Source organism: Lutra lutra, chromosome 5 (genome assembly GCF_902655055.1).
Source record: "Lutra lutra chromosome 5, mLutLut1.2, whole genome shotgun sequence".
Taxonomy (NCBI): domain Eukaryota; kingdom Metazoa; phylum Chordata; class Mammalia; order Carnivora; family Mustelidae; genus Lutra; species Lutra lutra.
In genome coordinates this window covers 123334088-123400238 of record NC_062282.1, presented here as the reverse complement: position 1 = coordinate 123400238, position 66151 = coordinate 123334088, and the positions used below count along the sequence as shown (strand labels likewise).

At 41.2% G+C, this 66151-nt stretch overlaps 1 protein-coding gene across 1 annotated transcript; it reads right to left on the bottom strand.

The window, feature by feature from the left end:
* Positions 1-33261: 33261 nt before the first annotated feature.
* Positions 33262-63196, bottom strand: RGMB (repulsive guidance molecule BMP co-receptor b). The gene is made up of 5 exons (XM_047730170.1): positions 62879-63196; positions 61830-61905; positions 58468-58733; positions 52477-52985; positions 33262-36655 (listed from the first exon to the last, which is right to left on the bottom strand). The coding sequence occupies exons 2-5, from the start codon at positions 61832-61834 to the stop codon at positions 35987-35989; spliced, it is 1449 nt and encodes a 482-aa protein (XP_047586126.1). The 5' UTR covers positions 61835-61905; positions 62879-63196; the 3' UTR covers positions 33262-35986.
* Between the last annotated feature and the right edge of the window lie 2955 nt (positions 63197-66151).

Sequence of the window (66151 nt, the reverse complement as noted above, 5' to 3'; positions counted from 1 at the left end):
CAGCCCCCCCTGCCCCGGTTTATCTTCCCATTGCTTTGGATTCACTTCTCCACATGTCCTGCCTTCCCAAAAGTGGTTGATTTTCTGTTCCTGGAATTGCTGCTCCTCTTCTCTTTGATCTTGTGTTGAATTTGTAGGTTTTTGGAAAGGTTTGATAACTATCTAGCTGAACTCCTGGGACCTAATGTTATTTCAGTTTCCTACTCCTCCTCCATCTTGTCTTCCAATGTATAGGATACTTTAAACCTTCACCTCTCTCTCCCTCCAAGAATGCAGAGGGTTCCAAAGAATCTTCTCTATTTTAATTCTAGTCTTTGAAGCTATAAAATATCAACATATAGGCAGTTCTTTAAAGAAGAGATTAAAATATTTATTAGGTAATAATATTTGAATTGGTGATGTTATATTAAGTAGTAATGAACAGATGTTAATACATAGGCAAATTTCTACTTGAGCATGCACAATGGGCTATAAATATAAATAAGTTTGAGATTCTCTGGTAATCATATGCGTAATACAGTTGGGGCCACTCTGCTCATCTCCAACAACAGAGACCGCTATGGTAAAGCTTGCTGTTTGTGACTGTATTAGTCAGTGTTTTCCAGAGAATCAATGTCTATCTCTATCCATACCTACTTCCTTTCCTACCTGTCACCTTACCTGTATTTATACAAAGAGAAGGAAGAATACAGAAAAGGAGGGGAGAGAGGAAGAGATTAATTTAAGGTCTTGGGTCACATGATTATGGGGGCTGGTGAGTCCAAAATCCTTATGACAAGTCAGAAGGCTGGAAAGTTAGGGTTGCAAACTTGAGAAATTTCTTCTTCTTTGAGAAACCCATCTTTGCTCTCAAGGCTTAATAACTGACTGAATGAAGCTCACTCAAATTTTGGGGGAAGGAGTTAATCTGCATTACTCAAAGTCTACTCATTTAAATATTAATCACATCTAAAAATGCCTTCACATCAGCATCTGTACTATTATTTGATCAAACAACTGGGCACCATAGCCTCGGCAAGTTGATGTAAAAATTAACCATCATGGTGAGCCTGCCGCTTCTTGGCTGGTGCTAATTGAGAAAAGGTGTACACTTCAAACTTGCACTAATTAGGTTTTTCTCATGGAAATTTACTGTGAGAGACTTAGGGACTCTTGACCTAGAAAGTTCTGTATCAGAAATCTTCAAAGGAACATAAGAATGAAGACATGGGGAGAGCAGGAGGAACAAGACACTATGCATCCCCAGAGTGGCCTAATGAATTACATTATAGGGCTTGGCTGTATTTCATGTACCAAAAGTTTGTGAGATAATAGAGTTGTTTTTTTTTTAAGAATGAATCTTTGCCTATTTGAGTTACTTTGAGTGAATTCTTATTCTTTACCACCAAGTCATCCCTAAGATACCATTTACACATACCCTACTTTTTTTTTTTCCTCTCATTTTGCATTGTCAACTGTCAGAAGCTGCTAAGGAATCTGTTAAGAACAGAGAAAGTTGTACTGGAATTGGTATCAGAATTGAATTTCTGACCTTGGCAAATTTCAGCCAAGGGGAAGGACATTATTCCATAAGGAGTAGACTGAAGAAAGCATGTGAGGTGAGGAAATAGAAACTATGACTATGAACAACTCTTCCAAGATGTTTAATGATGAAGGGGAACAGAGAAAGAAATCATTATCTACAGGGTTATGTGGAATACAAAGGCAGTTTTTATTTTGGGGGTGGAGGTTGTTTGATTGAAAGAGAAGCAAATACCTGAGGACATATCTCATTAGAAAGGGAGACAACAGGCTGCTGAGGAGAGGGGTAATTGCGCTGATCAAGCCTCCATGAACATGAGAGTGCTAGAGTCTGAGAGCACATGGGGGAGAAACTGGTCCTCTCCGTAGCAAAAGAAGTGAGTGTGGCATTGCCGCCAGGCTGTGACTGCTGACAGGTCAGTATTTGTGGAGGCTGCATTTGTTTTTTCATCATAAACCAGGATCAATCACCTGAGGAAGGGAGAAGAGGAGCAAGTTTAATAAAGATAAACAAGGGTGAAATATTTCTCTCAGAGTAGGAGAGAAAATACTTAGGAAGATACACGTGATGGCATTGCTGTGACTAAATAAAAATGAGTAAGATACCCTAGGTGACCCCCCCTGGGACTATAATCTGTATCCTCCTTATGGGCAGACAGCCTAATCTTCCTCAGGTGTAAAATAGCAATAATTACAGTTTATTGTTATTATTGATCACGTTACCTATGTGTTTTTACGGTTGTAAACAGTTTTACATGGCTTCTGTGAGGCTGGTATTTTACTATTGGAGAAATGGACCAGGAGAATCCTATGAATTTTACCAAGATCACAGGTAGTGATGGGTGGGATAAAAATTCAGGTATTGTTGTTGGAAGTTTCATTATCCCCCTGCTCCATCTACTATGCCACACGTTCTCTATAATGGATATCCTAGTTGCTGACAGCACCAGTGCATTGGTTCTCTTGGGGAAGAGGTAGGAGGAAGGGGACGAGAAGGGAAGGAGCTGAGCAGAGGCTTGAATGAAGGTAAAGCTCCACATTTGCCCTGACAACAACCTGAAACTATAGGCTGATGTTGCATTCAGCTGATGGACTGTCCGTGTTATGTCTCTGGACTCTTATGTATGGTCTGGATGTCTGTGGAAAGGAGAAATCTTGTTACTTAGTCAATACCAAATGACAATTATTGAAGGCAAGTAAGCTGATTTTTTGGATCCATTTGGGTTGTCATATCCTAACTTTCAAAATCCTTTCAGTGTACTCACATTTCATAAAACTAGTAAGAATATGCGAGATGTAGTCATCTCTACAAGTTGCTATTTATTCAATGCAACAAGAAGGAAATGGAATTCCTCTGTTTCCAAAACACCTCATGTCCAAATTATGTGTTCCATCATCATAACCACAAGAGGGCGGTGTGACTCTACCCATTAACCTTAGCAGGTGTTCTGCAAAATTTATGCTCTCAGACCTGTAAAAATATTTTCAAAAATTGCGAATCCCCTCAGAGAATTGGTAACTAAATTTAAGATCCTTAAAATTGGGATGCCTGGTTCTCTCAGTCGGTTAAGTGGCTGCCTTCAGCTCAGGTCATGATCTCAGTGTCCTGGGATAGAGTCCTGCATAGAGGCTCCTTGCTCAGCAGGGAGCCTGCTTCTCCCTCTGCCTGCCACTCTGTCTGCCTCACTCTCTCTCTCTCTCTCTCTCTCTGACAACTGAATAAATAAAATATTTTTTTAAAAAAGGTCTTTAAAATTAAATATCTTTATTTAAGTTGGTATCTAAAATTTTCCAGATATGGACATAATTTTTATGTAACAAAAGATCATTTCTGATATATTTTATATACTGACCTTTTAAAATAAAATGTGTATAACTTTTTCCATATAGCAAAGAAATCTAAATACATGGCAATTTGGTAGCCATCACCATCCATTTAAAAGTTAGATGGTGGTGAGCAAAGGAGGGCAGACCCAAGGAACTTGTGCTTTCTATGGATGGTACTCCTGCCCTGCCTGGCCTCATCCTTGTATTTATTTATTTTTTTTAAAGATTTATTTACTTGAGAGAGAGAAAGAGAAGGAGAGGGAGAACGAGTGAGGGTAGAGGGAGACGGAGAAACAGATTCCCCGCTGAGTGGAGAACCTGAGGCAGGGCTCCATCCCAGGACCCTGAGATCATGAACAGAGCCGAAGACAGATGCTTAACAGACTGAGCCACCCAGTTAATTTAACTAATTAAAAAACAAAGCACCTTTGTAATCCTTAAAAAGATGATAAGGAAAAACTTTCTTTAGCAATTAGAATTTTTTTTTCTACTTTCTTCTATGTAAATTCCACTCCTATCACAACATATGTATCTGTAGGGTTTTCTGGATTGACTTCTCAAACTTTTCTTGCAACAAGTATAAATTGGAAGAGTCTAGAAAAATTTCAAGTAAGCATAATTATTAGTTATTATTAATACATAATTAAGTGTGATAGCATAAATATAAGTGTTGATTATGATTAAACCTAAGAAGTAAATTGTACTCAAAATGTAGATATTGATGAGATAGATGAGGATATATTTATTGTAGAATGATACAGGATTCAGCATCAATTTTATTTCTTCTACTCTGACACACAGTCACATAAATATGTAGATAGAAATGGAAGGTGTTTTGTTGAGGCAGTAACAGAACTCCCTAAACTCGTCCCCTGTCATATGCAGACAGTCACAATGATGATCATCAGAAATGTTTTAATAGTCTGGTAGTTGACCACTGGTTTAGATACTCCTATATGGCGGTAAGAAAGAATTGAAAGCTACTTGATTTGTAAAGTTGAGTGTTACCCATTCATTAGAGTTGTTCACTTGCTTAAGCAGTATTTTGACTTGTCCCGTGGCTTGATGTTCCAGAGGTTTTTTCAAATCATGGCATTGTCCCATGGTAAGAATAGGGCTGAGTGAGGGACACACATTTCATTTATAAATTGGGCGAAAGGTGGTTATGTACAGGGAGTGTGCAAGGAAAACGAGCATTGTCTTCAGCCCTGAGGATGTGTTCAGGTAGAACTATTTGAGGAAATACTACATATGAAATAAGACAATCTGGAAATCACGTGCACTGTGAAAAGTCTTAACGTGAGCTAGTTGGAAGATTGTTGTCCAAACTACTTTAAAACAAAACACAGGGTTTTTCTCCCCTCTGGACTTTGAAATCAATCGAGTTAAGCATATGTGATGAACGCTGAAAAGTATGCAAGCCCCAAATTTCATTTCTATCTAAATAAACTCATTGTTTAAGGCTCAAGGAAGAAATTTCTTGCTCCAAATCAATGTCTTTAATTCATACCTTTTTAAAATTTTTTGTTATATTACAATAGATACGATTTTGTAGTCTGCATTTCAACTGTTTGAAATATGCTTCTTAATTTCAATTGAAATGAAAAGTACACATACTATAAAGACCTAAATACCTCCACAAATCTATTATGAAAAAGAGTAGTCCTCTGTCTGACTCATTCACCCCTCACATTGGTTACTGGCCTTTTTTTTTTTTTTTTTTTTTTTAAATTCTCCTACCTGATTTTATGTCTGTAGTCCACACTTACCTCTACAATGTGTGTATGGCTCTTCTCAACCTTAACGTTTCAGGCATTAATTATGAACTTTTCCTTTGGAAAGAAGAGGATTTAGTTCAATTTCCCCTCCATCTAAGCCCCACCTTGAGTTCCTATGCTGGTCTTTCCTCTACAGATATCACTTTAACAGAAACCGTGTTCCATCATGCGGGACATCGTGGTTATTCTGTCTCATCGACACGTCTTCTCTTCCTCGGAGTTTTTAAGTGTCTTGTTTATCATTTACATGGTTTTATATACTCACCTCAGTCCCAAACTCCTCCTGAATTGTGTGACTCTTCAATTAATATGTTCAAACACATTAGGTACAAACCCATTAGGTTCCAATTTCACCTTCTTTAAAGGGTCTCTTCCAAGCCTACAGATGGTTTGGGGTGGGGTTGCCACTAGCTTGCTGCACAGGTATGGACCTGGGATCTTCCTTCACCTCATTTTGGGGTTCTGTTGACTTGCTTCCTGGGTCGGAGACCACCCCCATAAAATTTTAATCCTTCTTGTTGTTAATGGGACTTGATTATTGAAGCATCCTTGCACTCCCTAGAATAAATACCACTTAATCATGGTGTTTGAGCTTTTTAACGTATTATTAAGTTCAGTTTACTAATATTTTGTTAAGGATATTTACAGTGGTGTTCATCAAGGATATTGGCTTGTAATTTTCTATTCAGTATCTTTTTCTGGTTTTGGTGTCAAAGTAATGCTGGTTTCATAGAATGAGCTTGGAAAGTTTTCTTCCTTTTCTATTTTTTAAAAAAGATTTTATTTGTTTGAGAGAGAGAGAGAGAGAGCATGAGAGGAGAGAGGTCAGCGGGTGAAGCAGACTCCTTATCAAGCAGGGAGCCTGGTGCAGGACTCGATCCCGGGACTCCAGGATCATGACTTGAGCCGAAGGAAGTCTCTCAACCAACTGAGCCACCCAGGCAGCCCCTCATTTTCTATTTTTTTTTTTAAGAAGTTGGAGAAGAAGAGGTAGTAACTCATCTTTAAATGTTTGGTTGATTTCACTTTAGAATCTGTCTGGTCATTGGCTTTTGTTGAGAGTGTTTTGATTACTGATTCTATTCATTATTAATAATGTTTAGATTTTGCATTTTTTCTGACTCAGTGTTGGAATATTGTGTTTTAGTAATTTATCCATTTCTTCTAGGCTGTCCCATTTTTGGCATAGGTTTGTTTATAGTATTCTCATATGATCTTTTGTATTTCTGGGCCCTTTTTCTTGATGAGTCGGACTGAAGGTTTTTCCAGTTTTGCTTATCCTCTCAAAGAGCCATCTTAGTTTCACTGATCTTTTCTGTTGTTTTTAGTCTCTATTTCATAATTTTTGCTATGATCCTTATTATGTCACTCCTTCTACCAACCTGTGTTCTTTTTCTAGTTCCTTTAGGTGCAAGGTTAAGATTGAGATTTTTTTCGTTTCTTGAGTTTATATTGCTATAAACTTGCCTCTTACAATGACTTTTGCTAAGTTCCATAGATTTTGGAAAGTGGTGTTTCCATTTTCATTTGCCTCAAGGTGGTTTCTTATTTCCTCTTTGATTTCTTCATTGGCTTATTCGTTATTTAGTTAGTAGCATGTTATTTAGCCTCTGCATGTTTGTGTTTTTCTAGTTTTCTTAGAATAGATTTCTAGTTTCATACCACTGTAGTTGAAAAGATGCTTAATCAGATTTCATTTTTTTTTAAGATTTTATTTATTTATTTGACAGAGATCACAAGTAGGCAGAGAGGCAGGCAGCAAGAGAGGGGAAAGTAGGCTCCCCACTGAGCAGAGAGCCCGATCCTGATGCAGGGCTCGATCCCAGGACCCTGGGATCATGACCTGAGCCGAAGGCAGAGGCTTTAACCCACTGAACCACCCAGACACCCCTCAGATTTCATTCTTATTAAATTTATTGAGACTTGTTTCGTGGCCTAACATCTGCTCTGTCCTAGAGAATGCCCTCTGTGCATCTAAAAGAATGTAAATTCTTCTGGTTTTGGATGAATGTTTTATATACATCTATTAAGTTCATCTTGATAAATGTATTAATAAATTTTATTTATTTATAGTATATAATATTATTTTTATTATACAAATATTACATATAATATTTATATGTAATATATAACATTATATAATATTACATTGGGCCAGATATCTGGCCTAATGTCATAGAAGACCAATGTTTTCTTATTGACATTCTATCTGTATGATCCATTGATACAAGTAGGGTACTAAAGTCCTCTACTCTTGTATTACTGTCCGTTTTTCTCTTATGTCTGTCAGTACTTGCTTTATACATTTAGTTGCCCCCCATTGCTTCTCTGCTTTTTGGCTAAGATCAAGTGTATACAATTAGTTGTCCCTGTGTTGGGTGCATGGATATTCATAAGTGGTACATCCTCTTTCTGTCTTTTGTTACAGTCTTTATTTTAAAAAATTTATTTCACCTGATGTAAGTATTAGTATCCCAGCTTTGTTTTTTTATTATATTTGAATGGGAAAACTGCTGTCCCTTCACTTTTAGTTTGTGTGTGTCTTTAGATCTAAAGTGAATCTCTTGTAGAAACACATATGTGGGTCTGTTTTGTTTTGTTTTTTAATCCATTCAGCCACCCTATGTATTTTGATTGGAACATTTGGTCCACTTAAAATTAAAGTAATTATTGATAGATATGTACTTATTGCCATTTTGTTGATTGTTTTCTTGTTTTTTTTTTTTTGTCCTTCTCTTCCCTTGTGATTTGGTGAGTTTCTTTAGTGTTATGCTTGGATTCCTTTCTCTCTCTCCCTCTCTTTTTTAAAGACTTTATTTATTTGAGAGAGAGGGAGGGAGAGAGAGAGAGCGTGCACAAGTAGGCAGAGTGTCAGGCAGAGGGAGAAGGAGAGGCAGACTTTCCCGTGAGCCGAGTCCCATTTGGGGTTCAATTCCAGGATGCTGGGATCATGACCCGAGCCAAAGGCAGAAGGCTTAACTGACTGAGCCATCCTGGATTCTTTTCTCTTTATTTTGTGTGTTTCTGTAATAGGTATTTGATGTGTGGTTAGCATCAGGTTCATATATAATGTCCTATATGTGGGGCAGTCTATTTTGATGGTCGCTTAAGTTCAAGTGCATTCTGAAAGCACTACATTTTTACTCTCCCTCAACACATTTTAAGTTTTTGATGTCCTATTTTGCATCTCACTATTTTGTGTATCCCTTGGCTAATTATTATAGGTCTAGATTATTTTGTTACTTTATTGTTTTAATCTCCATAGTAGTTATATAGCTGGTTGATCCATTACCCTTACTGTATGTTTAGCTTTACCAGTGAAATTTTTTTCTTTCATAAATTTCTTCTTTCTAGTTAGGACCTTTCCTTTTTTCATTTTAAGAGGTCTCTTGAACATCTCTTGTAAGGTCTTACAAGATGTTCCTTATAAGGAAAATTTCTTGGTGTTGATGAACTTCTTTAGCTTTTGCTTGTCTGGGAAACTCCTTCTCTCTCTTTGAATTCTGTGTCATAATCTTGCCAGGTAGAGTATTCTTGGTGATAATTTTTTTTTTTTCAGTACTTTTTATATATTGCACTCCTGGTCTATGAATTTTCTGCTGAAAAATCAGCCAATATTCTTTAATTTCCTTTGTATGTAAGCAGTTGTTTTTCTCTTGGTGCTTTTAAGATTCTCTCTTTAACTGTTGATTCTTTGATTATAATGTGTTTTAATGTGGGTCTCTTTGAGTTTAACTTATTTGGGGTTCTTACTGCTTTCTGGATTCAGATGTTTCTTTCTTTTTTCTTTTTTTGGATTTTTAAAGTAATCCCTACATCCAATGTGGGACTTGAACTTAGAATCCTAAGATCAAGAGTTGCATGTTCCGGGGCGCCTGGGTGGCTCAGTGGGTTAAAGCCTCTGCCTTCGGCTCAGGTCATGATCCCAGAGTCCTGGGATCGAGCCCCGCATTGGGCTCTCTGCTCCGCAGGGAGCCTACTTCCTCCCCTCTCTTTCTCTGCCTGCCTCTCTGCCTACTTGTGATCTCTCTCTCTCTGTCAAATAAATAAAATCTTAAAAAAAAAAAAGAGTTGCATGTTCCACTGACTGACCTACCCAGGTACCCCTGGATGTCTGTTTCTTTCACCAGATTATGGAAATTTTCATCCAATATTTCTTCATATAGTTTTTCCTCACCCTTTTTCTCTCTTCTTCTGGGACCCTTATTTTGTGAATGTTAATACATTGGATGTTCTTCCAGAGTTCCCTTAAGCTATCTTCTTCTTCTTTTTTTTTTTTTTTTTCCTCTCCTGTTTTTCTTTGTCTGTTTTGTTTGGGTGATTTCCATCACACTGTCTTTCAGTTCACTGACTGGTCCTTCTGTGTCATCTAATCTGCTATTGATCGCCTCTAGTGTAGTTTTCATATTCTTCAACTCTGACTGGTTCTTTTTTATAGTTCTTATCACTGTTCTCACTGTGTTCCTTAATTCTTTTGTTGAGGTCAGTGAGTATCCTTATGACCATTACTTTGAACTCTTTATGTGATCAGTAACTTATCTTGGTTTTAATTCTTTTTCTGAAGTTTTTTTTTTTTTTTTCCTGTTCTTTTATTTGGAACATATCCCTCTGTCCCCTCACTTTGCCCAACTTTTTGTTTCTATGTATTTGGTAGATCAGTTATATCTCTCTATCTTAAAGGAGTGGCCTTGTGCAGAAACATGAAGGGGTTCAGTAACCCACCTGGGGTTCAGTAACACAAACCCTTCTTGTAGCCTGAGCCAGCTGCCCCAGGACCCCCTCTGTGGGCTGAATGCACCTTCCTGCTGTGGCTGGGCTGTGATTGCTGCAGACTCACTACTGCATAGGACTGTTCTCTGGTGCAGCTCTCTGTTTGGCTGTGACAGCTATTGGGCACTAGTAATTGGGGCTGGACCCTGGCTTCTCCCTCTGAGAGGCCTGGCTGCAACTGTTGTGGACCCACTTGGGTGTGGTGTTAACCCTTGGGATAGCTCGCTACAGGCCTGGCTGTGACTGCTATAGCATACTGCTGAGCAAGACAGGCCTCCAGTGGGGCTTGCTATGAGGTCTGCCTACAACTTGTGTAGGTGTTTTAATGTGCTGGGCTAGACCCCAGTGACAGGGATGTTTAGGAAGTGTTCTGGGGCTGGCTGAGGCCACCTTCTGGGAGATGTAGGAAGATAAGGCACTTTCAAAGGGCTCTGGCAATGGCTATGGGTGCCTGTCAGGTGTGGCAGTGTGGTTAGCTGTTTAGGAGGGGGTCTTGGCCACGTGGGTGGGATGGGCCAGTGAGTCCATGGGAATTGTGGGGCAAGTAAATAGTGTCTGAAACATCTCCATAAGAGTCAGGTCTACTAGTGCTTTCATCCTTAGAAAGTTTTTCAACAGATCCCCAAGTTCCTACATATACTTGGGTCAGTTTCTTGCTTTATTCTGTTCACTAGCTTATATATCTCATTCTGAGGCAGTATCACATTGTTTTTATTTTCATAATGTTATATAAGTTATTGATACCTGGTAAGACATGTTTGAACTTTTTTTTTTAAATAATTCTTTCCAATATAACATATGACATTGATCTTCTCTGGTTTTATTTATTTATTTTTTAATAAAGATTTTATTTATTTGCAGAGAGAGAGAGATCACAAGTAGGCAGGCAGGCAGAGAGAGAGGAGGAAGCAGGCTCCCCACTGAGCAGAGAGCCCAATTCGGGGCTCCATCCCAGGACCCCGGGGTCACAAAGCCAAAGGTAGAGGCTTTAACCCACTAGGCCACCCAGGCGCCCCTCTTTTCTGGTTTTAAAGGCTTCACAGCTGTAAAACGTGGCAGGTATAAAATACCAGTATGTAGTTTGGTCATTCATCTGCCCTCAGGAAAAAAAAAATTTAAGGAACTGTGTATTAGATAGCATCATTTTGCATAGTTTTACAAACCTGTGGTGAAGTTTATAAGAACAGTTACTATGCATGAAACCCTCTAGGGCTATATGCCCCCATAGACAAGTGTTTTAACAGAGAATGCATTGGGACTGGTGCCGTGGATCAATTTTCTGATTTATATTTATATTATATTCCTTTTTATATTTCTACCTTTTTTATGAGTCACAGTACTTAACCACTTTCATCCCTCCTTTTAATCTTTAATGAACTACTTCATGCTATGGATATATTTTCTTTGAATTAGGATGGTAATTATGAAATATTCAAATTTAACAAATTTAAATGACAATACTCAACGGACTTGAAAACACCTTGAACAGACAATATTTCAATGTAGTTGAATGTTAAGCAAGATTTTGGGATCAGTCCAAATAGCGCTTGTGCAACTTTAAAAGTTTAGAAATTGTTAGAACATAAAGAAGTTTGAGCAAAAATTAAAATTCACCATAAATTTCAAATTTGTGAAATACATGCAAACAACTGTAAGCATTAAAAAATATCTTAATTGCCAATCAGACTGAGGATACTTCATGGACTGAGAAACCGTCCAGGGTCTGAAGAAAAACTTTGAAACACACTGTCCTAAAGCATTTACTTCAGAGATTAAAAGTTCCGTATTGTGTTTCAGAAAAGTAGAACTCAAACAATCCAAAGACATGTAAGTTGACAGAAGACGTGTGCCAACAGCCTCAAATGTAGCCAGATCTAGGTTTTGACCAGTACTACCTTAAATTTCACTTTGTTACCTGGGAAATCCCCTATGATGTATCATCATACTATCCATATGTGTTCTGTGAAGGGTAGCCATTTATCAAAGGATAGTCATTTTTGTGATCTAAGAAATTTATGTAGATGTAGTAATTGAATTTTTCAGTTTTTAGGATAATCATGTTCCTGTTTTAAAAATTTTATTAGGAAAGTCTTCAAAAAACTCCACACAGTTCCTATGACCCTCACACTCAGATCCCACTCTTCAAAAGCAACCACCTTAAATTGTAAGATTTTGTCCTGGCATTTACCAGTGTGTATATATATATATATATATTTTTTTTAAAGATTTTATTTATTTTTTTGACAGAGATCACAAATAAGCAGAGAAGCAGGTAGAGAGAGAGAGGGAAGCAGGTTTGCTGCTGAGCAGAGAGCCAGATGTGGGGCTCGATCCCAGGACCCTGAGATCATGACCTGAGCCGAAGGCAGAGGCTTTAACCCACTGAGCCACCCAGGCGCCCCTTACCAGTATATTTTTATATATTTATTGCTTTCTCATAATTCATCAATTTCAAGCATTTTCTATTTTTATAGCAGATTATAATTTTGCCCTCTTTTTTCTTTCATCCACCTCTTCTTTCCGATATGGTGCAAGCACAAGTTTTAGTTAAATTCAGGGAGTGTTTCCGTTAGTATTCTCAAATATTTCTCTTAAATGGACAAGTAGTGCACTGTGACATTTTTTGTATGATGTTGCCCAACTTCCCCACCAGGAGTGGTTTCATGTTTTCATTTGCTTGTCATTCTGCAATCCTCTTTGTCTTTTCCAAATTATTTTTTGTTTAGTTTTTCTGCAACTGCTGAGAGTCAGTGTTCACATCCAGGTTTGAGACTCTAAATAAAATCAAACCAAATAAAATAAACCTTTTCTCTCCTATTTTCATTACCTAGTTTTTCTGTTCGGTCTTCTTGGTGATTTCCTAGATTTACTTTCCAGTTCTCCTAATAGTATCTTTAATCCTGCTCTTAGATTTTTAGTTTTCCAGAGTTCCTCATTTGTTCTCAGGATCTACAAAAAAATGGATCTCAGTTCTTTGGCTGTGATTATGAAAATATTTTCCCTGTATTTTGCTTTTCCATCCTCCCCTCCCCTTCCCCAGCACCTTTTAAGCTCAGGGTAGGATTGGGGGGAGGGTAAGATGGAAGTGGAGGGTTGGTCTCATTCATGAAGAGTTGTCCCTTGACCTGTTGGTGACCCTAGGTCTCTCATTCATGTTTAGGCATGAAGACTCAGACTCACTGAAAACTTGACATGCTTGGTAGGTCTTGTTGACCCAGTGGACAAGCTTCACTGTAGGTCAGTAGGGTGCCCAGTTGTCACTCTTTCTTGGTTTTCTCCAGAAGTATTTATCTATAGGTGGTTTCTCTAGGCCAGTTTTTGACTGGAGACTTGGGTTCTTAGTTGCCAGAATCACCCAGGCTTTTCTTGATACCTTGTTACTCCCATTCCTGAGGCTTTCAGAAATGCTTCAAGGCAAGTTGACTTGCTTTCCACTGTATCTACATTGGATTTTTCTTTATCTGTAAATGCATGACCATTTCACTATTCACTTCTCATTTAAATATGGTTTAGGGAATGTGAATTTATTTTAGTGTCATCAAAAATTGACTCTTTGTTTTGTATTCATTCCTGAGTTGATTTCAAAGGGAATAAAGAGTCAAAGGGTATCTTTTTACCATTTTGTTCTTATAGTGGGATTAGTCTTATCTGAGCCCATAATGCCTCTGCTGAATTGTCCACAGTTAAACTCAAGGGCATAATATCAACCCAGGAGAAAAAGTGTTTGGGGAGTAAAAGATTCATTCAGATTTCTCTGCTAATTAACCCAGATGTCCCATGATTTTTAATAATTCAAGGAAGTATTCACAGTATGCTGCACTTAAAAACCTCAAAAAGAATCCTTAGAATACTCAGGAAAATTCTGTTCTGGAGTTCTCAGGATTTTTGAAAACTTAATCTCAGGCACAAATAGCACTATTAAGCAATGAGTGACTGAGGCCATTCACCAGGGCATGTATAGGAACCATGGATTTCTTTTTAAATTTTATTTATTTGAGAAAGAGCACACCAGAGGGGGAAGGGTCAAAGGGAGAAGCAGATGCCTTGCTCAGTGGGGACCCCAAAGCAGGACCCTATCTTGAGATTCTGGGATGAGGACTTGAGCCCAAGGTGGATGCTTAACCTTAACCAACTGAGCCACCCAGGGGTCTAGGCACTGTAGATTCCTCATAAAGAAGTGAGAAGCACATCCCTCAGAAGGCCAGGACGAAGTATGCTCTGAAGCATCAGATCACTGATTTTCCCACCCCAGGGTCTTTGATTAGATCAATGTGTATTTTAAGGGCCTCAAGAATCCAATAAGCACTTTAAAATCACTTGAATTTAAGCATTGCATTTATATCTCTAGTATATTTGACCTTGATGGGAAATAAAGATATGTATCTATAAGTGTATTTTCCTGTTAATTTTATTATTTATGGATTACTATGTATTTTCTTATTTTCCAAAAATATATTATGTAGATTAAAAACCTATGTGATAACTAATCTTTCAGTGCCAGAGTTTTTAATCACCTCTAAGTGGATATAATAGTACCTACTGAGTAGCATAATTATGAGAAATAATTGAGTTAATATTTGTAAAGTGCTTAGAATGATGTCTAGCACATGCTACATTCTATAAAAGTTTTTAAAAATAAACAACATAGCAAAAAGAGATTTGGAAACAAAATGCAATCCACAAAAACATGCCCATGAAATCCCCTAGATTACTAAGAAGTGGAAGGGCACCTGGCTGGCTCAGTTGGAGGAGCGTGCGACTCTTGATCTTGGGGTCATGAGTTCAAGCCCCACACTGGTATAGAGATTACTTAAATAAATAAATTTCTAAAAAAAAAAAAAAAGAAGTGGAATCACTAGTTTTAGTTTTGAGCTTTGTGGTACCAAGACAAAATAAGAAAGGCAATCAGTTATGAGATTTGTAGAGCCCATAACTTAAAAACGAGAGAGAGTATTGTTCCTTATGTTAAGAACAGAGAGAAGTACATCCCCAGGTCCTAATATCTGTCATTTCTCACAGTAGCTGAAGCAATAGGTTTTATTGGGTTGTGTCTCATCATCATTTTCTGTCACATCATTAACAGTCCATTGAGAGTAGCCTGGGGCTGCTGCAGACTTGCAGAAAGGAGAACGCTGTGGGTTGGCTCAGTGACCTACTATTTTATGGCCTGGCTTAGTGTAGGATTAACTTGGAGAATATCCTTAGGATGATAGCTGATCTTCCAGTGCTCAGTTATCTAAAATTAAAACCAAAAGGCAGGGGGGTGGTGGGAGGGGAGCTTGGCACACGATAAACACTCTCAATCTATTTAAGAAATGAATGAATGAAATTCTCTATTGAAGCTATTTTTATTGGAAAACATGACAGAATGGGCAGTACACATTTTTGCCTTCTTATTTGGTGAATTCAAAATATAGTATCACCTATTCTCGATGATTCTGTTCCACTGTCATGAACATCCCCAAAGGCCTCAGGAGAGGTTGAGAGGCAGAAGCCTGCCTGTGCCCTCCCTCTGTAATCTGCTTCACAATGGCATGGCTTTTACTCTGACAGATGTTTTGAAGTTCTCACTTCTGCATCCAAAGCAGTTATTGGGTTTATTTTTGATTATTGCCACTACGTCTGTTTCTCTTAGCCTTCTCTCCTTTTTTTTTTTTTAATTTTTTCAAAGATTTTATTTATTTATTTATTTGACAGACAGATATCACAAATAGGCAGAGAGGCAGGCAGAGAGAGAGAGAGAGAGAGAGAGAGAGAGAGAGAGAGGAAGCAGGCTCCCTGCTGAGCAGAGAGCCCGATGGATCCTGGGATCATGACCTGAGCGGAAGGCAGAGGCTTTAACCCACTGAACCACCCAGGCGGCTCTCTTTTCCCTTGGTATATCTGTTGTTTTCCTTCTGATGTGAATAAGAAGCCAGGTGATTAACATGGAAGAATTCCATCTAAAATCAAACTAAATAAGCCCTGAGTGACGGCAAGAGAAATTTTTCTGTGGGTAAAAGACATGAGATTTTGTGAGCATATTCTGTTAGATTCTTTTTGTGGCTTACCTGACTTTTTAGCTTCCTGTTTACTCATGGTTGTGTTCCGGATAGTCGAGTTTTCCAGATAACCAATCCTCAGAAAAATGTAATATTAGTCTACACAGGATACACTATTATGCTGAATAAGGTGTCAGAGGGAGAGCTTTCTTGTAAAGTATTTCACAAGAAGGAGATGGCTGTAGCATTTCTGGGAAAGTCCTCTTGTTAGACATACATAATAGATTAATTAAGCAAGAGTTCCAGGTTAAGTGGAGACTAGGTAAACCAGACTGTAGCACTGAGTCATCCAATGTAGGAGACAGAGGTGTTGAAGGCTTAGGGCTTAGAGATTAAATGTTCTAGATACCCATCTGTACCCATCTAAAATATAGCTTGCCTGTTCTTGGAGCAAGAGTTTGGGATTAGTCATTGACTTTCTTTATCATTTTCATATTCTATGGGTAAAATAAAAAGAACACTCCTTGATTCTCTGAATTTTTGATATATTACATATGATTTTCATTTAGTGATTTCATTGTTTACCCTCATCATTTTTAGTTACCTAGAGATTTTTGGGAATGGCACAACAAAACGTGTAGACAATAGAACACAATATGACCTTAAGGAATTCATTTTTAGCATCATGGACAAGAATAATTGAAATGAGCTTAGTTTCATAAGTGCATCAGTGTAGTTCAGGAAACCTGAGAAGTGGAGTAAGATTCTCAAGAAGAATAAGGGATATACAGTCTGTAATGAAGAAGTAAATCCTTGAGACTTTTTTTTTTTCTGTCCAAAGAAGTGTTACCTAACATATTATTGGCACAGTCAGAAAAGATTCCATTAAGAATATGTTAAGGGGCGCCACGGTGGCTCAGGTGTTAAGCATCTGCCTTCGGCTCGGGTCCTGATCCTAGGGTCCTGGGATCAAGCCCCACATCGGGCTCCCTGCTTAGCGGGAAGCCTGCTTCTCCCTCTCTCACTCCCCCTGCTTGTGTTCCCTCTCTCACTGTGTCTCTCTGACAAATAAATAAATAAAAATCTTTAAGAATATGTTAAAATCTTACAAAATTTAGACCATACTTCCCACCAATTTGGATATATTATTTTTTCCATTTTAATTGTTTGTTCGTGATTAAGCTTGTTGGTGCTCCTGCCAACTTGATTAATGAAATGGAGTGTTGGGAACACTGACTCATTTATTCCTCAGAAAACAAACCTTGTTTCTGCAATTTCTTCCCATGCCTCTACCATCTTGGTCCCTATCAAGTTCTACCCAAGACCTAAATGTATATTTCCTGTAAAAAATCGGCTTCATAATGGGAGATCATTGCATTGTTAATGGGCTTGTTCAATTTACTTTAAGGTCATGTTATCACTACATTATCCCAGCTATAAATAAATTGCTTAAATTGAGGTCAAAGGTAGCCCAAGGAAGTAGTAACCTTCTTCAGTGAGCCACCTGAGCCCACTCCCAGCATTCACTGACCTGCATACCCAACGCATGTTAACAATCAATTCAAAGTGCCCTTCAGTGAACCAGCCTCCTGTGACTTTATTCCTAACCTCATCATTCAGAGAGCTTGGGGGCCCTCAGGACTGTCCATACTGATAAAAGAGGCAAGGCTTACACTGGGGATGGGAGTTAAGAAAGAAGACCGAATCTTTGCTCGTGGAGAACGGGAGGTGAAAGTACTTCTCCCCATTGTCCCAAAAGGTGAGGCAGGAGGAAGTTCTTCTCAGGAAAAACAGTCTTCTGATATGCTCTTCTCTCTTCTGGTCATGGAAGAAACCATATATTTACCATCTTGAATTTCCTAAGTCCCCACCTAAGCAAGTTGTCTTCCTAAGAAGGCTAAAATATATAGAGATCTAGACATTTTTAAGCACCAGGAGAATATTTGGGGGTTTTCCAAGTCTACCTAATGACCCTATTAAAAAAATGAGAGTTGATAACAGTTTCATCAAAGTTAATTTGTGTTAGTACTGTAAAAATGATTCACATTTCTATTTTATACAGGGCACTATAGAAAGATGTTGAGCTTTTTAGAGTAATCTTGTCTCTATTGATGAACAACTAGAGATGTTTGAAACTTTCTAAATTAAACAGATTAAAAGACAGTCCACTGAATTCTGTATTTTGTGTAACTTATTTTGGTAGCCTTTTGAGGAAAAAAAAAGCCAAAAAAAAAATAACAGTAATAAGGGACACACATACTGTTGTTAAGACTCATCATGAAGAAGAGATACTTTTCTGCCCCTTGACATAGGTTTAAATTCCAAGAAGACATGATTATATAGTCTGAAACACTTAACAGCCTCATATAGATGATTTTCATAGTAGATGAATTTCAGCTTGAATTGATGAAGAGTTGAAAAGATACAACATTCTAAGCATGTAGATTTATAATCAATGTGCTTGTGTTCGGATTTATGATCTTGCTCTGCATAATAAAGACTTGTGTCTCTTCTTTGTGGGGTGTGGGTGTGTGTGATGTACATGTTAGACAGGAACTCGTACTTATCTTACTATTTGAAGGGAGTTCTTATGCATTTCTTTCTTTGCCTAGAAAAGTGTAGATAGGATAACTTTGTTTGCTAGATGGATGATAATTTACAGCATTTAAAGTTTTAGTAGTAAGTTAAAATAGTTTGAAATAAAATATTGGTCAAAGCAATAGTTTTATATCTGTGTCCGATTGTGTTTTCCAAAGATGCATAAAGATAACTTTCATCCTACATTATCTTTTACATACGATTTTGATACTCCCACATCAAGAGATGGTTTATTTCTCCAGTTCCTTATATTTGAATAAGCCCTGCTATGGCTCTGACTTATGGAATGTAATGGAAGTAAGTGATGCTGGGCTAGTTTCTGTTATAGACCTTAACTCCATTTGATTTTCTTCCCTGTGTATTAGGAAACTGCTTTTGTACTCTACTCACTGTTTTTTCTTTTTTCTTTTTGAAGGTTTTATTTATTTATTTGACAGAGAGAAAGAGCACATAAACAGGGGGAGCAGCAGGGAGAGGGAGAAGCAGATTCCCCTCTGAGCAGGGAACCTGATGCGGGGCTCAATCCCAGGACTCTGGGATCATGACGTGAGCCAAAGGCAAATGCTTAACTAATGAGACCCAGGCATCTCTGCCCTGCTCTGCTCGCTCTTAATCTGCCTCTCAGAGCTGCCATGTTATGTATGTAAACCCAAGGCAAAGCCCATGGAAAAGCCATGAGCAGGTACCTTAGTTCCCAGTCCCAGCCTATCGCCCAGTGAACAGACACCACTGACTGTCAGCTGTTTGAGTGGGCCATCTTGGATGTCCAGCCCAAGCGAGCATTTCTTTATTTTTATTTTTTAAAAGATTTTATTTATTTGACAGGAGGCAGGGAACACAAGCAGGAGGAGCAGTAGGGAGAGTGAAAGGGAGAAGCAGGCTCTCTGCTCACTTGACATGGGGCTCAATCTCAGGACCCTGGGATTATGACCTGGACCAAAGGCAGTCGTTTAACTGACTGAGCCACCCAGTCCCCCACTCCACTACCCCGGGTGAGCATTTAGATTACTGTATTCCCAGGTGACCCCTAACCACCACTACATTCCCAGGTGGACCCCCAAAGAAGGATCACCAAGCTGAGCCCAGCTAATCCATAGAACCATGAGAGAAAGTATTTTACATCATTGAAACTGTAGATAGACAGTATAGAAAGAAATGTTGCTATATGAAAATTGTGTTAGCCCATTTAAAAACATTTCCTTTTTAAAATTGAGCGCTGAGGGTTGAGCATAATAATTGCTAGACTTCAAGTTTCTCTAGGTAAGGAAATAAGACCATCTAACTTTGAATCTCTAGCAGTCAACAGTGTTTTGTAGTTAGGAGGTATTCAAGAAATGTTTCACTGAGTAACTCTTTCCTTTAATATTACACTCCATCCAACTCTTCTCCTCATTAAGATCCCTCTTCAATTGCAGGGAGTTATTTCAGGAAGCAAATTTATATTCCTATCCCATGATTGTCAAAGAATGTTGTTCTGATGAGTTGACTAAGTTCAGCACGTTTTTGTTAGGTGATTAGCAATGTTGATATTTATATAAGATTTTTTGCAAAGATTTTATTTATTTGAGGGAGAGCGAGAGTGAGCGAATGAGTAGAGAGGAGGAGCAGATGGAGAGGGACAGACAGACTCCCCGCTGAGCATGGAGTCCAACACAGGGCTCCATTCCAGGACCCCGAGATCATGGGACCCTGAGATCTGTTAACAGATCTTAACAGACTGAGCCACCCAGACACCACTTTATATAAGATTTCATTGATATGGTACACATACATGTGTTTATATCAGTATTTACACAGAAAACAGCTTAAGTATTTTTAAATTATGATCCCATTAATTCAAATAGGGATGGTAAATTTTATTTTTATAGTAACAACAAAATATTGAAGTAAGATTATAGATATGTGATTTACCTTCTTATGACAACATCTTTAATGTAGGTGCATTGTTAACAAACAAAATGATTATTTGTAGTATTTATTCATAAAAGAATGATCTTAATAAGCTATTTATCTAGATTCTGGGCATTTTCTTTCAAGTAGGTGCTATAAGTTAATGTAAATCATATAGCAACAGTAAGACCTGATTGGACCGGAGCATGGTTTTACATGGCAAGCGTGGGCTTTATAATCTCAGTGAGCCTGGATAGTAACATAAACTTCACCTCTCACTGCTTGGTGATCACACTCTAATTAGTCACTCTACTCTCTCTGCCCATTTTCTTCAAACTGCATAGAATTTGGAGGTTGCTTGCCCTGACGTAATAGATAATCAACAAATCCCTTTGTTTCCCTTCTGCTGGGTGCAGGATCAATCCAGTTCTAGTATTAACTTGTTCTCTTGAACGTAGCCTCCATCTTGGTATTCCTAATGGGTGTCAGAAAAAGTGGCTGCCATGAGCTTAGAGTCTTTATGATGCTAATGGTTACATCTGTCAGATTATTCTTCACTCCTCCCTTCTTTGTTTCTTCTAATACCTGTCCTAGTTTACTCTTGTGGCATCACTAAATTGAATTTCAGCTTGTCTTCATTCCTCCCTTTTTTCCTTCCCCCCTTCCTTTCCTTTCCTTCCTCCCTCCCTCTCAGAGCCTGAAGAAAGTGGGCACCAATGTCCTCGAACTTGAAAGTGTCAAAACTTCACGGAGGTCTGTGGTGAAGTGAGGGAGAGGCTCACTGCCCATTTTGGGTTGTTTGTCTATCTGTCCCAAGCTGGGCCAAAGAGATTATTCCTAGGGATGTACATTCTCTGCAGGGAGCTGGAACTACAGCTTGGTGAGGTGGCCGTGTTCCACTGAGAGTTCCTGCGAGGTTGAGAAAGCAGCTTGCAGAGTGAGAGAGAAAACAGTTCTTATAGAATCCAAAGCAGAGATGAGATCCTAATGGCTTTCCAGGCACTTACCAGCCTTGTGGTCTTGACTCCATCCCTGCCCTTAGGGTTCTGTAAGATACCTCTGAAACCTTAGACTAAGTCCCTCCTTCTCCCTTTGGACTTGAGGTAGCTCAAATTGAATTCTGTTGAGGAAATCATAGAGTCTTGATCAGTCATTACCCCTTCCAGTGCCTGAGGCGATGTATAATAAATTTTAAAAGCAAATATATAAAAGGAAGATGTGATATTTAATTTCATGTGTCAACTTGAGTGGACTAAAGGATGTCCAGAGAGTTGTACAACATTATTTCTGGATGTGTCTGTGTAGAGTGTGTCTGGAAAAATTAGCATTTGTTTCAGTAGAATGAGTAAAGAGATTCATCCTCACCAATTTAGGTAGACATCATTTAATCCACTGGGGACCTGAATAAAACAAAAAAGATGGAGGAAGGGTGAAATCCTCTCTTTTCATGTGCCGGGACATCCATCTTCTCTTACCCTTGGATATTGGAGTTGCTGGTTCTTAGACTTTCAGAGTCTGGGACTTACACCAGCTGTCCCTCGGTTCTCAGGACTTTGGACCCAGACTAAATTCTACCACTGGCTTTCCCAGTATTCTAGCATGCAGGTGGTAGGTGGCAGGACCTTTCAACCTCCATAACTGCATGTGCCAGTTTCTGTAACAAATTTCCTCCCCCCCAACCCCCATCACCTGACATTTGAACAACAGAACACTTAGGGGTCCCAATTCCCAATACAGTGAAAAATCCTCGCATAACTTTAATTGCCCTAAAAGTTAACAACTAATAGCCTACTGTTGACTGAAAGCTTTACTGATAACATAAGCAATCGATGAACATGTATTTTGTATGTCATATGTATTATATACTGTATTCTTTTCCTTAAAGATTTTATTTATTTATTAGCGTGAGAGGGAGAGTGAAAACACAAGCATTGAGGAGGAGCCGAGGGAGAAGCAGACTCCCTCCTGAGCAGGGAGCCTGACGTGGGGCTCAATCCCAGGTCCTTAGGATCATGACCTGAACAAAAGGCAGACACTTAGCTGATTGAGCCACCCTAGTGCACCTATATACCATATTCTCAAACGAGAGAAAATGTTACTAAGAAACTCCTAAATGAACCCATGCAGTTCAAACCTGTGTTGTTTGTTAGCTGTATATATTTACACACACACACACACACACACACACACACACACACACACACACACACAATGTATATACACACACATATGGTCATATATGTAGGACACATATCTAGCTATATATATATGTGTGTGTGATTTTATATATATATATATATATATATATATATATATATATATATGCATATACATATACATATATATTCCATTGGTTCTATTTCAGGGAGAATCCTGACTGATACAGAGGATATATCTGGTTACTCCATGCCACTGCTTTTCTTCATAAATGTCTCTGGCATTCCCTGCATTTTTGTGTCTCTGTTTCATGTCTTTTTTTAGCCATGTACAATTTTTTTAGCCATCCCTCCTACACTGCTTACTTTTTTGTCACTTTCTCCTTCCCAGTGCTATTATTTTTGTAGTCCTTTTCAACATCTTGTCAGTAACCTTTGCCCAGGTTGCTTTCTTATTGAGTCTATGAGCAATTTCTCACAACTCCTCTCCTCTCACTTGATACATTTGAAAAAATTCTAAGATCAGAGAGTGGAAAGGCTTGCTCAGGGGCCATGATGAGCCTCTTGCCTTTTGCCATTCTCTACTACAAGCCGTTCTGAAAAGTTAGGAATGTTGTAACTGGCCTCATCTGAACAACTGGAAGGGATCTACAGACAAGAGCTAAGGTTATGATGCAAACATCGCAGGCCCTGTCTCCAAACCCTTTATGTGCAACCCAGTCAAAGAAAACATTTTAGAGTGCCCTTTCCTGAAACTGGATTCTCCACTGGGACTCTTATTTGCTGAGGTGTAGAATACAGGACCAGTGAGAGACCTGTAGCAGCAATTTCACTGGCAGCAGCTTTTCTTCAGAGTCCTTCTTGTCCCTCCAGTTCCTTCCAGGTCACTCCTAATCCCTGAAGTTCTGTTCAGGGCTTATGGTTGCTTGCAAGTCAGAATTACTCTCCTAGTAGGAGCCTTGAGATTTCTGGGGCAGCACAGTGAGGAGGCAAGCCCGAGTCACCTGGTATGCCCAACTTTTGCATTTGGTCTCACTCCTTCTTTTAGGAGACATGGGTACAGAGTTCAAATCCCTTATGGGATTCTGGAATGTTCACAGGGGGCATAAATGCAAATTTAGTTCTAGGAATAGCTCAAGGGTTTGCCGGTTCCCAAAGATGAACATGAAATTCTCCATCTCATGTACATTTTTGAGTAACCTATTCATTGCTAGGTCTGTACTAGGTAATGTGCTAAGAACTTTAGATGTGGTAACATGTTTAATTCTTACAATGAATGTTTGAGGTTCAAAGTTCTAATAGGATCTTCATTTTATTTATTTATTTTTTTAAGATATTTTTTATTTATTTGACAGAGAGAGAGAGAGGTCACAAGTAGGCCGAGAGGCAGGCAGAGAGAGAGAGGGGGAAGCAGGCTCCCTGCTAAGCAGAGAGCTTGATGCAGGGCTCCATCCCAGGACCCTGGGATCATGACCTGAGCCGAAGGCAGAGGCTTTAACCCACTGAGCCACCCAGGTGCCCCAGGATCTTCATTTTAAAGATGAGGCTGTAGTTTGGCATTACCTAAGGCTGTATAACTAGTAAAGTTGGTGAATTTGAACTCTGAACCCTGTGATTCCACAGTCTATAATCTTGATCCTTATGCTATGCTGCCTGTTCTAACTCTACTTTTATGTAGTGTGTAGAACATATTTACACACAAATGGACCATAATAATGGTCCTGTGGCCTAAAAAGTAATCCGTATCCATTCCATATTTGTCTTTCTGGTTTGTGAGCTCTTCCTCTGCTATCAGCACCCTTCCTCCCAGATCCCCAAATACTTCTACCTCTCTCACAACCTCTAAATGTCAACCAAATTTCCAATTTAACAGAACACTGACAATCTTTATTTTGTGCCATCCCAAGTTATTTTACTACTCTTTCTTCCTCCTTCCCAAGAAGGAAGATGAACATTCACGTGATGACTCTGGCTTAGAATTCATCCCGTGTACTTAGAGTTAGCAAATGATTAGTTCTTTCTGCAGTTCTCAGTGCACCAGTGACCAACAGTGTATTAATGACATTGCCATTTGGCAGCTCAAAAGAAGATCTTGCTAGAAAATAAATTTGTTGTATCCTTTAGTGACTACTACTTTGCTGCTTCCTTTGTGAAGTCTTTGAAAACCCTTTGTGTCAAAAATAGCACTATTGCCCTTGGCAGTGCCAAATTAATTTAATTTTTATTATAATGTACAATATGAGTTTTGGGTATACATGATAATGATTTGATATTTTTACATTATGAAATGACCCCTATGATAAGTCTACTTACCATCTGTCACCATACAAAGTAATAATGATACCACCGACTTTATTCCCTGTGCTATATATTACATCCCCAGGATTCGTTTACTTTATACCTGGAAGTTAGTGCTTCTCAAATTTCCCTCACTTATTTTGCCTGTCTTTCTTTTTTTTCTTTTCTTTCTTTCTTTTTTCTTTTTCTTTTTTTTTTTAGATTCCACTTAGAGGAGAAACCTTATGGCATTTGCTTCATTTAGTATAATACCCACTAGGTCCATACTCGGTCCATATCTGTTGTTACAAGTGGCAAGATTTCACTCTTTGTATGACTGAGTAATACTCCATTGTTTATATACACTACATTCTTCTTTATCCCTTTATCTATTGAGGAGCCTTTGGGTTGCTTCCACATCTTGGCTATTGTAAATAATGGTACAGTGAACATAGGGGTGCATATATTTCTTTGAACTTGGGTTTTTGTTTTTTTCAAATATGCAGAAGTGGAATTTCTGGATCTTATAGTGGTTCTATGTAATTTTTGTGCAGAACTTCTATATTGTTTTCTATAGTGGCTGCACCAACTTACATTCCCACCAATGGTGCATGAGGTTCACTTTTCTGTATATCCTTGCCAACACTTTTGTCTTTTTGGTATTAGCCAATTTGATAGGTGTCCTGCTGGATCTCATTGTGGTTTTGATTTATGTGTTCATGATGATCAGTGATGTTGGGCACTTTTCATTTACCTGTTGGCCATCTGTATGTCTTCTTTAGAAAAGGTCTTGGCCCTTTAAAATTTTTTTTTCATTTAACAAGTTGAGTGAGTTCTTTGTATATTTTGCATATTAACTCCTTATCATGAATATAATTTGCAAGTATCTTCTCCCATTTAGTGAGTTACCTTTTTGTTTTGCTCATGGTTTCCTTCACTGGGCAAAAGCTTTTGAGTACTTTCATTTATTTTCACTTTGGTTGCCCTTATCTGAGGATATTCTTCTAAAAAAACAAATAACACTAAGTCTGGTGTCAAAGAGTTTATTGTCTGTATTTTCTTCTAGGAGTATTATGCTCTGTACGCTTTCAAGTCTTACATTTTTTTTTAAAGATTTTATTTATTTATTTGAGAGACAGTAAATAAGAGAGAACATGAGAGGGTAGAAGGTTAGAGGGAGAAGCAGAGTCCTTGCAGAGCTGGGAGCCCAATGCAGGACTTGAACCCAGGACTCCAGGATCGTGATCTGAGCTGAAGGCAGTTGCTTAACCAACTAAGCCACCCAGGCGGCCTTACATTCAAATCTTTAATCTACTTTGAAATTATGTTTCTTTATGTTTTAAGATAGTGGTCCCATTTCACTGTTTTGCATGTAGCTGTCCAGCTTTCCCAAGACCATTTATTGGAAAGATTCCCCCCCCCCCCCCATTGTATATTTTTGCTTCCCTTTTCTTAGATATATTGACCATATAAACATAGGTTTATTTTTGGGCTCTCTACATTATTCCATTGATCTGTGGGTCTGTTTTGATGCCAGGACCACACTATTTTGCTCTATAGCTTTGAACTATATTTTGAAATCAGGGTTTGTGATACCTCCAGCTTGCTCTTCCTCAAGATTGCTTTGGCTACTAGGGGTGTTTTGTAATTCCATACAAAATTTAAGGTTATTTGTTCTAGGTCTGTGAAAAATACCATTGACATTTTGCCTTCAGTTGCATTGATTCTGTAGATTGCTTTGGATAGGATGAATGTTTAGCAATATTCTCCCAATCCATGAGCACAGAGTATCTTTGTATTTATTTGTGTCATCATTCAACTTCTTTCATCAATGTCTTACGGTTTTTAGCATGTAGGTCTTTCGCATTTATGGTTAAATTTGGCCCTAGATATTTTATTTTTTGATGCAATTGTAAATAGGATTTTTTTTCTTCCTTCCTTCCTTCCTTTTCTTTCCTTTCCTTCCTTCCTTCCTTCCTTCCACTTAAGATGGATCTTTATTTTTATTTTTATTTTTTATTTTTTAAAGATTTTATTTATTTATTTGACAGACAGAGATCACAAGTAGGCAGAGAGGCAGGCAGAGAGAGAGGAAGGGAAGCAGGCACCCTGCTGAGCAGAGAGCCCGATGCGGGACTCGATCCCAGGACCCCGAGATCATGACCTGAGCCGAAGGCAGCGGCTTAACCCACTGAGCCACCCAGGAGCCCCTGGATCTTTATTTTTATTTGTGTTTTGGTATCTACATGTTTCATTTTATTTAAGTACAGTTAACAGTATTATATTAGTTTCATTTGTATAATGTAGTGATTCAATAATTCTCTACATTAGTGCTTACCATAATAAGTGTCAATATCTATCACTATACAAAGTTATTACAATATTACTGACTATATTCCCTAATCTGTACTTTCCATCTCTGTGATCTACTTATTTTATAACTGGAAGATTGTTTTAAGCCCCTGTATCTATTTCACCCATTCTGCTAGCCATCTCTCCTTTGACAACCAGCTTTTTCTCTGTATTTAAGAGTTTGGTGGGGTTTTTTTTTCTTTGTCCCTATTGTTATGAAAATGACAATGCCCTTTTTTATAGCTGAGTAATATATATATATACCACAGCTTCTTTATTCATCTATGGATGAACACTTGGGTTGCTTCCATATCATAGCTGTTGTAAATAAAGCTACAATAAACCTATTGGTGCACCTATATTGTGAATTAGCATTGTCATTATTTTTCGGTAAATACCAAGTAGTGGATTACTGGATTATGTGGTATTTCCATTTTTAATTTTTTGAGGAACCTCCATACTGTTTTCCATATTGGCTGACCAACTTGTATTCTCACCAGTGGTGCATGAGTGTTCTTTTTCTTCACTACCTTGCCAATACTTGTTATTTCTTGTCTTTTTGAGTTTAGCTATTGTGATGGGTATAAGGTGATATCCCATTGTGATTTTGATTTGCTTTTCTTTGATGGTTAGTGATGTTGAGTGTCTTTTTGTGTCTCTGTTGTCCATCTGGATGTCTTTAGAAAAATTTCTATTCAGGTCCTCTGCCCATTTTTTCTCCCCAGAGACCACTGCGTTTGCTGCTACAGCCACCTATATTGTAAGATAAGTTGGTCCCCAAGTGTCAAAACTTCATCAAAACATCAAAAACATGATGGCAATATCAGTAAATTACCAGAGTGGATATCCCTGTGGTCAGACATTTAGTTAGCCAAATAAATGGCCTTGTTTCCAGCAGGTAGCAGATGTTACCAGATACAGGATTTGCTATTTTTTAATTGGACTGCTTTGTGTGTGTGTGTGTGTCAAGCTGTAGAAGTTTTTTTTATGTATTTTGGCTTTTAATCCCTTATCAAATATATCATTTGCAAATATCTTTGCCCATTCCATAGTTGCATTTTAATTTCGTTGATCATTTCCATTGCTGTGCAGAAGTTTTTCATTACAGTGTAGTCCCAGTAGTTTATTTTTGCTTTTGTTCCCCTTAGTTGAGGAGGAATATCTAGAAAAATGTTATAGCCAATGTCAAAGAAATTATTTTGTATGTTTTCTTCTAGGAATTTTATAGTTTCTAGTCTCACATTCAGGTCTTTAATCCATTTTGAAATTATTTTTGTGCATGGTGGAAGGAAGTGGTCCAGTTTCATCCTTCTGCATGTAGCCTTCCAGGTTTTCTGGCACCATTAGTTGAAAAGCCTGTCTTTCTCTATTGTATATTCCTGTCTCCTTTGCCGTAGATTAATTGACCACGTAAGTGTGGATTTCTTTCTGGGCTTTGTATTCTGTATCTGTCTGTTTTTGTGACCATGCCATATGGTTGTGATTACTGTAGTTTTGCAGTGTATCTTGAAATCAGGGATTGTGAGACCTCCAGCTTTGTTTTTCTTCCTCAAGATTGCTTTGGCTATTCAAGGTCTTTTGTGGTTCCATAAAATTTCAGGATTATGTGTTCTAATTCTGTGAAAAATGCTGTCTGTATTTAACTGTGATTGCATTGAATCTGTAGATTGCTTTGAATAGGATGGACATTTGACAGTAGTCTTTCTATCCATAAGCATGGAATGTCTTTTGTATATGTATCATCTTCAACCTCTTTCATTATTGTGTTATAATTTTCAGACTACAGGTCTTTCACCACCTTGGTTAAGTTTTTATTCCTATGTGTTTTATTCTTTTTGGTGCATTTGTAAGTGGGATTGTTTTCTTAATTTGTTTTTCTTTTCTTTTCTTTTTTTTTTTTTTTAAAGATTTTATTTCTTTATTTGACAGACAGAGATCATAAGTAGGCAGGGAGGCAGGCAGAGGTGGGGAAGCAGGCTCCCTGCCCAGTGGAGAGCCCGTTGCAGGGCTAGACTCCAGGATCCTGGGATCATGACCTGAGCCGAAGGCAGAGGCTTAACCCACTGAGGCACCCAGGTGCCCCTTAATTTGTTTTTCTGATAGCTTGTTATTGGTGTTAGAAATGCAACCAATTTCTGTTTGTCCATTTGTTTGTCTTGTGACTACTGAATTTATTTATTCTAGTAGTTTCCTTTTTTTTTTTTTTTTTTCTTTTGTGGGTTTAAACTAAAGTGTTTCCTGTATATGTGATTATGTCATCTGCAAATAGGTGTACTTTTTCTCTTTTCTTGGCAATTCGGATGCCTTTTCATTTTCTTCTTTCTTTTTTTGTCTAATTGCTATGGCTAGAACATTTAGTATTTCATTGAATAAAGGTGGCAAGAGTGAGTGTCCTAGCCTTGCTCCTGATATTAGAGGAAAAGCTTTCAGCTTTTCATTATTTAGTATGATGTTAGCTGTGGGTTTGTCATAAATGGACTTTATTATGTTGAGATACATTACTTTTATATCCACTTGTTGAGTTTTTATCACAAATGAATGTTGAATTTTGAAATGCTTGTTCTGCATCTATTGAGGTGATCATAGAACTTTTATCCTTTTTGTGGGGCGCCTGGGTGGCTCAGTGGGTTAAAGCCTCTGCCTTTGGCTCAGGTCATGATCCCAGTGTCCTGGGATTGAGCCCCGCATTGGGCTCACTGCTTAGCGGGGGGCTTAATTCCTCCTCTCTCTCTCTCTCCCTGCCTCTCTGCCTACTTGTGATCTCTCTCTGTCAAATAAAATCTTAAAAAAAAAAAAAAAACTTTTATCCTCTTTGTTATTGTGGAGTTATCATGTTGATTGATTTGCAAATGTTGAACCATCCTTGCCTCCCTGAGATAAATCCCACTTGATCATGGTGTATGATTCTTTTACTGTGTTGTTGAATTTGGTAACATTTTGTTGAAGATTTTTTGCATCTGTGTTCATCAGGGGTATTTGTGTATGGTTTCTATTTTGTGGTGTCCTTGCCTTGTTTTGGTATCAGGATAATGCTGGCCTTGCAAAATGAATTTAGAAGCGAAGCATTTTTTCCTACTCAATTTTTGTTGGAATAATTTGAGGATAGGTACTAACACTTAGCTAAATATTTTATAGAGTTCACCTGTGAAGCTGTCTAGTCCTAAAATGTTATTTGTTAGGAGTTTTAAAAGTAGTGGCTTAATTTCATTTCTTGTATGGGTCTACTCAGGTTTTCTAATTTTTTGTGAGTCATTCTTGGAAAGTTGTATGTTCACAGAAATTAATGATTTTTTTTCTAGATTTTTCAATTTGTTGGCATGTAATTAACTGTAGTAACCTCTCATGATCCTTTGTATCAGTTATAAGTTCTTTCATTTTTTTTTTTTTAATGTATTTGGGCTCTCCTTTTTTCTTGATGAGTCTGGCTAGTGGTTTATCAATTTTGTTTATCTTCTTAATGAATGAGCTTTTAGTTTCATTGATATTTCTATTTTTTAAAATCTTTACTTCTATTCTGGCCTTTATGGTTTCCTTCCTTTTACTAACTTTGAGCTTTACTCTTCTTTTCCTGGTTCCTTTAAGGTATAGTTTGATAATTTGAAATTTTTCTTGATTCTTGAGGCAGACTGTGTTACTATGAACTTTGAACTGGTTTTTCTGCATTACATAGATTTTGCTAAGTTGTGTTCCCATTTTCATTAGTCTCAAGGTATTTTTTGATTTCCTCTTTGATTTCTTCACTGACACATTGGTTGTTCAGTTATGTATTGTTTAGTCTACACGTGTTTGTGTGTTTTTTTAAAAATCTCATAATTTCCACTTTCATAATGTTGTGGTCAGAAAAGATGCTTGATAAGATTTCAGTCTTCTTGAATGTATTCTTGTTTTGTGGCCTACCAAGTAATCTGTACTGAAGAGTGTTCCATGTACACTTGAAAAATAGGTCTATTTTGCAGTTTAGGATAAAATGTTCTATATGTATCTATTAAGTCCATCTGGCCTAAAGAGTCACCTAGGGCCAATCTTTTCTTACTTATTTTCTGTCTGGGTGATTTATCCATTGATGTCAGTGGGGCTTATTAACGTCTCCTACTATTACTGTATTACTGTCAATTGTGCATTTGTTAACATTTGCTATATTAGTAATTGAGATCATTTTTTAAAAATATGTCATTTATGGCAAGTGCAGTGCCTGCTTGGTTAATTTGTGTATGGTTTGGTCTAAGGTATTACCCATCTGGTAGCAGAGTGTTTACTTTTTTTTTCTGGAGTTGGGAGTTTTCATTATTTTAATTTTAAAAAGTTGGGGACTCATTGAACTTTGTCCATGAAGAACCCTCAATTAGAAAACTTGGTTCTGTTGCTTTCTTCTTGTGGAGTTTGATGGACCTACTTTAATATATGTTAGTTGACCAGACTGGTTTGTTCACTTGGTTTGAACATCAGCGTAGCTGGCAAAGGTGCATGTTCCACCTGTGTAGGAGCCGTTAGCACATGCTCCCGGGCTGTAGATGCCCCAGTCTCCGTGTACACCTACACGCTACTCCTAAGAAACACAAACACTTCTGCACTCCAAGCATACGCTTCATATTTTGGGTACAGGAGGCTGTATATCCTATTTAGTTGATAGGGTCACACATCTTGTTTACCTGGAGGAGGTAGAGTAGCTAGTTCAGAGTAAAATACAGTTTATTTTTTAAAGATTTTTATTTATTTATTTGACACAGATCACAAGTAGGCAGAGAGGCAGGCAGAGAGAGAGGAAGGGAAGCAGGCTCCCTGCTGAGCAGAGAGCCTGATGTGGGGCTGGATCGCAGGACCCTGGGTCATGACCTGAGCTGAAGGCAGAGGCTTAACCCTCTGAGCCACCCAGGTGCCCCAAAATACAGTTTAAATAATGTTGTGGATATGCCTTTTCCATTTGGAAGACAGAAAATGAATGAAAGGAGAAACCATATGGTGAGCTAGGCAGTCAGGTAACAAGGAACCGTGAATTGCTTTTTTTTTTTTTTTTAATGTCTTAATTACATTCTCTGAGGCAGGGAGATGCTCCTTGCCACACATGCAAAGACATTGCTAGAGTTTTTTTTCCTGCTGTTCCCATAGACAAATTATCTTTGCTCAGAAAGGACTGCAGCGATCCAAACTGTTACTCTGACCACCTTTAGGCATTAAAATGCTAAATGTTGTGGCTACCAAAAAAAGAAAAAATTAGGTAACAGGATTTTTGGGGCTTGTTAAAGTCCCCGTTTACTGTTTAAGACAACAAAGACATCTCTGTTAGGTTTTTGGGACAGTTGCTTAAGTTTCAATCCCTGAAAAGCTGTGCGTCTGGACATAAAGAGTACACTGAAAGAGAAGTTTTGATTTCCTAAGCATAGACTTCATTGTTATGTGGATTATTTCTTAGTGTTCAGTTAGTACCAGCTTATGCATTTAGTCAGTGGCTTTATCACTGTCATCCGATTTTGTGTGTTTCAGACATTTTTTATTCTGAACTACATATAAGCACTAAGAGTATGGATTAAACCTTCAATTTAAGAAATGATTATGTAGGTTTCCTCCAGCTGGAATTTGTCCCATTTAGTATTTGACCTAGTAGCAATAATTGATTTCCTTTGCCTTAAGTTTGGGTTTCTTTTTCACTTTGGCAAGTTTCTTACACAAAGAACAAGTTGAGATCTTGTGATGTCTCTTTTTAGAACACCCAAGAAAAGGGGATTTACAAGTTCCCAAAGCCAAAAAAAAAAAAAAAAAAAAACCCTGCTCCCAAGTCTTGCCCACCAGAAGGAAGTTGTTGCAGTCCGTGCTATCTTAACCACAGTGCAGGTCCCATGTCTGCAAGCCACCAAAACTATTACTAAAGACAGAAATTTAGGATGATACCAGAGGACCAGTTTCACAGCCAGTGACTTACTTGAAATTGCTTTAAGCTTAAAAATGAAAAAACTCTAAGAAAGATGTAGTTTAGAGAATGAGTGAGTGTGGGTTGGCTGTATCATGGGTTGTCAGCGATCACCAAGGATTTTGCACAAACACAACCTTGCTCCCTTTCTTCTCCTGTGTTCTGCATCTCTTCCAGCAGGTGACACTATAATCACAGAACAAACATTCCACAGCATGGTATGTAACTTTATTTTTCTAGCATAATAATTTAAAGTATTTACACACTGCACACACACTGTTTTACACAGATACTTATTCATATACCTATGAACCACATCTAAAGGTTTCTTTGCAAAGACTCGACACACGGGGAATTTCCAAGCATAACAAAGAGAAGAAAAGGACAAAATAAAGTTTTGAGTCTTTTAAAGACAGCCATGTGGAGCATCTGTGAAAACCAGTGTTTTCCCCCAATTTTAAGCTCCCCCAAGAGACCTCTGAATAGCTACAGCCTATCCACGTGTTGATACAACCTGAAACTCTGGGCTGAGGATTTAAAAAAGTAAAATGTACAAGTACTATTTTTCTCTAGAAGTTCTAGACAGAAGAGGAAACGGAAAAACGATCTGGTCCTTCTCTAGACAAGCATCTGTATTTGTCAGTTATCTGTGGGGACTGTAAATGTTGTGCAGGGACAATGGTTATAAAGGGCAATAGCCAAATACACTGGTACAAATACTAGTGATAGAGAATGCTTTTAAGTGGCCTTCCCAGCTCTATATGGCCACACAGCGTAAGTGTCTTTTCCCCAACTGTAGAGGTGGTGGTTTCACTTTCCCTGAAAAGGACAAAGGTTCTTTTAACCATAAACACTCTAAAGCCAGATACTGTAGAAAGTTCTACTGCTTTTACTTCACTTTCATACTGTTTGCACAAGAATAGTGGTTATAAGTACTCTATTTTTCCTCCTTTGTTCTATTCAATTACATAACAAAATTGCTAGCTAACTCTAGCTTCTGATCCTGGCACATGGTTCCATAGGTGAACCAAAACAGCCCCAGTTTAGAGGTGATGGCCGGTGGGCCCCTGTCCAGTTTTATAAAAATTAGGTAACGGGTGTAGGTTTCAGTTCTCTGGTGTTGCATCTTTGTCAAGGAAGCGGCAGGATGCCTTTTTGATTTTTCCCAGACTTGCCAAGTGATTCTGTCATACACTAGAAAACAAGTGGAGGCTTGCCGCCTGCAGATGAACCCACAGCTCCATCCTGTGATCGGATGATAGCTCAGTTCACTAAGAAATAGACTTTCACAAAATGAAATCCTCTTTTCCTGCCAGTTGGGGCCTCTGGCAGTAAGCCTAATGAATGGGACATGGCAAAAGGCAGAAATTACCTGGCTATCTAAAACGGAGCACAGTCTGGATCCAAACTGCTGTGGTATTTAACGTTCATTACCTTCTTCTTGCACTTAGCTAAAGTAGAAATTGTATCCTTTCTCCTTGGTACCAAACATTTACATACATACAAGAGAAATTTACCTACCCTCGAACTCACTGCCTCATGGTTCTTGAATTTTGGTGGTGGTGCTCTCCGTTGGCAAGAGCACGACAACAGTGAAAGGCAAGAGGCGAGGAGATACTTTATAGGATTTTTACCAAATTAAATGAGCAACTGACTAAATGATATTCACTACAGATGTTAAATGAGAGATTATCTGATAAAAAGACCTCCCACAAAGCAATACGGTTTAGTGAGAATGTCTGGATTAACCAGCACCCACTTAGACGCCTACTGGTTCAGGCCAGGACAGCGTTCCTGTCGTCTAACACCCTATTCATTCCGTCATGCATAGATACATCAGCGACTGTTATGAAGACCGTGGTGTGGAGGGCGAGGAGGAGTGGCAGGGCCTTTGTGACTGAAGCAGGGCCTTGATATGAAGCAAGAATCCAACAAACCCTGATCTCTGGGTTCATAAGGTGAGATTAAGGAGGGTTTACTGGGGTGGGGTGCAGACAGGGTTGCTTCTGAGCACAGGCAGCCAAGGACCAGAAGGCAAGGAACTTGGGCTTGCACAAATTAGAAAAGCAAGGCGTGATAGATGCAACAGGGACATGGGGTGAGGAAAAGTCTGAGAGCTCCTGGGGTCTGACAAAATGCCTGGTATTTATTTATCCATGAAATTGCTACCTCTAGACTGTCCTGACCTATTGGAACAGCAGTTTTGTCTGGCTCAACCCCACATACGGTAAGTGCTCAGATCACAAGATCTTAGTTCGTAAAACTGTAGTGATATTCTCCCTGCCCTCTGAGGAAGTGACAGCGGTGAAGGAGGGCGAGGGTTCCTTCGAGATGCGTTTTGTGCATTGTTTCACAAAAGCCAAAGTGCCTGTCACGGGACTTGGCTGTCCGTCCACACCGCGTGAGGGCAGGAGGCGGCTAAGGACACCCACTAGCTCACAGGAAGGACGCAGCTTCCCCCAGAAGGCAGCGAATGAAAGCTGCACACCCAGGGTGGCAGATCAGTAGCCAAGGAAAAAGGCAGGATTGAAGGGCCAGGAACAGCTACCACCACTGTCACTGGGCATCTTCGAAGGGAACGCTGCATATGGCGTCTGTGTATATGTACTATACGTACTAACCAGGTACACACATAAATATTTAATATATAAAAAATAAAGTGCTTTCTAACAGGTCCCCAGGCGGGGACATTATAAAATATTTCACAAAACTGCAAAACAAAATCAGTACAATCAAAGAACACTACCTCCAACATACATGAAAACAGTCAAACACAGTATGTACAATCTGGTGGGTGCCCCAGGACAAACATCCTGTCATATACATGGTATATACATATATACTCTTTTACTCAATATATTATGACAATATATATTTTAAAATTCTGTTATAGACAAAAAGAAAAACCCCAAAAAACACAAAAGACGACCCCTACAAAAACACAATAAAGATCAAGCATGGGAGTCCGAGGCTGATAGCCCAGTGGCCGCGTCCGTGGGGCGTCCCCTGGCTGCCGCTGGGGAAAATGTGCCAGCGTTCCTTCCGTGGGTGCAGCGCCTCCACATCCTCCAAGGCACTGTGGGCGGCGGCAGTGAAGTTGGCATCACCAGTGGTGAGCAGGTCAAAGACACAGGACTGGAAATAGATGTCTTTCACTGGCATCTTCTCGTGGCACTGGGCATTGGCAGCCTCCAGTGTGTAGCCCGGCCAGGCCGGTGCCAGTGAGGTGTGAGGCACGCTGTGCCCCAGGATGGCAGACACCTGGCCCTGCCCATCGTCGATGCGCTCGCTCAGGGGGCAGCCATTGACACACAGCTGCAGGTCCTGACTTTCCTCATAGGACATAGCCAGGTCCTCAGGCATGCGGATGGCGAGCGTCAGGTAGCGACCCAGCTGCCGCACGAAGACCGTGGTCCCTATGTAGCGGGCGTGCATCTCCACGTAACGGCCGCTCTCCCTCTCCAAGATAAGCAGACTCTTGGTGTCGCCATCCCCGCCGCTGGTGCTGCCATCCACAAAGGCAGCCGGCAGGTCATCGGTCACAGCTTGGTACACTTTCTGATCTGTACACTCCTTGTGAGCTTTGAAGATGATGGTTATCTGGGGGAAGGAACACACACAAATTGAAACAGGAGGGCAGGGGCAGAGGTGGTGTCGCCCGCCAAGCTGGAGGTGAATGGCCAGAGACAGAATCTCTAAACTCCTTCAGCCCACGGGCTCCTGCCTCAGAAATGAAAGGTGTCACTGGTAAGGAAAAAGAAAAAGTCGTATAGGTTTAGAATAAAAATTTGATGCAAATCTGGGGAATGTACATTACAAAAAACTTTTTCTTTACTTTCCTAAAACAGAACTATGTTGCCGTTGGGGTACAGTGATTTTTACTGATAATCTGGTGTCCTGTCTTCTTCCCCAAACAGGTGAGGGGTGGTATAGCTCCGAGAAAAAGACTAAGTCAGGTAGAAACGTCAAGGGATGTAATTAATAATATACCCATCAGAACTTTGATTTCTACAAAGATTCTTCTACAAACTTTCTTACTAACACTCGGGAACAAAGCAGAGTTGAGGAGGGCCATCCCATCCACAGCCACCAATCATGTGCCTCAGCAAAGATTTCTCTAAGTCTCTTAATCAAATGTCTCACATGACCAGCTAATCCCTGTGACTTGGAAATCACTTGGCAAATCCAGCTCCCAGGCCCTGGCAGAGAATAAATACCCTCAACCTAGTTACAGCAAATGTTTTCCCCAAACAGCACCAGGCCCTTGAACTTCTTGAATTTTTTCTCGAGCCAACTCTCAATTCTCCTAATTAAGCAGAAAAAACCTGATGCTATAGAAACTTTCCTTGTGTAAACCCATTTTCCTTCCTTATTTAAAACAATTACAAGACAACGTAATTGTTCAACTCCAAAATACTCCATATCCTCTGGTACACGTGGTAGAAGGGAAGAGGACTGAAGACAGACGGGGCCTTCTGGGTCACACAAGGTGGGAAGTAAGAACATTTTGAGATTTGTTGTTGTCAGGAACTGAAGTAATGGCTTTTCTTTCTTCTTAAAGAAAAAAAAAAGTACTGGTCAAGGAAGAAGGTAGGCCACTATACAGATTTCCCTGGATAGAGGAAACCTACCTCCTGCAAGGGAACTGCAAGGGAACTAATCCAAACAATAGACCCTTGTTAAAAAGGCCAGAAAATGTCCTGCTTGCCCCCTCCCTACGCCTCTCGACAAGTCTTCAACGCCACCCTCAAGTTTATGTCTGAAGTTTTTTTCCTCATCCAGGCCAGCATTTACTCACACTATTTAATTCCACATGTTCCCACTGGTGTTACTTGACTGGAATTTTCCAGCCATTTCATTTTACTTTAGCCAGTTATAAAGCTAGATCTGAACCAGCTGCACTGTAGCAACTGGTTAAATTCATATCCGTTGTTTGCAGCTGCAACTGAGAGCCGGACAATATACTATGAAAATGCTTGGTTTTCTCTCTTCCTAATTACCCTGACCCACAATTTAATTTCACTACCAGCCTTCTCAGATTTCAACACCTTCTTAACAACCCAAAGGAGGTGTACCAAAGATGACTGCCGGAAATTTGTTGTGCATCCAACCATAGGACCTTCCAGAGTGAATGGGATTTTGAGCGAGCTATCTAATGGGACTATAAAATAGATTTATTTGGTGGCTCTAAAGACAGGTTGACGAGTGTTTTTAGGGCAAGCTAGGATCCCTTGGAGGTGAAAAGATTAATTCAAGTAAATTCTGCACCTGAAAGAGTTGAAAGCTAATACAGATGGCTCCAATAAGGGCGAGTAAGACTTTTCATAAAATCATTGTCTTCATTTTCAACTGGAGCATTCACATTCGAAGACTCTCTTTCTAGGCTAAGAAACCTCAAATTTAAACTAGATTAAATTTTTTGCAAGAATTAAGTACTTTTTTGTTCATCTCAGGAATAACAACGAGGAATTAGTTTTATTTTCAAACTAGTTCCCAAACAGGCAAGCCAGCCTAGTGTATTCACTAAGCACACCAATTCCAACTCAGGAGTCATTTCAAACACCTCATGCATTACTGTCCTATGCTAGGCCTGTGCCACTAACCCCCATACCTCCAGAAGATTAACACTCAAAGCTTGACTTCTGCACCAGGATCTACACTGACCAAAGATCCCAGTTTACTTAACAGAGTCATTTTCTCCTTGAGACAGTGAAGCTGGTATTAATTTGTCTCTCTTCTAACTGAACTGATTCTCACACAGAGCAAATAAACGTACAGAATTAGCCTGTGCATCAAAATACTGAGGGTGATAATGGATCTATCTCCAACCAAGGAGATAGATGAGTTGTCCTCTAGTCTGAGTGTGTAGTGAAGAGGAATCTAGAGGTACAATCAACGAAGGTGTAAAAAACACTAGGCAACTGTTGCACCTGACTTAACATTTTGTAATTATAATTTCGTTCCTCATACAATTACAACTCAAGCTTTTAAAAAAGGCATTCAAGCCAGCTGGGGCCAGAAATTCATTTTCAGAAAAACCAAACTTGTTCATTCTTATTAAGGTTTAAAAAAAATTTTTTTTTGGAAATTCCAAGTTTTTTTTCTATTTAAGCTCTAATAGAAAACAGGATATTCAAAACTGTATCGTAATGCTTTCAAACAGATAATTTAGAAACATCAGCTATGCCGCTTACTTTCCCCTTCCGTGAACTGATCCATATGCTGTAATAACTCATTTTGGCACATCTCTTCTCTGCCACACCATTTATTATTAATGGATGGCATTTCTGTGCATTTAAAACATCAATGCCTTTTGTTAAACCTTTCCCACCAAGTCCCTCTCAACCCCTACCTCAAACTACTCTAGTTCTCCTCATTCATTTTTAATGCTTCACCCCCTGAGATCTTTACCACCCACACAAGGTCTATTAGGAAGACACAGATACCAGCTACAAATCAACCTTTCCACATGTGATAGAAGGATATGAGGTCTGTTGTGAAAAATCAAAATTTAGAGGCATCTGCCACTCCTTTTCACCATGAAAAGAAAATGCATTAAGGAAAACAAGGTAGCCAAGGATGGAAAACCCAGGCACTGCTTTGCCAAGAGACAGACATGGCTTCCCTAGGCTTGGCAGCTTTGCAAAGTGCTGGGCATAAGTTTTCAAACAGTAGATTCCCCGAACTCTGTACACTTAACTACTCGTGCTTCTTGTATTTTGGAAGAAACAATTACCAGTGTGTAGTCAGACTACTTGGTGCTGCATGTGCAGGACCGCACCAGGTTTGATATGAACCTGAGGATTCACCAGAATCCTTCAATTCTAGAACAGGACTCCCAGATCAAGGGACTCACAGCTGTTGGATTAAAATGGGCCAACAGAGTAACCTGAAATAGTCACAGAAATTAGTAGGAAGAGAGGGAAACACAATTTTGGTAAGTACCTGGTTAAAATTCTGCTTGAGGTAAAGGAAGCTAAAACAAATTCTATTTCATATAATTAGCTGACATGTCTACTGCATCAAATCCTCTGGGTGCAATTATAGGTTGAAAAAATAGGCACCTCTGGGAGGCTAAGAGAAAACTGCTCACAGCCCCATTTACTCTTACACAGGTCAGTGGCATCCAGCCTCTACATTAAGTCCCCAAATGTGAGCAAAAATAAACTACTCCAGTAAGGGCACATTCTTCCAAAGAGAAAATTCACATGGATTTGTGAATTTTCTGATTACATGGACCAGGAATAAAATAAAGATATCTACTTTTGCCACAGCAATCAGACAAGAAAAAGGAATCATTCCAAATTGGTAATGAATAGGTACAACAGTCACTATTTGCAGAGGACGCGGATATAGCCTCACCAAAAACCCCATTAGAAGAAATCAGTAAAGTTACAGGACACAAAATAGATTATCTGTTGCCTTTTTATACACTGCTGAGAAGTTATTAAAGAGTAATTAAGAAAATTACCCCATTTATAATTGCATCAAAATGAACAAAATACCTAGGAACACATTTAACCGACTAGGTGACATACCTCTACTCTGGAAACTACAAAACAACGATGAAAGAAATTTAAGGGACAAATAAATAGATGTACAAATAATTAAGATACACATGCTCATGGCCTGGAAGAATACCATTAAAATGTCCACACTACCCAAAGCAGTCTAAAAATTAAATGCAATCTCCATCAAAATGCCAATAGCATTTTTCACCGACTACAATAAATAATCCTAAAGTTTGTATGAAATCCCCAAAGACCCTGGAGAGCTAAAACAATCTTAAGAACAACAAAGCTGGAGGCATCTTAATCCCTGATTTCAAGCTGCAGTACAAAGAGGTAGTAATCAAAACAGTAAGGTACTGGCACAAAAACAGATACAAATGTATATGGAACAGAATAGCCCAGAAAGAAACTCGTGCTTAAATGGTCCATTAATCTGTGACAAAGGAGAACAAGAACATACAATGGAGAAAAAAGTCTCTCCAATAAATGGTGTTGGGAAAAATAGACCATTTTCTTACACTATAAAGGTAAAATCAGGGGCACCTGGGTGGCTCAGTGGGTTAAGCCGCTGCCTTCGGCTCAGGTCATGATCTCAGGGTCCTGGGATCGAGTCCCACGTCGGGCTCTCTGCTCAGCAGGGAGCCTGCTTCCCTTCCTCTCTCTCTGCCTGCCTCTCTGCCTACTTGTGATCTCTCTCTGTCAAATAAATAAATAAAATCTTAAAAAAAAAAAAAAAAGGTAAAATCAAAATGGATTAAAGACCTAAATGTGAGACTGGAAAACATAAAACTCTTTTAGAAGAAAACACAGACAGTAAACTCTTGAACATTAGACTTACCAACAATTTTCTCTGTATGTCTTCTCAGGCAAGGAAAACAAAAGCAAAAATAAACTACTGGGACTACATCAAACTAAAAAGGTTTTGCATAGTGAAGGAAACCAACAAAAAGGCAATCCACTGAGTGGAAGAAGGTATTTGCAAATGATGTACCTGGTAAGAGAATAATTTTCAAGATATATAAAGGACACCAAAATAAATCCAATTAAAAAATGGGCAGAGGAAAGGATTTAAAAATACAGATTCCAAGGGGGTACATGCACCCCGATGCTGATAGCAACATTATCGACAACAGTCAAACTATGGGAACAACCCAAGTGTCCATCGACCAATGAATGGATAAAGAAGATGTAGTATGTATGTATACATTGGATTACTCAGCCAACAAGAAATGAAATCTTGCCATCTGCAGCAACATGGATAGAGCTGGAATGTGTTATGCTAAGCAAAATAAGCCAGAGGAAAACAAATATATGATTTCACTCATACATAGAATTTAAGAAAAACTGATGAATGTTTGGGAAGGGGGAAAAAAAAGAGAAGGGGGAGGCAAACCCTAAGAAAGTCCTAACAATAGGGAATAGAATGAGGGTTAACAGAAGGAGGTGGGTGGTGGACAAGGTAGACAGATGATGGGTATTTTTTTTTTTTTTAAAGATTTTATTTGTCAAAGAGCACACAAACACAAGCAAGGCGAGAGGGAGGAGCAGTCTCCCTGTCTAGCAAGGAGCCCGATGAGGGACTTGATCCCAGAACCCTGGGATCATGACCTGAGCCAAAAGTAGACGCTTAACTGACTGAGCCATTCACGTGTCCCCAGATGATGCATATTACGGATGGTACTTGTGAGGAGCACTGGTGTTATATGTAAATGATAAATTACTGAATTCTACTCCTAAAACCAGTATTACACTCCATGTTAACTAACTAGAACTTAAATAAAAATCTGGAAGAAAATATATGGGCAGAGGACCTGAATAGGTATTTTTCCAGAGAAGACCTACAGATGGCCAACAGACATGTGGAAAGATGTTCAATATCACTAATCATCTGGTAAATGCAAATCAAAACCACAATGAACGATTACCTCACACCAGTCAGAAGGGCTTGTATCAAAAAGACAAGAAAAAACAAGTACTGGTGAGAATGTAAAGGAAACTGTTGGTGGGAATGTGAACTGGAGCAGCCACTTTACAGAGCTACTATGGAAAGCAGCATGGAAGTTCCTCCAAAAATTAGAAATAGAAAAAAAAAATTAAAAATAGAAATATCACACAACCGAGTAATTCCACTGCTTGGTCTTTTACCCAAAGAAAACAAAAACTAATCCGAAGAGATACATGTATCCCTAGGTTTATCTCAGCGTCATTTACAATCAACAAAATATGGGACCAACCTAGGTGTCTACTGAAGTAGAACGGATAAATTAGAATGGATAAACACACATAAGGTGTTGCCATTTGCAAGAACATGGAGGGATGTAGAAGGTATTACATTAAGTGAAGTAAATCAGAGAAAGAGATACCATATGATTTCATTTATATGTGGAATACATATATAGAATAGAAAACAAACTCAAAATAGACCAAACTGGTGGTGTGGGTGGGTGGGTGGATGGATGGATGGGGGAAAGAGATAAAGGGGATTAAGAAGTACAAACTTCCAGTTATAAAATAACTGCTGGAGATGAGAAGTAAACAAAGGCAATACAGTCAGTAAGACTGTAACAACACTGTATAGTTACGAACAGTGATTACACTTACTGTGATGAGCATTTTTTAATGTATGGAATTACTGAATCACTATGTTGTACACCTGAAACTAATGTAACATTGAGAAGAATACTTGAATTAAAAAAACAGCATTTATATATATACAGAGAGAATTACATTTAAATTACATTAACAGCATTCACACACACACAGAGGATTTAGGGAAAATGTTCAGATGGTTACTAACATTTTTGTAAAATGTAATTTTACAATTAAGACTTAACATATATATCAAGTATCCACTGACAGGAAGGCTGAACTTCAGACCTAGAAGAGTTTATTTTGTTAAATGCTAACACAAAGATAGTACATGTGTTAAAGGGGAAGGCAGCAGATGAAACATCTTACCCTAGATTCCTCTTCAGGCTGGAATGAGTGCTTAAGGGTCTGCTACCTTCAAAAGACGTCTCAAATTAGGTCGCTCTACCCTCAGAATCTCTTTGCACAGAGCTCTGTTCTAGGAGCACTTCCAGGATTCCAGAGAAAGGGAATGGATCAGCCTTATTTATTCTTCAGTGTTGCCCCAGGTAATACATGCAGGAACAAGGGCTGCCTTGGCTGCTGGAGGGCTTCTTGGCAGCAGCCAGAGAAAGAAGAAACCAAAGCAGAGGCGAAGGACACCCACAGCTGAGGCAGCTAGGGTGGTCCAGGGGAGAAGCACTAAGCTCAGGGGCTGCTAAGAATATGCAAGAGGGAAAGGGAAGCAGGCCCAGGGAGGATACATGAAAGAGGCACAAAAATGTCGACTTCCAAAGAGTAATTTCTGTACACTTAAAGCAAGGAAGGCTGGAAGTATAAATAGGTAGGCTCCGAGACAGCGAAATTGGGCCCGCTTCCTTGTACACACCAGAGCCATGCTGCACTGGGCATGAGGAGGAAGGGCCTGGAGTCCTCGAGTCTTAGCCACTCAGAGGACTCAACATGGAACGTGTTTGCTGTGTTCAGACTTCGTTATAAGGAGGCCAGCAAGTACAGGAGGGACTCCCGGAACTTCCAGATGGGAAGTTAGGCATGTGTGGACAGTATTCTGGGCCTCAGCTGTCACTGTACTTCAGAGGCCACAAGTATGGGGAAAGGTGAGAGCCAGGGCTGGAGGCAGTGACTGCCCCAGCACATTCTGCCTTCAGGGAATCTCCCTTCTGGGGGTGGAGTGGTCAGGGCTACAGATCCTGAGGCCCTAGAAGGGGACCCCTTGAAAACTCTAGGCCTTGGTTCAGCACAGCTGTTGCACAAAGCAATGGGGATTACGAAATCATAGCCTCCGATCATTTTTCAGTTTTGAGAGGTGATTTAAAAAGTAAAAGGGCTTGAAGGTCTTTACAGTACAGTCACACTCTACCACTTCTAGGTTCAATTTCAAGTTCCCAGGACTATTAAAAAAAAAAAAAAAAAAAAAAAAAAGAAAGAAAGAAAAGCCCATTCACAAAAGAGGTGGTTAGAGGCGGTGACCCTCTATTTCAAGAAGCCAGTTAACTGAAATGCTACAAAACAATATCCTCTGTCTCCACTGGCCTGAGGCAGGGCGAGAGGAAGGCAGCAAAAGCACAGAAGCGCAGAGGGGAACACAGGGACGGACGTACTCTCCCACACCTTTAGATCTAGAGATTAAACCCTGACGCCTACATGTCAGAAGCAAATGCAGAGCAGAAGAGAACTTAGGGTTTAAATGCCATCCTATCAATCTGCTCACAGTATACAGACTGTGTTCTAACACTCAAAGAACCCCACCAGAATTAGCCAAACATTCTTTTGGCTCCCACTCTTCAAATAACCAGCTAACTAGGACACAAAGAACGCCGCTTGCCACAGACCCAGTTTCGCCAAAAGCTCCTTCTACAAGCAACAGCGCAGTGTTGTCACTGCAAGCCCGTCTAGTTCGAGTCTGTACCTTGCATGTGTATTGCTGTTCTTGTTGGTTATCACCTACAAGCTGAGCAGTTTAAAAAGTCCTTACATGGGGCGCCTGGGTGGCTCAGTGGGTTAAGCCGCTGCCTTCGGCTCAGGTCATGATCTCAGGGTCCTGGGATCGAGCCCCGCATCGGGCTCTCTGCTCGGCAGGGAGCCTGCTTCCTCCTCTCTCTCTGCCTGCCTCTCTGCCTACTTGTAATCTCTCTGTCAAATAAATAAAAATAAAAATCTTAAAAAAAAAAAAAAAAAAAAAAGTCCTTACATTACCCCACCCACGAGAACACAAAATTCAGAACGGTGGAAGAGCAAGTTCTACTGCAGTCAAAACAAAGAAGGAATGGGCAAGGTAGATTTTGCCTTGTCCACTACTGTAGGTCACTTGTGACGTGCCACATTCCACACTGGCAGAAACTGTTTGGTTAGCATTAATTGAAGCCAAGAGAAAAGTACCAACTGTCCAAGGTTTCCTTCTCGCCCCTTCCTCTCAAAATTCTGACTCACAGAAAATCTGGCAGGGCAGAGAGACACTGGGAAATGCCACAGTGAAAGCAGTTCTAACTCTCAGCTGTGTATCAGACTTGGCCTGTGCCTCTGGTTTCAACTGTGGAGCAGCGAGGCTCTGTTTAGAAGCAGCAGAGGCCCACAGCACAGTGATGGAATCCTGCCTGGCTTGGGCAGGAGTTGGGTTATTTTCATTTACAAATGGGGGATATTTTGAAAAGTCTCCTCCTCCTCCTAAACCACAGCTGGGACAGAGGGAGTGGCACAGTGAAGGATGATTCAAAATACAGAACTCAGTAAATACGCAGATATAAACTTTATACAATTTTAAATGGTTTCTACTAACATCTTTAAGTCTCTTCATTCTAGAGAATTAAGATGGTAAAAGATCATTACGCAGAGTATTTGCATGCACACGGACAGCGTGATGATATGCAGCCTATACAGAAAGCACAGGGACGCCTCAGTGGCTCAGTCGGTTAAGCGTCTGCCTTAGGCTCAGCTCAGGTCGTGGTCCCGGGGTCCCGGGATAGAGCCCCACATTGGGCTCCTTGCTCAGAGGGGTGTCTGCTCGCCCACTGTACTCCCCCCAGCCCCCGCTCAAGCATGCATGCTCAGCTCACTCTCTCATGCTCTCAAATAAAATCTTAAAAAAAAAAAAAAAGGACAAATACAGCATAAACAATAATCAAGGTAGGCCCACTTATCTTATAAAATGATCTTTCACACTTGTGGATATATCGTACAGCTAATAATTTCTCCTCCTTTTTCTGCCTGCCCTTCCCCTCCCTCATACTTGGAAATCCTTTTACCTCCAGAAAATTTGTTGAACCTGTATGAAACAAAGTTGAGTACTTCCTGGGCCTCAAACCTTACATCCAATACAAACAGGAGCTATGCAGGAAATGGAAAAGGGAAAAATAAGAACATTACCACCTGGAATTACAGCTGACTTCTGCTCTTCCGTTCTTTAGTTTCAATATTCTTTCTACAATAAGTAAATTCAGGGAGGAGGAGATCACTGACAATATGCTTTCATGGGTTTTAAAAATGAGATAGGACCCAGAAAAATGAATTTAAGATTTGGAGACTCTGACGGTCAAATTCTAGAAAGCTTTTGGTATTAAAGACCAATAACCTTTAAAAAGTGGCAGCCAGGGTTCTAGACCCTGCTGGGAAGACAGAAATCCCAGTGTAAGTGAGGGGCCACCTTGACTGTGGTAAGTTTTTACTCCTGGGAGTAAAAACAGTGAACTGTGACCGCGAGCAGGGGGACAGTTAGGTGCTGGCTACATCAGCCCATCTCTCTAGCCTTTCTTGATACCCGTGACAACTTGCTAAGTAGGAACACTGAGAGCCAGTCTACCAATGTTCTAGAAAGAAACCCTGAACGGCTAGTTTTACACACAGTGCTCCACTGACTGCTGCAGGTTTATTCTGTGCTTCGACTGAGAGGGAGACAGATCCCCCCTGTATCTCCCTCCCCGGTTCCTCACCCCCACAGGGGGCCCTGTGACACGCAGTGGGTTCCAATGCAATGCTGAGTTAATCGCACGTTTTTATCAGAGAAAAGGCTACACTGAGCAGGAAGCTACAACTGCAAACTTCTTCCCCACCCGTTCCCCAATATGCCTCAATCGGTCCCTCTCTTTCTGTTTGGTAACCATTTTTGCAAAAACGAAGACCAAGATAAGGAGCTATTATAAAGAGATGGCAAGAATTTCCTATGTAACAGATACTCCTAACAAAGGAAAGAGCAATTTTAGCCATTAAAAGTTAGTAGCAATGTATCTGCAAGAAAGTTTGTGATCTCTGGAAAGAAAGGGCTTTTTTAAAGATTTTATTTATTTGACAGACAGAGATCACAAGTAGGCAGAGAGGCAGGCAGAGAGAGAGGAGGAAGCAGGCTCCCTGCTGAGCAGAGAGCCCGTGGTAGGGCTCGATTCCAGGACCCTGGGATCATGACCTGAGCCGAAGGCAGAGGCTTAACCCACTGAGCCACCCAGACGCCCCAGGTCTCTATAATTTTAAGGAAAACACCACTGCCCTGTCTGTAACAATGCAACATCCTAGAACAGTGTCCACAGATGCACAATACAATCCTGCCGCTGGAGTATGAGGCACTGTCTTTAGTTGATAAAAATAAGAATGATCACTATTGTGTAGCTCAGACTTTCTCTATAAAGATAATAAAAAACATAGTGGGGGGACAAACACTTGACCACAAAGAAGATGCACTCGGTCTGGGGTTTAGAGAGGATGGTTTCTCCAACCTTGATCCAGAAATTGCTTAAAATGACAGTTGAAAGCCTTTGAAATGCAGGCATGCCCGGCTTTTCCCTCTTCTCCAATAGAGAATGGGTCCAGAACACTAGTTAACAAGCCTGTATACCGCTGTGAACAGCAGCTACAAGCGAAGGGGCATCAGAAAAGAGGGGAGGACTCTACTCAGGCTCTAGGACCCCAGAAAGGAGGATGTCTTGCTGTGAGGGAACACCTTGGGTTAGACAGTTTAAAGGAAGGAGAGAGAAAGCAAGAACAAACCGAACAATCTAAGTCTTCCTTAGATGATCTCTACTATCATCAACCAGTCCAAGTTTTCAGGCATTTCCCAGAAAGTAGCTGGAATCTGGGATTGAGGGATAATTATAATAATTTTCAGGCCATTTCCCAGAAAGTAGCTGGAAACTGGGACTGAGGGACTTTGAAAAATAGATAACTGCCAGGCCTGGCCCTCTTCCCACGCTTTGGATAGGCACTGGTGCTACTGCCCATGGGATTACCAGGAGCTGGAAGCCCGGAGCCAGAGCAGTAACATGCGAGGCGTGCTGGAGCACTTACCCACCTGGCCTGCAGAAGACAACATACCTCTTTCCCAAATGCAAACACTTTAAGGTAAACCATTTTTCTCACTCAAGGAGGAAGTATGGAAATTTCTGTAGCAGATCTATAAAGGAACCTGCTGTCAACCCCCCACCTCCCCTTCTCCTCATAATTTTGTTTTACTGAGATTGAAGGACAGGATGACAAAGCTGGAGTGATGGAAAAGGACACGATTACATTGAAACAAACAGAAAAATAAACCAAAGGTATCCAAAGCACTTGTAAAAAGTAAGTTTGAAAAGTATTCCCATTGTTTAAGTGTACAGTAAATGCATTCTCGAAATTTTTTTGGAAAAGGAATCACTTTAAATGTACCCGAGAGACTGGTAATCTTAATACACACTGCTAGGAACGTATCTGTAAAGTACAGAATCTTATCAGAGAATTCACCGCAAAATCACTTTCCGTAGCCATGGCATACACAAATCCTGAGTGCACCTGAAGAGAAACAGACACACAGGAGACGAAGGGGCTGGCAAAGGGACTGTGCAAGAGGTGGAATAGGAGATAACCATCTGCACAGGTGATCTAGCCTAGTTACTGGTCTGAGGCCCAGGGGAGGTAGGTACACATGTCCTCTTTGGAACCTAAAAAGTTTCCTCCTCCCCGCAAAATAAAAACTGCTTTTCTTTTTCCTATTTAGCCAACTCTGCCAGTTCTAAGCCTGTCCCTCTCGTCTCTCCTCTCCAGGGCCTGCAGGCCTTCAGCCGTTGCTCACAGCCAAAGGTGAGGGAGATGGCCCGGAGCTGGTGTGGATCTCAGTTGAGGCGGGCAGGTATGCCAGAAAGCCCCGCAGCCCGAGGTGGAGACAGAAAGCTAGCCCTGGCCTCCCCTTTAGGAGCACACCTCCTGGCAAAGTGGCAACTGCACAAGACTCCTGAAGAGAGGGAGACAGGCGCGGGATAGGGGGCGGTGGGGGGCTGAGGGGGTGGTGGGGTGTGTGTGTGTGTGTGTGGCTAAAAGCACAAATGGCCTTCAGGAAGTATACCTGTAGCGCCACACTAAGGTTCCCAGGGCAGGGGGACAGAGAGGAGATGGGGGGGGGGGGGGGCGGGAAAGCTAAGGTCACACCACCGAGTGCCGCAGGTCTAGCTGCCCTAAACTCATTGCCTGCTCTGTGGATGAAGGAAAGGCTTAACTAAGAAATGGCCCCTTGAATGCAGAGGACTTCACTTTCTTTTATTCAGTTTAGATCTTTTTCCCCTCACCTTTTGTCTTTTTGTGATGAGAGAAAGGTACTTAAGGGCAGTTAGGGATCACAAAGAGGACCCCAAGACTGCTTGCTCAAGAAGCCACGTTCCCAGGACTGAGGTACTGTCTTAAGAACTTCACTGCGCCTCAAACCCTGGCTCAGTGACTTAGTTCAGTGCTGAACGTATTGAAATGAGTAAGAGCTTACAGACGACAATTTCAGCAGCACAGCTGACCAACGTCTACCACAGCACTGGTCAGCTTTTCCAGCTAGTGACACCAGCACATAGGTCATTAAAAATGTCTGAAGGATCATCCCAAGGATGATACGGTATCTGTTGAGTGCAGTGCTAACTTACCAAGTAGTTGGTCTATGTACGTGTTTGTGGGCTCAGTCGAGCGGAGACCTGTACAAAAAAATCTTCTGAAAGGTTTTTTTTTTTTTAAGTATTGCAGTAGACATTAAAAAAAAAAAATCAGATCTTTTTGGGAACTTCCAATGTATTTTTTTGCCTCAGTGTTATTTTTATTACCATCATTTTTTCATTGCTTAGAATTTTTTAAAAGATTTCATTTTGGCCCTGGGTAGATAAAAGGAAATTGCACTGCAAAATTTTAGGCCTTTAGTTGTGCTTCACCAGCACAGTTCACATCAGCACTGAGATACGTCTTTGGCAGTAACTTTCCAGATGCTTTTGGGAGCTTTGGAGAGAGCTGCAAAAAACAGAAGGAAAAAAACCCCACAACTATCAGAGGCAGGTGAAGCCATAGAGTCATGAGCTCCTGAACAGCATGGTCACCAGATGTGGGAATTACTTTTCAATAGTGCACTTAAAGACCAAGTATTCTCATTGTCTGCTGGAATTTAAGCAAAAGGACAGCTTGCCTCCCACATCCCTTTTGGAAAGGGCAAAACTTTTGATCCTTATCAAACTGTGGGAGAAAACGAAGCTGTACTTCTTATTCATTTGCTAAAAACGTTGGCAGACCAGATCACAAATGAAATGGATCCCAACCTAAAGTACATCAGTGTCAACTGTTCCATTTATAGAATATCGATACTCAAAAAAGGTAACTAGTTGTCCCAATTAATTCCAAAACGATCACTAAAAAGTACAGAATTTTGAAAGGCTAATTAACAAAGTAGAAGTGACACACAATTGGATGGAAGGCACGGAAAATTAAAGGCTTGAGCAAAGCACAAAGCACCTGATACTCTCCAAAGTACCGCTGATGGCCCTCCAAGCCCTCAGTTACCTACACCATCAACGACTTGACGACTTTCTCCATTCCCAGCGGAACTGCTTTTTTGATTTTTTGGTCTCACGTTTTCCCTAAAGGCTATTCCCAGGTTTTATGCCCTAAGACGCTGCAGCAATGATGGATTTTTGGCCATAGTTTGTCTTATAACTTCATAATTGTGTAACTTTCTACCATAACTTACAGCCAACACATATTTTAACATACAGATAGGAAAAATTATTTACATACTTATAAAAACCAGTGGAAGAAAGGTTTATATGAGATGTAGGATTTGGAAAGGCAAGCCAGGGCTTTTACTGGGAGCTGAAGTGTAAACATTTTTGAGTTCCCCTAAATGTCTGGACTAATGTAACAGACTTCTTTGTTCCGAGCAACGACTTCTAATCATAGATTTGTGAGACCCCTGGGTGTCTCTAGGTATCTCTGGAGGTGCTATAAAATTACCTCCTCAAAATGCCAAGTAAAATAATTCAAATTCACTTAAAAAACATGCCACCCATGTTTGGAGGCAAGGGAGGGTGTTCTGGAATCAAAAGAACAGTCATAAATATTACTAAAGCTTGATCCTTGTCAATTACATTTTAGTCTAAACCAACTGATGAATAAAGGAAATTGAGCAAGATGAAACAGTTCTGTGTGATTTTTGTGATTTGGGAAGACTGGGAAGGAGCTGGTTACTTGGGACAGTCTTTCTTCTGGAAAACCTTTTCTGACCTCTACATTTACTTACTAATATCTGAATTAGCACTCACTGGCAACTGGGAACCTTGTTCCCAGCTCTTCACCCACTTGCACTGACACTGGTGCCTTAAAGTTGGTTTAAATGAACTCTATTAGGTATCAGTTTCTTTAAAACAAACAAACATACAAACAAGAATACAGACAGGCAGGGTTAGCTGAACTTACTTTTGTCAGTTTTCCCTCCGACTTCTTCATTAAATTGTTTTCCTGAGATTACATACACGTTATACATCACTGCTCCACAATACCCAATTCTAAAATTGCTTAGTCATGACAAGGTTAATAACGAAAATACTCTGGGTTTGCCACTAGGAAGCTGGCCTATAGCCATTGTATTTTTACTACAGTTTCCAAATTTCCAATAAATTATGTTTCCTGATGGGCTATTGCCCCAGGTTTCAGAGCTTTCTCCGAACACCCAAGTGCGTCATCAGAAAAGTCAGAATATGGATTTAGAAACCAAAATGACAAGAGTCACACTCAAAACAGACATCCAGAAAAAAAAGTATACATTTCCCCTTAAACCAACCTGTCTTTTCACAGCAACTCGTGTTTTTTTCATTTTCCGTATCACTGCTTAAACTTAGACCCACCTTTTACATAAGCCCTAAGATTCCAGTGAGAAATCTTTTACTAAATAATTTTCATTTAATCCTCCATTCACCCTGTTAACTGTTTGCAAAAAACAAGAAAAAGTTCCTTTTAAACTAGGTCTTCTGTATCATACTTCAAGAATTGTCCAAAGGAAAAAAAAATTGTCTTAAGAATCAAACATCTTCAAGTTACAAGTCAGAAGGAAAAAAGTATACTTACTTTATTTGTAGCAGTAGCACTGGATCCAGGGACCACAGGCACATTCGTCACTTGAACTGAAAGATAATTATTATCTATGAGTGGCCAGGCTCCTTCCACTTTGCACGTCTGAAAGTGATCCTTGAAAGTTCTAAGGTGAGGATCTCCGAACAAGCCACAAAAAAGGTAACCAGGAGGGTTCAGATCCCCTCCCCCGTGTTCTCTGGCTCCTGAGTGGCTGTGATAGTTACAAGGGTCATGGGTCACTTCAGGGTTGGTAGAGGATGTGGGTCCGTCCTTAGAACAATTCCTCTGGCTCATGAGGTCACTGATACCCAACACAGCAGAATGGTATACCAGGTTACCACGGCAGGCTTTTGAAGTTCGCTGGGTGCAGCCAGCATAGGCACGCAGAGCCTTGCAAAACTCAGAGTCAAAGCCGTCAATGGCAGAGTTCAGGTGCGAAGTCAGGGCTACAAAGTCCGTGGTACATTTCTGGATTCGACATTGGGCCGGCTGTTGGCAGTCACCTATGAGAAAGAAGATAAGACCCAACATTTTTTTGAATGCTTTGCAACTTCCTGAGCTTCATGAGAAAAGGACATCCTCCTTTGGAAACCGTTTGTCCCATCTCGTATCCTCCTATTTTAAGAAGGCCTTCAGAAATAGGGTTGCGTTGTGCTTCTGTGTCTCTCACAAATTCAGCCACTGGGAGAAAAACTGCATGCAATCAGTTACCTTAAAACTTGAAATCATGAGCTGTTGTGAGTGAACACGAGTCTGGCCCAGTATTCTTACATGAAAATTATAAGGGAATGGCTAAATGGAGTACCTTTTCACCCCTGCTATTGTTTACAGATTTTGAGAAAGATTCCTTTGCTCTAAGGCCAAGCCAAAGATGTGAACTTTGTTTTGATTTTGGAAAGGGCGTAAGTCATTTGCTTTGGAAAGCATAGCGTCTATGCACAAAACCACAATTAAGGCTCCACGCCTCAGGTTGGGACCCCTAAATTATAGCATGATTAGTTAAAACCCCTTTACCTGACTCTAGTACAGCTACAGGGTAACACGAAAAAATCCAGGTACTAAGTTATTCTGTATTTCCTTAGGGGTGTCTATTAAGGAACTGTACATAAACTGACAATCTCCTGGGTGCTATGAAATCTGTTTTCTTAAAAAAATAGAGTGACTCATTGGATCAAGCTGTGTATTTACTTCTCCCTTAACATCCATCACTACTGGGTCCCAGATCACAAGCAGGTCATCAGGAAAGGTACACTAAATCAAAAAGGACACCAGATTGAAATCATACTGCAAGGACAGCTGATTCCACCAACTGTTTTATTAGAAAGAGAACCAGGGGGGCGCCTGGGTGGCTCAGTGGGTTAAAGCCTCTGCCTTCGGATCCGGTCATGACCCCAGAGTCCTGGGATCCAGCCACACATCCGGCTCTCTGCTCAGCAGGGAGCCTGCTTCTTCTTCCTCTCTCTCTCTCTCTGCCTACTTGTGATCTCTGTCAAATAAATAAAATCTAAAAAAAAAAAAAAAAAAAAAAAAAAAGGAAAGAGAACCAGGGAACTACAGCACGCAGAATTCTTAGAGAATATATAAATGACTTCTTTCCTTAAGTCAACAGTTCAGATACACCTAATGATTAAAGCAAAGCTAAAATAATTAAAAAAAAAAAAAACCCAACTCCAACTGCCTTCCTTTTTAAAAAAGTCAGTTTTCAAATTATGTTTTGCCACTAGCTCCTCATATAAAAAAATTAAGAGGCGCCTGGGTGGCTCAGCTGGTTGAACACCCAACTCTTGATTTCAGCTCAGGTGAGGATCTCACCATCTTGGGACTGAGCTCCATGCCCAGCTCACTGTGAAGTCTGCTAGTCCCTCTTCCTCTGCTCCTCCTGCCTGCCTCCCTCCACCACCTCTGCCCCACCACATGCACACACTCTCTCTCAAAAAAAAATAAAATCTTTTTAAAAAAATTAAAAACCTCTCAAAGCATAAAAAGTTACAAGAATTGCCAATACTAGGTCAGTTGTGTGCGCCAGTTTTATATTCTGATCCATAAACTGGGAATGCTAGAATTACTGAAAAGGAAAATACTTTTCCTAAACATCCACCTCAAGTTTTATACAAACTAATTTTAACACGTACTTTGTGTTACTTAAACATTCTTTTTAGGTCTCTAAACTGGAGAAACTTTCCATACTTTCAAGTCTTAGACTCCTCAGCTCAGAAATGAGAGGAGATTGTTTTTGTGATTTGCCCCAGGCATAAAATATTTTATAATTCTTATTCTAGGTGACGGGAAAAAAAGAGTATATATTAAATATGTAATTATTTTAAGATGTGGGCATAAATTTCAGGATAGTATCAAGATTTAGGACTTCAGCTGATGAAGACTTAAAACTAACCCTAGTATCATTTTAGAAAAATACTTTAATCTTTCCAGTATTAAGGTGCTTTTAAATCTGAATGGAATAACCTGTAATCTCTGTTTCTGGCTTGAGTTAAGCAGAAAAGACTGGGGTATGACAACCTCTCAAGCCACCTCTCCCACTGTTTTTACATTTCAAAGACCAAGAAGGGAAAAATGTAGTCTAGATTGGGCTCTAATGTGAGTTAAAAAAAAAAAAAAAATTACTGTTTTGGGGCTATGGACTTACAGCTATCACTAAATCACATTAAAAAAAAAAAATCACAAAAACACCTTCATGTGTTTGGCCTATCTCATGTTGGCTCATTCTAGAGTTGACAAAAGCAGCTCCTATATTTACAGAATTCTTCTCTCCAAAGTAGATCAAGTCCTTTTCAACCGTTTGACTTAAAAAACCAAAAACCAACCAACAACCTCAAAGGCATTAAAGCCATTTTACATATTGGAAAAATCAAGACAAAGGGATATTAAAAGCCTTGTCGTGGCTGGATCATAAATAGCTAGAACAAAGTCCAGGATAAAGTGCCTTTCCTCAAATCTTTTCCTTCCTCGGGTCACAAATGCTCTAAATTCCTGACTCTCACAACAATAGCTGATAACTTAAAAAAAAGACAACTCTTCTATCAATTATTATTTTTTTTTCTTCTTAAATAAGATTTCACAGCAAGTAGAAAGCAAGGAAATAAAAACTGGGCCAAGATCAGTCAGTAAAGAACAGCTCCTAGACTATGAATAAATGACAGGACAGGAACTTTCCGCTAAACTTGCAATGCCTATTTGTTCTTTTTATGGTCTATAAATCTATCCGAGCATACATTTACTTATAATTATTTTAAATAGTCATAAAATATCCAAAGTAAGAAGAGCATGAGATGCAGATGTAACTGTTCGGAAGAGAAGTAGAATATAGATTCCCACCTCCTTTTCCTTCCTGGTCCTCCTCCCCTCTCCCTTTTTCCCAGCAGGCAGGTGCCAGTTCTTTTGAGAAATGTCACATCAAACAGAACTCCTTGTGTTCTTTTGCGTGGGATGCCCTTTCTGACAGCCTTTTCAAATAGAGATGGTGGGAAAAGAGGACAAACTACAGAGTGCATCTGGGTCAGCAGTTTCGGTCCATCACAGGCTCCTGTATAATGACTAATTCGCAGCATACACCCAGAAATATCCAGGCTTCATGAATTTATAATGACAGCGCACACTTTGCCTGTTACAGGCGGTAAAGTAAGCTTCCTGTCAAGATGCCAAGACAATGCAGAGCAGAAACAACCTCAAGGATGTAGCCAACAAAGCCATGAAGAGTATGAGTAAGCAAGTAGCTCCCATATTGCATCTCCATTCAGGAATTGTAGAGATTTGCTTAAAGTGGATGTGGGGTGGGGGGGAATGAAAGGACTTTTTTTATTTCCTAGGGCAGAAAACAAAATCTGCTGTTACAGATGTCTCCATTTTTCAAGTCAGATGATCAATGATTGGTGTGATAGTGTTTTCATTCCAGTTAATGAAAGTGCTAAAGGACTTGTGGGTCTACAGCTTTCGTTAATGATTCAAAGATCTCACCATTCAAGACCATTTCCTTGAGGCCAGGACTGCACGAGTGAATTTGCAGCACAATCACCAGTTTATAATAAAAGAAATAAGATATGCTGAAGCTGAATTAAGCGAAACGCAGGGCCATATGGGGTGCCGAGGCAAATTATAATGGATCCAGGCATAAAACATATGGTAGCCCATCTGCAAAGAGCACTCCACTAGGCTCTCTGAAGAGAAACAATCTTTGCATTTCAATACCAACACTCTTCAAAGAAATCTTTCAAAAAAGGAGCCTTTTTTAACCAAATTAATCATTCCACCCCAACAAGTTGTCCACAGGTATCACTCACCACGGAAACTCTAGGTAAAATCCAATGGTGACTTTAGTGAAGACCCACGAAGATACTGAGAGGAATTTCACATCCCAAGTTCTTGAAATAAGGCAGCTTACATTAAACATTGTAACAACTTAAGTTTTTCATTACTGGCCAGAAAAGAAATTTTCAAGGACCACATCCCAATTTTGTCTTAGAACCCTCTGACAAGGAAGGGAAACAATATCCAAGCAGTCATGAGGGACACACAGTCCTAAAGAATACTTCAATTTCCATTTCAAGAAACATACACTTTGACATTAAGACAGATTCTTCACACAAAACACTCCTGAATGTAGCTTTTGACACATGATTAAAAATTTCCATGTGACCATAAACAGGTTGACATTACTAAGATTCTAAAGTCACTCATTTAAAACCTTAATCACTGTAAGGTTTATCACTATCACTTAATCACTTATCATCACACCCTATGTTTCCCCAAGTGAGTGTTAAAACGCAGCTGTTCCATCACAATGCAAAGTTACGAAAAGTAAATTAAGTCTCCTCGAATGCCACATTTTTTCCCCATTACTTAAAAGACCTCCCAGATTTTTAGCAAGGCTGCTATGACTTAATAAATAAATACGACTCCACACAGTTGGGAGGCATTACAGTTCAGGATTCTCCAGATCAGAGCGCGTTGAGACTGCGGTCATAAAATACAGGACAAAAAAAGTCTCCAAGAAAAACTTATTTCATGCTCTAGTTGTTCTCAAAACAGAATTTATCTTTCAGTCTGACACTAAATAAATTCTTTAGACAAACTCCTAGGTGGTCCTTACTTATAAAGAACGTTCTAAATATCCGGGACCCCCCCCCCCCGGCTTTATTGAGATACAGCTCACATGGAACATTGTGTTAATGCAACTTATTTCACAAGAAAAATAAGTACCACCTGCTAGAAGGCTCGTCTGCAGGCCTACTTCGGTTAAGAACAGACAACTCACTCTTGCTTCCACAGGGGAAGCGCCGACCTCCAGAAAGCCTTGTGAGATCTGTCAACCCCTCCTGGAACCCGAAAACACGCGGCGAGCCACAAAGCACTAGTTTCCCCAAAGACGGTGAAAGCTGAATTAAAAGCAGCTTTCGCAAATACGAAACAAATTCCTGTTTAAAAAAGTTACTTCGAGATTAACCCCCAGGTTTTCAAATTCCGGTGAAAATCTCTACACGTGGGGCGATTTCTCCCCCTCATCGCCACCCCCAATTCCAGAGAAGCAGCACAAGGCTCCCCGTCTCCCCTCGAAGGGGGCGGCGGAAACCTGATCCCAGCCTGACTTTCAGTAAACACCAAGACAGTGAGCAATAAAGCACCCGGAACATTTGTTCCGGGGGCTCAGCCCCCGCCGCCCCCGCGCTCTAAATCTTTGATAAGCGGCTGTTGGGAAGGAGATTTACCAACGGTCCCAGTCGAAGGCGGGGAAACTGGAGGGAGGGAAAGAGGCCTCTCCACTGCGCCCTGGGCGCGCCGCTCGACCCCGCGGGTGTGTTCCTGCCGCCGCGCCCCGAGCCCGGCAAAGGTGCAGGTCTGGAGCCCGTGAGGCCTCTCCGGTCTCGCCACGCCACGCCGCCCTTCTGCCCCAACGTGTGCCTTCGGGACCGGGGTGTTTGGGAACAAAGCACTCGGCCCTGGGCTGGCTCCCCTCGCGCGCGCGCCTCATACCTGCGTGGAGCAGCCCGAGGCTGAGCAGTAGCAGCAGCAGCAACGCCAGGGGCGGCGGGCAGAGCTGGGGGCGGCGGCGCTGCTCAGCCCCGGCGGCAGCAGCGGAGGCGGCGGCAGCGGCGCAGGAAGGTGCTGCTCTCAAGCCCATGCCCGTCCATGCAGGTCTCGTGGGCTCCGGCGAGGGCGGCGGCGCGGGCGCCGTGTCGGGTTCGTGGCCGTGGCTGCGGCATGGACTGGGGGACGCTCCTCGCTTCCTCTTCTTCCTCCTTCAGGCCCGCGTCGGATACGGGCCGCCGCCACCGCCGCAGCGAAAAGCGCGCCGCGGGCGGAGCGAGGCGGCGGCGGCGGCGGCAACGGGGCGCAGCGGCATCGCAGCGGCCGGAGGCGGCGGGCGGGGCAGAGGGGGCGGGAGAAAAGACACAAAGACGGTGAGCTTAGCGCCGAGCCCGGCCCCAAAAGCGCGGGCGCCCGGGTCCCGGCCAGCGTGGGCTCAGCGGGCGTGGACCCACCGGAGGCGCGCCCAGCCCTAACGAGAAGCCGCTGGCAGCCCGGATATCTCTGCGCGGCGGACCTGCGGTCAATCAATCTCAGCCCCGCACTGCCGCCCCGCCCTCCCTACATTCGCCAATCCACGTCGTCCCCACCCCCCGGCCTAGCCCCTCCCTCCCACCCCATTGGTTGTAAGCGCGGGACCTCTGGGCCCAGCCCGCCACTCACAGGACACAAAGCGCCCGCCCCCCGCACCTCCTCCCGCCTTCAGCGTGCTCATTGTAATTCGAGTTCCGCGTCCGCTGGCTGAGAGTCCCGTCCGCCGCGCCCGGGCTCAACCTCCCTCCTGCTTCCTCCTTTCCCCTTTCCGCGATCTACTGTTTCCTCGTGCCCGACCAGAAACTGCCGAGGGCAACTCTCTTGTCGGCGTAACAAAAGCACCCGGCTTTTGACTTCCCTTTAATTAATGTTGATTGGGTTTAACTTCCCCTGAAGGGTCCCTTCGCAGCCAATCACATCTGCGGAACCGCGTTCCGAGCCTTTTCCGGACGTTTGGTAAAGCTAGCACCCAGAGGCGTTGGAAATCCGAACGTGACCTGCGGTCCGGAACAGATCGGATGGGCTGGGAAGGTACCCACCAGCTCCCGGCGGAATTCGCGGGCAGCTGTGCGAGGCTCTGGCGTTATTGTTCCTCTGACATTTCCCTTCCTGAAAGCAACGGGGAGGAGTCTGAGAGTGGGCGAACTTCAACGTGTTCGGTTACAATGTAATTAGATTAATGAGGATAGTGAGTTTTTAATGCAGTGTGGAGTAATTACGCCATCGTTTCTTGTTGCTCGGTGGCTTTTCCACGAATTTTCTTAGTCTATTAGCATATTCAATGGCAGGTCACTTTCTACTTTTGTCACTTGGATAGATCCAAAAATGAGGGGGAAAGACCCAATCGTGTGCCAGGAAAAGAGGTTGCCAAATCTTGTCACAGGAAAGCATGTTGTGAGGTTGATGATAGGTTCCAATTTGTTATCAGTAGGTGTGAAGTGGTATCTAATCTAAAGAATGGCTTCAAAGGTTAGGAGCTACTCTCACTGTCCTTGCCTTTGCCATTCCTCCAAGGGACTCGGGGTTGCCGTTTTAAATTCACTTATACCCAAATTGCAGTTTGCAACCGTACCGGTTCACTGCTCATAATCTCTAATTAGCAATTTCGTATCAACCACCGACACGTTAATACTCCACATGTAATAATGTGCTAATCAATGGACTAGGATAATTGAGGGCAACCCTTCGATCACTCCGGCTTACTCATTAGACACATTATGAACTGTACAAACCACTAGGTCCCTAATGAAGGATGTCTATCTATTTTTACTGTAACTTTTCATTACTTACCTATTACATACTATGATGACTCAAGTGGTAAACACATCTTTCACTGCCCAAGATATAATCCAAACCTTGTGTATATCCATAATATGCTTAATAATAGCTTCAGAGTTGCCTGGAGAAATGACTTTTCGCAGGCGGAGTTATCTGATAATGATTTTTAGATAGTATTGTGGAGTAAATACTATGAGACCAAAAATTTATTCTCTTGCAATTATTACATGAAATACATGAACTGAAATTAGTGAAATGCTGGTAAACATCTTTTAAAAGAAACCAAATCTGAGCAGTTTTTCAAAGTATTTTGCTAACAAAGACTAACAATAAGATGTTTCTTTTCCCTTAACCCAAGATTTAATTCGACCCCTATGAAAGAAGCATGCCACTTTATTGATCATACTTCAAAACACATAACCGAAAGTTAAGGATCAAATTCAGTTTAGATGGGGTTTTTTCGCTATCATTACTTTCACTGATTTCTCCCCCTGCCACTTCTCCCCCACCTCCTTATCCTGTTCCTTAAACACACAGTGCTCTAAATTATTTTATCAATAGAGGGCATCCTCGAGCCACTACAAATTCTTATATAGAAATGGAACTGTATTTCAGAGGGAAAACTTCATTTTTTTCTAAGGTGCTTTATTGCTCATCTGTTGTAAAATTTGACAAGCCCAAGATTTATAAGGCTAACAATTCATTTTTTATTACCACATAAGTGTTCAGCCTGCTTGAGTAAAATGTTAATTTTCACAATTAAACCGCAAGGTGGTTCCTGTTTTCAAGTCTTTAGGTCAGTTGACATACTCGCAGGGTAAATTCGGACTGTTAGCAAGATCCCGAATGGGCTTGGAAAGCAAGAGCGTGGTGAATGGTCGCTTATAGCGCACCCATTCCTCCAGCTCGAATACCGTAAGTTAAGCAGGATTTTAAGATTCTGTAAAGAAAAATCTGGGGATTTTCCTCCCATAAAGTCAATGACTTATAGAAGTCTTACATCTTAATCAGAAAAAAAAATCATGACGTGACAGCTTGCACAACTCACACACCCACCCTATTTCTTGTCACTTGTACTCTTTCTCTCTTCATCTTTGTTTTCAGGAAGGAAAGATGAGACCAGAACAGCACAATTAGAGGACACAGCAAAGCATCCCATGGTATGAACGTGTAAGTGAACAGAATTAAAACACATGCCAGCAACATGAATGGCTTCTGAATAAGAATTAGAAGTTTCTTTTCCTGAACCTATACACGCTGTCTTAACTATTCCCCTGTTGATTTATCTCCATTTCCAGACATCTAACACGAGGGGCTCACCTAGGACAGAGGAGCTAGGGAGCTGACCGCGATAACGATTTGTGCAACCCATTCTAGAGTAAGCCCCCCACCCCCACCCCCGCCCTGCTCTCTAGTCCAGGGTGACCGCAAAGCGGGGGCTGAAATAGCCCGGAGTCCGACAGCCCAGCAGCAAGCAGCTAGTGGATTGTACTTACATCATTCTTAACCCTTCCGATCCTGGAGGGGGCTTGACGGGATCAGGGGGCCCCCGAGCTCTGGAGCACGCAGGACCTGGATGTGAGAGAAGACCCCAGAGCCTGGCGTGAGCGCTGCGCCCCCGGAAGGAGGGGGCCCGGGGCGTGAGCGGGGCTCATCACCCGAGAGTACACAGCCGGCGCCCACGATCCCTGCGGGCTCTGCAGCGGATCACACCGCTCAAAGCGGCAGGTGCAAAAAGCATTTGGGAGCCGCTTGCCAGCGCGCGGAGGTAATGCGCTTCCTGTCCATTTATCTCAGGAAACCAGCGCAGCCTTCTCTTCCAAACAAAATTAACCTCTCATTAGCCAGCCACTGACTCCCGAGAAGACCTTAAAAGCTTTACCAGCTCGCTAATGTATTTAGGCTTTTCTTCCAGGCAAACGGGGCCGCGGTGGTGACTGTCATCAGCCCTGGGGGGTTCCTCTGGGTTCCCCTGGGAGCCAACCGCTTACCTTCCTTCCCGCCCCCGCCCCCAGCCTCAAGTCTAGGAAACTGGCCAATCTGGATCCCAGTTTGTGGTACTCCGCAGACCCGACACGCCTGAACGGACTTCACACCACAAGTCGCCAAAACAAGTTCCCACTAGTTTCAAGAGCGCCCCTCATATCAAATACTCAGCTCGCCTATCTTCAAGAAATGGGGAAGGGTACACTGGAGGTACTTCTATGGACAGCTGTCCCTGGGTCATAGGCACTGACTGTCCTTTACAGCGCCAGCCATTTACGAAGCAGGGACGGGAAGCAATGACCCGAGGTACGGGGAGTAGTGTCAGCTAGGATCTAGCCGATTCCAGGAGTGGAGAATCAAATGTGGTTCTAGGTCTGCAACAGAAGCCTTTTGGAGCGTTGGGGTGTTCTCACCCTGGCCTCCCGCCGCCCTGAGGCTGGCAGATTTATACCACACAGGTGGACCAAGACCTAAACAAAACAGTCCCGGCCTCTGCCTGCTGCTCGCCCCCCACGTCCCCCTTGGCCCACCGCAAACTTCGACAAAATAAACAACTCACCACAGGCATTCCCTTGTCTGCAGCGCGACGCTTGCCAGCTGGGAAAATAAGCCGCAAGCCACGCGGCGGGGGCGCAGAGGGAGGGCAGCGCGGCGCCCGCCTCTCTCCCCCAGGTGGGGGCAGCGATACCCGGGGGCAGGACGGAGGCTCCGCCTTGGGGGCCGCTTTCTCGCCTCCCTGAATGCTGAGTGAGCGCCGGGCGAGGGGCTGCGCCCTTCCAGCCAGCGCGATCCTTCGGCCACCCAGGGAAGGGGGCGGGGAGGCAAATCACTCAGTTCCCTCCCGCGTTCTCGAAGTGTCTTTCTCTCGCTTTAGGTCTCAAAGAAGACCAAGCCTAGGGGCCTTCACCCCACCCCCTCCAGCCCCACACCGCCCCCTGTCGGCACTACCCGGATCTTTCCGGCGCCGCCGAAGAGCGGCGGAGACCGGCGTCCCAGAGTCCCAGCCTCCGGGTCCCCGCTCTGCTCTCTCCATGCTCACCGCCTCCTTACCAAGTCCCGCACAAAGAGGCCTTTCACGCTGCCAGCGCCACCCTCCGCGCCGCCCTCCACCCCGCCGCGTTGCCTTTGCCCACCCGCAGGACCAGCCGATTCCCGGTTGGTGATCGTGCCAGCCGTCTTGGGGCAGGCCGGCTGCGGACGCGTGCAGGCTGTTCTCGCTCCGCGCCTTAGCAGAGGCACAGATGGAGTCCCCCGCCCGCCTTTCCACGATTTTCATCAGCTGTGCACCAGCAGCCACAAAATGCACCCCTTCTTCTACATAAATGATCTCTGAGGGTCTCCCGAGTGTCTATAAATGGTGGGTGTTTGTGGCGGGGCCCGGGAGGGGGTTGGCGTAGTGGCGGACATGGTCTCTGGACTTCGGCTGAAATGAATCCAGCGACCCATCCTGTCCACCCAAGGTGCCAATGTGATGTTTCAGCATACGAAAGCCCAGGATAACGATTTGTGAATTGTGATGGGGGGAGAAAGAGAGTTGAAAAGACGTCCAAGACCCAGGTGAGGAAGTAGGTTATAAAGAACAAGTCCACGAAATGTTCGGGGAACGACAGTCACTTGAGTCAGAGTAGAAGGTGTGGAGAGCAAGAAGGAAGGGATTAACTTTCTTCCCCTAGGCTGATCTTTCAAAGTTAAAAGTAAGCATCACAGGTATTCAGAGGTAGCTATTGTTCTGTGCCTTCAATGCTAGGACGAGCAGGGTGCTTTCTTTTTTATTTTATTTTATTTTTTTTGTCCAGAGAAAGGTTGCAGCATCTTGACTTAGGGATTTCACTTTTTTTTTTTTTACCTCCTTAGAAATATCTTTGACCCTCTCCAGCTTTGCTTCTTTTCTCCTGTCCCCACTCTTCCTTACAATTTCTTGATCTAACGCTAGAGGCAGCATAGGGCAGCATAAAGAGGACAAAGTGGAAATCCAGAGAGGAGGGTCTTGACCTGACTTTCTGAGTGGGACTCTTGGGCAACTGATTTAATGTCTTTGAACTAGAGGTCACTATCAAGAAAGTGTGTGTTAGGGGCAGTGGTTTGGTTCCTTCTGGTTCTGAATTAGGTCACAAGGGAAGCCTCCTCACACCTACAGATCCCCCCTTTGTAAAAAAAGATTTTATTTATTTATTTGACAGGCAGAGATTACAAGTAGGCAGAGGTGGGGGGAGCCTCCCTACTGAGCAGAGAGCCAGATGTGGGGCTGGATCCCAAGACCCTGGGATCATGACCTGAGCCAATGGCAGAGGCTTTAACCCACTGAGCTACCCAGGCACCCCCGGATTCCCTTTTAAAGTGTTTTCTCACCTTGCTTTATCCTCTCAGTGCCGATCAAATTGGAAAAAAAAAAAATACTGGGGCTATTTTAAGATAAATGTAAGATACATTGAAAAATCGTGTTCTTGATACTTAGAATTAAACAAACAAACAAACCTAAACCAAAATAAAAGTCCCTCAGCTCCAGGTCCAGAGAAACAAGGAATTTCAATGTCCCCACTTGCTTTGCCTTTGAAAAGCCACACCAGCAATCAGCAGAGCAGAGCTTTGATTCAGAATCGAAAGGCCAGTCTTATGTTTTTCCTTTTCTTTTTTCCTTCTACCAACACAAAGACAAGCTGACACATAAATAAGTGGTGAACAAGAGTTCAAAGCAAGCTTTGTGATCTATTTCCTACCTAATGCAGACCTAGTCCCTCCCTACCTCTCTGCTCAAGCGGTCTGGATGGCACGGAAATAGTAGGCACAAGCTGGCAGCATCCTCTTCCCACCCTTCCTTTCCCAGAAATATTGGGCAGTGGAACCTGGATGCTCACTTGTCAATCATCATGTAAATGCATTCATTAAATCAATACATTCACCTTTTCTTTAGCCTCCTGATACTTTCCAGGATTTTCAATTCACTATCCACTTTGGAACTTTGAGGCTTAGTTCTCCCTCTAGGCAACCCCGAGCTGTTTTCTGTGGTATCTTTTCTGAAACCAAGACAAAAAAGGGTGAAATTTCACAATCAAGTATTAATTCTTAAATTACAAATCTCTTGCTTCTTCAATTTCAACCAAAATTTCAAAATTGCTTAGCTTTCATAGCAATGCACACTTTAAAAAAGTATCCATTAAAGAGTACACTTTCATTGGGGGAAAAAAGCTTCTTTAACAATAGTGGTGGGAAAATATTTTGTGCTTATCTAATATGGTTTCTTTCATTTGTTTTGAATGGGACCCACTCACGGTCCCATTCATACACACTACAAACTACTATATTCCTAATTGTACTTTGGATGTTCCATTAGTAAAAGGACATAGTTTATTTTTTTCTCCCCAAATTTTTTATCTTGCTTAATGCTCTACTATTTTTTCTCTTATCTTACCTGAATCTTTCTTTTTTTCTCATACCAACCAATATAAGCCAAAGACGGGAATAGAAAAGGGATAGGAAGTCACTTTTCAGTAGAATCGACTGAGCATTTGTCTGTTGACTGTTAAGAGACCTGAAGATGCACTGTGTCTTTGCACCATCTTCTGAATTTCTACTTAAATGTGATAGAACTTCAGCTTTTAAAATGTTCAGCTAATGTATACATCAAACTCTCCAGTTGTTAAGATCATACATAGTTTGCTTACTTTTGATGTTTCTAAATTTTTCCTTTTGCAATTTGGGGGCGTCATCTCAATTATCTTGTAGCATATGAATCTGTTTCCTAGTGTTTCTTGTTTTGGTTTTCCTGTATATTTTGTTGAAATTCTTCTCTAGCTTCAGATTGATTTTCAATTTGACAATTCCTTTATGTACT

Coding starts and splice junctions, on each gene's coding strand:
- RGMB (XM_047730170.1), bottom strand. Junction 52,986..58,467: donor CCTCGGGCTGCTCCACGCAG/GTATGAGGCGCG, acceptor TCTTTCTCATAG/GTGACTGCCAACAGCCGGCC. Junction 36,656..52,476: donor GTGCTACTGCTACAAATAAA/GTAAGTATACTT, acceptor TCCTTCCCCCAG/ATAACCATCATCTTCAAAGC.